Genomic DNA, 72,089 nt, shown 5'->3' with positions numbered 1-72,089 from the left:
TGCCAATCTGCAATAAAGTTTCATCTTCTCCACAATAAAGTATCAGTTTCATGGATTCAGTTAGTTTTAGATGAGACACAACAACAACAATGGGCTTCAACAAATCAAATATTTCAACAGACTTAGACAACATTATGTTTCAGTGCTATCTATCCTTTTGTGAAAGTAAACATTGTGACCACAATCAAATAAACTACAGTGGATGTTGGTTTTCTTTTAATTTTAATTTTTTGGTGACATGTCTTTTAGCTTTTCCAGGATGTCTCTGACTAGAGATTCTATCTCCAGGATGTCTTTGACTAGAAAGGCGAGGATGGGGTATCATCACCTATTTTCTTTGTTGTCTGTGGATTGTCTCTTAGTAATGCTATGACGTGTCCAAGGATATGAGGACACTGTGAGTCTAGTATGAACTGGGGCATTCCTTGTTTGTAACTATCTGATCTCCATGCAAACAGGTATAATGACTTTCTAGGTCGAACATATTCCTGGATTGTCATAACCTATTTGCCATAATAAAGCTCAATGATGATGATAGCACAAGAAGCTCTTTCACTTTCATATCTTCTATCTTCCATCTCCCTTTCTTGATTGACCTCAATAGTCCTTCTTGAGTCTGTGTAGCTTGTTATCACATGACTGAGTATAATGACACACCAAAAACATTTGCATTTCATGTAGTTGCACCTGCACTACCACATATTAGCATTTCATACATACATATAGATATCACAATTGCATCACATTCCACACACACCACTAATTAGTCTATCACATTCACATCTTACATTCTCATCATGTAAATAGTTATTTTCATTATCATATCCATTTGCATTTCATACATTCACAATTGCAAATGCATAACAAATAAAACATAAAAGAACAAAAAATATTGCATTCCATCATGTACATATTTGCATCCATATCATACATTAACACATAGAAACATACATCACATAGGTACACATGCATATAGCTGCCACAAAGATGAATCATCTCATATATATATATATATATATATATATATATATATATATATATATATATATATATATATATATATATATCATAAGTGTCATGATACAATGATGTCAAAATTATATGGCTATAATCACCCGAAGGTGTCATCAAACAAAATAGTACAAGACTAATACATAGGAACCCATTGATCACTCCTGCCAATACTACTGGTAGTGCCAATCCTACCCATGTCATCGTGTCCCATGCAACGTGTCCAACCTTCATCTCTAGTCTTGGATCCTAAAACACTCATCTCAGTGCATCCCTATCTCCGTCTTGATCATAGGGTATCAACTCCCCATCGATCGGTATCTGTAGTATCCTGTAAACATCCTCTAAGGTGACTGTCATCTCACCCATCAGCAAATGGAAAGTGAAAGCCTCTGAGTGCCATCTCTCAGCTAATGCAGTCAGCAACCCCATGTTCACCCGAAACTCAGGCACATATAGAATAAATCACAAGCCCATAACCTCAATAGCTTATCTATCATCAAATGTCAGCTTCGGTCATAAACTCTGAGTCGATGGGAATCTCTCTTCTGACTCCAGCATAGGTAGATACTCCTACAGTCAAACAAATCAGCTCTATCAGTCAAAGTGGCATTCACTATTCATCACAAAATGTTGCTTTTTATCCTAGTGCTTATATCTACCATATGGTGCTCTATCCTAGTGACACTCATGATTCATCACAAATTATTGTTGTTTATCCTAGTGGTACTCCCTATTCATCACAAAGTACTATGCATTTTTGCACTCCCTGTTCATCACAAAGTGTTGCTCATATTTGCACTCCCTGTTCATCACAAAGTGCTACTCATATTAGTACTTCTTGTTCATCACAAAGTACTATGTCTTGGTACTCCCTGTTCCTCACAAAGTGCCTCGATCTATCCTATCCTAGGGCCTCTAATTGAGTGTATCCTCTTGAGTATTTTCCTAATTGGCAACGTATGTTCTATCACAGAATTGTCAATCCTAGCCCTATCTATTATCCTAGTCTTCCCTAGAGGACCTGCTTGAGTGTATCCTCTCAGCAGCTTATCCAATTGACAACGTATGTTCATCACAGATCTACCATTTCGACCTTGAAGACAGAAATGTGACTTCATGACATAAACATGCTTACATATTGCACAAATGTGCCTGCTTTGCATAGGCGCACCTAAAATACACAGATGTGCCTATGCTTTGCACAGACGCACCTACTCTACACAGACGTGCCCACATAGCACAAACATGCTCACATTTGGCACAAACGCCTTTTCATTCACAGACATGCCTGGCACAAAAACAAACACACCTAGCCAACCCAGACGTGCCTGGCACCAGCACAGATGCGCCTTAGCATTTTTTTGACCTTGTTTGACATATTCTAAAATGCATTAAATGCACTACCTAATATGCATTAATGACAACATTTATTGCGACAAAGTACAAGGAGCTTTTGTGGTACTTACCGACTCTTCTGCATCTGTTGGCCTCTGAAATCGGCGAACGCAATCTAATCTGTGAACTAATGCCATCATTGTTGACTGTTGCTGCTCTATGACCTCTCTGCACTTCGATCTCTTAGATGTGTGGATGAAAATGAGGATGTTTTCCCCTCGTGGTCTATCTTATAGACTGCCCTAGCCCTAGCCCTAGCCCTAGCCCTAGCCCTAGCCCTAGTCTCCCGTGTCAATCTTCGTTATCTCGTGACTCTATCACTTTATCTGATCAGTCCATTCTAGCCTTTCTTTCTTATCGAGAGATTGTCTTGGATATTTTCAGACATTTTCATCCCATCTCTCGAGGGGGCATATCATTCCATCTTGGGGCAGCTTTGCATCAGTTCATATTATCTTCTTTGAAACAATGCGACAAGCTGCATTGTCTCAAAGAGGGGCAAAATGTAGACACCTAAAATTGTCTAGTCTAATTAAATAAATATTTTATTTATTTAATTATTTTAAACCTAATTCTTCTATTAATTATATAAATCTTTATTTATTTAATTAATTCATTTACCCTCTTCTAGCCTTATTTCTCATTTAAATAAATACATTTATTTATTTAAATTATCCTTTTCCTAAATTAAATAAATACTTATTTATTTAATTGATCCCACTTCTTCTATTAATTAATTAAATATTTATTTATTTAATTAATTCATTAACCTTTTCTACCTATGACACATGTCATTCATCTCTTCATTCATACACTACCTACCCTCTCATTATTTTATTATTTCTTTTACCTACCCTCTAATCATAGTCGACCATTTATCTTTTACACCTCTTAATCTTATCCCTCCATATCTTATAGTGTCTTCTATATAAGGAGATGCTTCCTTCATTATCAACCCTGAACAATTGACTAGCTAGGCATATACATTCTAATCAAGCATCCTAGCATTCAAATTTTCATATGTGATCCTACTTGCAACCACATTTCCAATCTTTGTTGAGCTCTTGTGCACACATAAAATCTGAGAGCAAATATATCAAGCAAGATCAATGGAGATAGGAAGAATGGAGATTCAAACCCTATTGGACATGTGATGGTATAATCTTTGTGATTTCATTTGATTTGCATTGTCTTAGGTAATCTTCATATGTTATGGTGGATCTTTGTTGTTGACTTCATTTAGTTTTTCAACTTTGTTGTTTCCATTTTCACCATAAACAACTCCTTCATCAACATAGTAACAAGATTTGTCTCTATTTTTCTTAAATCTATATCTCTGATATTTAGGATTAGGCTTATATGTTCTTTTAGCTACCTCTCTTAATCTTGCATGTCTGTCAGGACATCTAGATGCCATATGACCAACTTTATTGCAATTAAAACATTTAAATGGTGCTTTACCTTCATGCTTACTTCCAACTGGAACTTTAGGCATTTTCCTTGCAAATAGTGCTTCAAGTTCTTCCAGTTCTTCATTTTCCCTTCTGATATCTTCAAGTTCTCTTGTATAAAGTGCTTTCCAATCAGATTTATTCGATGATGATGATGATGCTGCAAATAATGATGCTCTAAAGGCTAAATTTGTCTTAATTGTAGCAACAAGACCAAATTCCGCAAGCTGAAATACTAAAAGTTTTCCAACCAAGGTATCTCTAGATACTGATGTATTAGGCATTATTCTCAACTCATTAATAGTAGTTAATTTCATTTTGTATACCGATGGCAATTCTCTTAAAAATTTAGAAACAATTTTATCTTCACTTAAGGATCCTCCACAACATTGTATTCCTAAAAATATTTCATTAACTCTTTCCATAAAAGGAGAAATTATTTCATCTTCTTCCATTTTTAAATTTTCATACCTGACCCGGAAACATTCTAGGTTTGCAATTTTGACAATGGTATCTCCTTCATTCAGTGTCTCTAATTTATCCCAAATAGCTTTAGCAGTAGATTGGTCTGATAATCCCATGAATTTCTGATCTAATAATGCACTCAAAAGTGCTTCTCTTGCTTTGCAATCATTTTCTTGATCTTTACCTAATGTTGGTGGATTAGGTTGATTCAGTGTAGGACCAACATAGCCATTCTTTGTAATTTCCCATATATCTCTTCCAATGCAATTTAGATGTGTCCCCATTCTAATCTTCCATCTACCATAGTTAGTTCCATCAAGTTTCAGACTGTCCTTCCAAAAAATGTTTGTTGCCATAGGATCTCCTCAAGCTGTTAGGCTTCTGCAAAAATAGGACTTAGCTTTGATACCAATTGTTAGGACCCAAAAGGCAACTAAGAGGGAGGGGGATGAATCAATTGTCTATGAATTTCAACCCAAATACAACTTAATGAAACTTGATACTTAATACCGGTAAACCAAACTTAATGTCAGTTAACAGATTAACAATATCAATATCGGTGAAACTTAATGCATGAAACAGAAAGAGAAACAACATCCACAACACATAACACAAAGATTTTAATGTGGAAATCCTCTAAGGGGAAAAACCAGGGTGGGAAACCTTACCCACAATCAAATGATACTACTGTAGATAGTATGTGTATACAAATAGGGTCTACACATGCAGAAAGGCCAACTGCCTAGAGCACACTACTCAAATGGGAGTCGCAATGACTACAGTAGGATAGTTAAATCCTAGAATAATGTACTGCTCAAAATAACATCTCCAATGCTAGATTCAGTACTGGTTAAGCTCTAATAATTACCTTCAAACCTTCCTTGAACCTTCTCTATGGTCTTCTCATATGATTTTCAATATTCACACATACCATGTTACAATACCATAACCTCACATATCATATATGATATCCTATGTGTCCTATATCTCATCAATTGAGATCTTACATATATATAAAACCTAAGACCAAATGTATAGGTTGGCTCACTAAGAATATTACAAAAAAAACAATTACAAATAAGTCAAGTTGCGATGCATCATGTCGGCTTAATACAGTTACAACAATATCCAATCAATAAATCATCTCCATAACGTGTCGTGCTGATCTAGAATAGATAATGCATATCGGTCCATAACCTAGACCAATTTGTCGGTAACAGCAAATATGTCAATTCGATTAGACCATTAACTAGAATTCCAAAACCAAGTATCGAAACCATGTGTTTGACATAACCAAGTGATCTCCAGATGATAACAATTCATCCTCAGTGCCGGTGAATAATATAACTTGTCAGTGAACAGTATATCAGTAACTATGCATAAGTCACTGAACTTTCCAGTGAACACAATGTGCCGATTCAATATAACCATAGATCTCCAGAAGGATAAGTGTTGACATCAATGAGAAAACTAATGCAACACATCCATAATACCAACACTTTTAGGGTTTGTGAGCTCCTTGGCATTGAGCCTAAACATTGTAATCAATTATTCATACATATTGTGAGTGAAATTCTTACCATGTTTATGGTTTTCCACATAAATCTGGTGATCATGTGTATGTTGTGAGCATTTTTATTTCATGTTTCATAATTACAATAACTAGTTAAGTATGGTTTGAATTTTAACTAATAAGAAGTAAAGTGTTTTGAGAGCCTAACTGATTCACCCCCTCCCTCTCAGTCATGTGGTGTATTCAACAATTGGTATAAGAGCTTGGTTCCTCTTAGAGAAACTTAACCACTTGAGGAAGATCCAAAATGGTATAGGAAAATAATTTCAAAGCACCAAGATTTGATGGCCCAAGTTACTCTTATTGGAAGGAAATAATGGAATGTTATTTTATATCTCTACTGATTGTAATATGAGATAGAGTTAAGAATGGGTATAGTGCTCTGCCAAATGGTCCTCTAACTCTAGAGGAAGTTAAGGCACATGAGAACATTGCAAAGGCTCAAGTTTAGATTATCAATTGTTTGAGTGATGTTGTATTTTCTAAAGTTGTTTTGTTTAAGTTTGATAAAGAGGCCCGAGAGAATCTCATTAGTGTATATCAAGGTGATGAGAGGAAAAAGAAATCCAAGTTGACAAATCAAGAGCACAACTTTGAGAACTTGAGAATGTTTGATGTTAACCATTGAAAGCTATATACAATAGATAAATGAGATTATGAGTGCAATTAAGGGTGTTGGTGGTGAATTAGAAGAAAGTGAAGTTGTCAGAAAGGTGATGTTGACACTGCCCAAATGCTACAAAGCTAAGAAGTAGTCAATCAAAGAAAGTCATGATATTGACAAATACACTTTATATTAGCTATATTGCTCACTCTCTACCTTTGAGATTGTTGAACTAGATGAGTTGGGAAAAGAGAATAAATATGTTGCATTCAAATCTAGAAAGAAGATTGAAGATGAACTTGAACCAAGAAATAGAATGCATGCGATATAAGCAAAATTTGTAAGAAGACAAAAGAAAGAATTTAGAAAGTACAAAGGTAACTTAATTTTCAAATATTTCAATTGTGGAATAATTGATCATTATGCTTCTTGTCGTGCTCTGTGAAGTGTACCTGTACCTGCAACCACAATGCACTCAATAAATCATTACAAGAAATGGTTAGTAAATTGAAACAATGAAAGACAAAACCATAGCTAATCGACTTATTTCCTCCTAGTAAATGCGAGTGTGAAAATGCTTTCAGATCTGATTATGCATGCGTGACTTGACTACACTTAGATGGAGGATTTGAATGATGAAAATTTATGATCTAGCAAGAATAGTATGATTAAGCTATATGAGTCATGATTGATCTAGAAAATGAACTAAGATTAAGATGCAATTAAGTTAAAATTGAACATGATAACATTGCTAAGAAATGATAAACTACAAGCTAGATGCCTATAATAACAATGCATAAGATGAAAATGAGATGGGATCCATATTGCTCAAAATGAGGTCTATTTATAAGATTTTCCAAGGCTAGGGGTGAGGTGGCAAGAATCAACGGTCAAGATTGATCTGAAGATATCAATGGTTAAATTGGAGGAGGATGGCAAAGGGGGTTGGATTAAAGGGAACATATGTCATCTCTATGGTGACAAGTGTCAAGAAGCTTCTAGAAGAGTTGGATGAAAGGGAACACTTAGTGACAAGTGTCACAAAGGTTCTAGAAGATGTTGGATGAAAGGGGACATGTGGGTAGGTAGAATGGGTTAGGTTTAGAAATGGTTAGGTTTAGGAGTGGTAGAAGTTAGGAGAATTTGAATTTAAAAATTTAAATAATAGGAAAAGGATAATTAATCTCAACAACTCATGATTGATTTGTTTTAATTAATTAGGGGATTTAGAAGAAATGATTTTGATGGGGGAATTAATTAATTTGAATTAATTAATTGAAGGAATTATTAAAATGAACCTATTAGATAAATCCTTAAATTTATAAATAAGTAGATGAATGAGAGATTTAATCAAATTGCTAGGTGAATTCAATTAAATTGGGAAGTAGGATTAATTAAATAATTGTTTATTTAATTTATTATCTTCAAACCTTTAGGTGTATATCTTTTGCCCCTCTTTGAAGCGAGGTGTGATGACACGTTGATTCAAAGAACAATCTCATTTTGATGATGGTATTGATTTGATAGGATGCCCCAGCTCTTGATTGCTAAATTTTGGTATGATGATGGCCCATTTGGAGATCAATTGAGATAATTGATCTTTGGAGTTTTTACGAGATTGATATCCCGATAGATTTGATTTGATTTCTATCACTGTGGTTTTTGATGAAAATGTGTTTTCTTTGATTAGCTTGATTTCTTAGATTGGTAAGATTGAAAAATCTTGATCGATTATATTGATAAGATCGAGATTTAGTCTGGTTTTAGGAAGGATTCATCCTATATAAGACAATGATGATCAAAGCGTCTGGTTTCAAGAAGGATTCATCCTGTATAAGACATGATCAGAATGCTTGGTTTCAGGAATAATACATCCTGTATAAGACATGATTCAGAATCGATTAGATTTGATTGATTAATTTGATTTGATAAGGTTGATTAGATAAAGAACTGACATTTTGTTGATATCAAGTTGCAGAGATATTTGGATATGCTGATTGTTGATTCTATTGAGAAATATAGCATAAGATTTTTGCTGAGTCAACAATATATGAGAGAGATGTGAGTCATTATTTTGATTGTGTATACACTTGTGATGATACTTTGATGATTCCTGTGATAGATTTAACCTTGGATAAAAGGAGCATGTTGGATCCTATGCAAGAATGAAATGCAAGCTAAAATGCAAATGAAATACAATGGAATGACCAGACCAGTCACTGTATTATTTTGCGTTTCTGTCATCATTGAGCTTTTTGAAATGTGGGAAGTGAGTGCAAACATCGATCGTATAATTAAACCATGATGACATGAGCACTTCTTTCCAAGATTTTGATATAGCAAGTTAACACAAGCATCGAGGTATAATTGAGCCTTGATGACCTGAGTGTTGCTTGCATAAAACAGGCAATATTAATCATTTTAATATGCAAATCAAAAATGTCTTAAATGATATTCTAATGATCATGTCCCAAGACAAATTTTCACATGTTAATGATTAATTTTCAGACAACAGATAAGAAAAATATCATGTTTCTTCCTTGTTCCTCTAGTCAAAGATATCCTGGAGTCACTCAAAAATCATCATAGCAAAAAGCAATATAGAAAAGTTGAACAATCATGTTGAAATCATTATCCAAAAAGATATTGTCCACTGAAAAGTGTGTGATGTGCTTTGATTGATTTTGTGACAGCTTGATATTTGATAGTTTGATCTCGTATTCAATGCTGGATGTGTCTCAATTTTCGCTTGATAAGAGTTATCTAACTGTTTGTTCTGATATATCCAATGATCCAATGATATATTAAACCCTAGAAATAAAGTCGTTATGATATATCCAATGATCCAATCCATGGCAAGAAGCCACTTGGGATGTCTGTGTATTTATAAATGCTTATGAGGGTCATGTATAGCGCTGATGGAAAATGCATGGATGCAAGCGAAGCGAATGCATGAACTAATAGATAGAAGAGCTAGCGGACAGATAGCACCTATTTGCCAGGTTTTCACCATCTGTTTTTATTGCACTTTTTCTAATATTTGATTTTTTAAATTTTTTTTATTTATGTTTTGGATTTTTTGCTTTTTCACTGTTTTTTATTTTTTTAAATTTTTTACTGTTTTTTATTTTTCTGATTTTTTAGACATAAAATTTCTTTAGGTGCATGCTATTGATAGGTTCTTCAAGTTGATCGTCATCCTGTGTTGATAACCGATATGGTCCTAACCCAATTACTATTGTGACCACAAATGGACCTAACCAGTTTGGTTCAAATTTTCCTTTCTTTTCTCGATCTGCTTGGTTGCATGGATTTTCCTTTAGCACTAGTTCTCCAACTTGAAAGATTCTTGGTTTAACCTTATGATTATAACTCTGACACCTTTGTTGATATACCTTTAGATGATCAAAGGCATTTTGTCTGCGTTCATGGATCAGTTCTAACTCTTGTAGTCTAGATACTCTTTGTTCTTCATCTGGGATGAGACCTTTTAGTGACACACGTAGAGAAGGTATCTCTACTTCGATTGGCAATATGGCTTCTGATCCATATACAAGAGAGAAAGGTGTGGCACCTATCATTGTACAGATACTGGTATAGTAGGCCCATAGAGAAGGGTTTAGTTGAATATAGAAATCTTTTCTGGCATCATTCACTGTCTTTTTAAGGATTTTCAAAATAGTTTTGTTAGATGCACTAATGAAAGCAAAAGATGGGTCTAGCTTTCTGATCACCTAAGAAAGGTGAGAGCATACTTGCCTATCATCAAAGAGACATAAGACATGATAGTTCATTTTTTAGCCCAAATTGAAGTGTGCCTAAAAATCTTAAAGAATACACAAAGTTTTTGTTGAATCCTTAGGCAACCTGCAAAATAAATCCATTAGTAGTCATGATTGTGCTTTGAATTTGTCTTTGACAAGTGTATCTTTGACAAGCGTCCTGCAGAAAAGAGTTAGGCTGCAAACATCTCATAAACAGATCAGAGTTAGTGTTAGAAAATTTTAGATTAAAATCAGAAAACTCTAAAATGCAATCTGTTAAAAATCACAGAGCCAGAGATAGGTGGGCACCAAAATGTCATGCTCTGTGAAGTGTACCTATACCTGCAACCACAATGAACTCAATAAGTCATTACAAGCAATGGTTAGTAAACTGAAACAATGAAAGACAAAACCATAGCTAATCGACTTATTGCCTCCTAGTAAATGCGAGTATGAAAATGCTCTCAGATCTGATTATGCATACTCCAGTGACTTGACTACACTTAGATGGAGGATTTGAATGATGAAAATGCATGATCTAGCAAGAATAGCATGATTAAGCTATATGAGTCATGATTGATCTAGAAAATGAACTAAGATTAAGATGTAATTAAGTTAAAATTGAACATGATAACATTGCTAAGAAATGATAAACTACAAGCTAGATGCCTATAATAACAATGCATAAGATGAAAATGAGATGGGATCCATATTTCTCAAAAAGAGGTCTATTAATAGGATTTTCCAAGGCTAGGGGTGAGGTGGCAAGAATCAATGGTCAAGCTTGATCTAAAGATATCAATGGTTAAATTGGAGGAGGATGGCAAAGGGGGTTGGATTAAAGGGAACATATGTCATCTCTATGGTGACAAGTGTCAAGAAGCTTCTAGAAGAGTTGGATGAAAGGGAACACTTAGTGACAAGTGTCACAAAGGTTCTAGAAGATGTTGGATGAAAGGGGACATGTGGGTAGGTAGAGTGGGTTAGGTTTAGGAATGGTTAGGTTTAGGAGTGGTAGAAGTTAGGAGAATTTGAATTTAAAAATTTAAATAATAGGAAAAGGATAATTAATCTCAAAAACTCGTGATTGATTTGTTTTAATTAATTAGGGGATTTAGAAGAAATGATTTTGATGGGGGAATTAATTAATTTGAATTAATTAATTGAAGGAATTATTGAAATGAACCTATTAGATAAATCCTTAAATTTATTAAAAAGTAGATGAATGAGAGATTTAATCAAATTGCTTAGTGAATTCAATTAAATTGGGAAGGAGGATTAATTAAATAATTTCTTATTTAATTAATTATCTTCAGACCATTTTTAGGTGTATACACTTCTAGATTTACTTATATGGAAGACCATGATAGAAGACCTGGTGATAATAATGATAAGGAGATAGATAATCATAGATGGAATAATAAAAGTAGGAGAATAGATGACAAAGACAAATCCAAGAAAAATGTCTATTTGATGGAGACTCATTCATCTTAAGAGGAATATGGAAATGACTCAAATTAAGGATCATTGTTTTTAGCTATAAAGGAGAAGAATGATGAAAGGTCTAGAAATCTGGAAGACATAAAGAATAGTGAAAAATAAAAGAATGAGGAGATTGTATGGCATGCAAAACTAGAGCCTAAGGCTTTGATAATTGAATTTAGATGTTCAAATCATATGATAGGTGATAAAGGAAAGTTCATTGATTTTGAGAAGTATGATGGTGGATCAATGAAATTTGCAGGTGAGGAAGTTGAACCTATTTGTGGCAAAGATCTTATTTCAATTGATGGTAAGCATAAGATTGATGATGTTTATTATGTTAAGGGTTCAAGACATAATCTTTTGAGTTTGAGTTAGACATGTGGTAAGGCATATGAACTCATATTTCATGGCTCCTAATGTGAGATTATAAAAATGAAGTTATGAAAGATTAGTTGTAGAAGGAATGATAACTAATGGAAATGTCTACTATGTGAAGAATAATAGTGGCAACAAGTGTATGTTGGCATAGAGCAATGAATTTTGTCTATGACACAAAAGGATGGGACATATCAACTTTAACAATATGGCAAAGATTTTCTCTACTCATGTTGTAAGAGATTTACCAAAGAATATCATACTTGTTGATACTATGTGTAGGGAATGTCAGTTGGGAAAGAAAATAAAGAGGATATTAAAAACAAGGAGTATTCGACTTCAAAACCTTTGGAGCTGGTGCATACAAACCTATGTGGACCTACAAGAACAAAAGGAATAAATGGTGATTTAAGATATTTTATGCAACTTGTTGATGATTATTCTAGAATGACATGGGTTACTTTCTTAAGGAAAAATTTTGAAGCTTTAGAAAAGTTTAAAATTTTCAAGTCCATGGTTGAGAATCAAGTTGTTTCTAAGATCAAGTATTTAAGGTTTGATAGAGGAGGAGATTATAATTTAAATAAATTCAATATATTCTATGAGTAGTATGGTATTAGATGATATTTTTCCGCTCCTAGGACCCCTCAATAGAATGGAGTTGTTGAAACAAAGAATAAGGTTGTTGTTAAAATGGTTACAACTATGATGAAGAATGATAACCTATAAAATGTGTATTGGAAAGAGGTTGTGCATATCGCTATTTACATTCTTAATAGGTTTTAGATAAAAGTATAACACACAAAGAAACCTTGTGAGGTATGGGATGGGAGACCTCCTATAGTCAAGTATTTCAAAATATTTGTAATTAAGTGTTGCATAAGGAGAGATGAAGAAGATGTAGGAAATTTTGATGCAATATTAAATGAAGCCATATTCTTAGGATATTTTACAAGGAATAAGGCATATTAGTTTTGCAATAAGAGGTTAAAGAAGATTGTCGAGAGTGCCAATATTAGAGTTAGTCAAGAATGCAATCAGACTAAGACTATACCTGAATCTAAGACCGAGGTAGAAGCTATTTGGGTGGTTGTAAAAGAGAAGGTTACTCTAGAAGAGAAAAAATAAACAAGTGCAAAAGAAAAGGAACTTGGTTAGACTCCTAAAACACTAGCAAAGTATGTGAGGAAGAATCATCCAAAGGAACATATTATTGAAGACAGGAATAAATAAGTTCAAACAAAAAGAAGAGTTATAGAAATCAGTGATCAAGCAAACTATTACTTCTTATCTTAGGTGGAACCAAAGAACTATGTGAAAGCTAGCAAGGATGAAAGTTGGATTAAGGAAATGGAAGAGGATCTAAATCAAATAGAGAAAAATCAAACATGGGAACTGGTACCTATACTAATGGACAAGAATGTAATTGAAACTAAGTGGTTGTTTTAGAATAAGCTGAATGAAGATGAAAAATTTACAAGGAATAGGACAAGATTTGTATGTAAGGTGAAGCAATCACTAGTGAGAAGGGACCTCAAGGAGATTAGTCTAAACTGGTTAGCAAGAGTAAACATAACAAAAACACACAGACATGATGGATGCAATGCAAAACAGATAATTTTATTGCATGAAATTTGATTACATCCAAATGGTAACAACTGGGTTACAACATACCGGCACACGGGCCTGGTAGAATAGGTCACACCAGAACCTTGAATTGAAAGATCTATCTTCTAGGCATAGTCTATCTCATATTGATTCTAATTGATCTTCAATTGATTGCATTGTAAATCATGATTACAAATATATATCGATCCAAAGGATCCAGTTGGCCCAAAAGGATCAAAACCGGAAGAACAAGACCTAACGTGCAAAATGAACAAGGTCAGCCTCCGCCAAGAGATTCCTTTGAAAAATCCAAAGGATGAAATATATAAGGTCAGCCACATCCCAAGAAAAATTGAGATCAATGTCCAAGGCTCCACAAGATTTGGAATGGGTTCCGGTAGATCACCATAATAGGTCTCAAGCAACCGGTAACAAGAAACTGTCAAGGAAACCAGTAGTGATATCTTGTTGAAAAGTGATCCAAATGAGATGCGGTTTGAACAAAAGAAAGATGATCAAGTCTTCAAGTAGAATCCAACTCCACTAGATCCGATGAGCTAAAACCGAGACACATAGAAAGGAAAACTGAAACTATAAACATAAAACAAAACAAAAAATAAAATGTTTTTGGTTGATGCAAGATTGTTGTGAACCGGGGATGCTCCTGCATCATAAGGGTTATTCACAAGTTGAAGGCATAGAATTTGAGGAGACTTTTTCTCTAGTTGCAAGAATGGAGGCTCTAAGGATGTTTCTTGTATTTGTTGCTTACAAGAACTATAAGGTATATAAGATGGATGTCAAGTCAACATTCTTGAGTGGAGAACTTGAATAGGAAGTAAACATTGAATAATTAGATGGTTTCAAGCTATTAGATTTGGATATGGTTTGCAGACTCAAGAAGTCACTTTATGGACTCAAGCAAGATCCTAGAGCATGGTATGAAAGGTTGGATAGGTAATTGTTGCAACATAATTTTAGGAAAGGTACTACTAATATAAATCTTTGTTTCAATGTCGGAGCTGATAAATTATTGATTGTTGTCGTGTATATTGATGATATCACATTTGGAGGAGATTATGATGTATGTAGGAAGTTTGTAGAAAAGATGCAAAAGGAATTTGAGATGTCTATGATAGTTGAGCTATCAATTTTTTTTGGTCTTGAAGTTACTCAATTAGAAAAAGATATGTTTTATTTCTTAGACCAAGTATATCAAGGAGATATTGAAGAAGTTTGAGATGGAGAATTCTAAACTAGTTGCAACCCTATGGCTATTGGTTGTAAGTTAAGCAAGGATGATGGATCTCTAGATGTTGATCACAAAAGGTATAGATCTATGCGTAGCATCCTAAAATTGAACCCCTTGCAATTCTGACAGCATTTGGATCTTCACCTTAGTGTTTGCATCATTTGGCCTGATTGAAGACCTAATTATGCTCATGCACATTACAAACATCAAAAGCCTTGACTATCACTCCCTTGGGCACCTTGATCCTAATCCAAAATAGGGCTAGACCAAGGCATGTTGCCTTGGTCCTCACCAAGACTAGGGTGTGGTGCCATGGTCCTCTGTAAATTGTGCCCTCTTTAAACCCATTTTAGCATTTCAAATTTGAGTGATATTTCCCTCTTCGTGTCGGCCCATGTCGAAAAATTAATCATTTTTCTCAATGAGAAATTATATAAAGAGGATTTCCCCTCTCATTTGGAGATTTATCTATCTATCAAATATATTTATCAAGCATCTGACAAACACACATGAGATCAAGCATTCAAGAGAAATTGAGCATTTTTAGTCTTCCTTGAAGCCTTGGAGAAACAATAAACTCAAGATTCAAGCATTGAGTGGAGATCTACATCCTATTTCATGAAACCCTAGTTCCATATGGATGCAAGAAAAACTTCACAAGGAGGTATAATCATTCAATTTTCAGTCATAATTCAACATCTCACTCAAAAGGAGAACCTTTCCTTTCAGTCATTTCAATTACATTTATCTCAATTTCATGGTTAATTTAAAAATTAGGGTTTGACCTAAGGAAAGCCCCTATTCCCAACCTATTTCCCTTTCTTTCTATGTGTAGGAAATAGGTGTGCAGTTGTACTACCCAGAATAAGCTTCAGACACAGAGACGGAACAACCCTTTTTGGTGTGCGCAAAGTTCAGAGGACTGTGTTGCTGCATCACGGTTCATGTTTTTTCAGGGCATTTTTGCAAGGTAGATTTGAATCAACTTATACTACTGAAATCTAGGTGCACGAGAAAATCCCAAACCTGTAGCTCATTATTTTCTCAGTTTTGTTTCCAATTTTAGTACTTTACCCTAAATCAGCATTTCAACTTACAAAAGAGGGAAAAACACATCATAATCAATCAATCCACTTAGTATTCAGTCTTTATTTGATTTGTGACTGAATCTAGTGGATTCCTCCCCTCTTTTGAATGTAAAGGAATTCCTCCCCAAAGTGAAAATTGATTTGGTGATTTCTCCTTTTATGTTTCAAATTGGCAAATCAAAATTTTCTCATTTACATTTTGGTGAAACTAACTCCTTCCACTTTTAATTCTGATTTTTGTTTTTAGATCTGAGTGTGTATGCAATTTGCAATTCAAATTTTTATTTACAAGTTTGATTTCCTTGCAAATTTTAAAAATTTAGAGGTTGAATTCACTAAAACTCTAATTTTTAAATTCAAAATTGAGCTTGTGATTTGTCTAAATTGGATTAATTATTTTAGATATGAGTACTCTTAAATTTTACAATTCAAGTTTTCATTTACATGTTCAATTTGAAATCAAGTTTAAAAAATTAAGTGGTTAATTTGAAAAACAATTATTTTTAGTTTTAAAATTGAACTTGTGGATATTGGTATTTTGGTATGGTTTTGTCATTGATGTCAACACCTACTAAAACACTAGCACTTTGGAGATCTAGCAACATTCACCGGCAAGCAAGTAACTATTGCATAGTTACAAGTATATGGCACACCGGCAAGATATAATGATCACTAACACTTGGAGTGGCATGGAAGACACATGGTTATGTTGAAGACTTTGTTTGGACATCTTGTCCTGGAGTTTTGTTCATTGGTATATTCATAGTTGCAATTTTGTTGTTACCAACAAATAGGTCTAAGGTTACACTGGAAGGTTTATCTTTTCTAGATCAGCATGGCACGCTATGGAGATGATTAATTATTGTTGTAAATGCATTAAGCCGACATGTTCAATCAGTTATTGCATTAGATATTATATTGTTTGTAAAATGTTTTTATTGTAATATCTTGTAGAGCTGACCTACTAAAATTGGTCTTAGGTTATGGTATAAATGTAAGATCTTATTTGTAAGATCAAATGTGGAATGCAAAAAAGGATTGTGTGAAGGTATATGCAAGATTAAGCAGAGCTATACACGAAGACATCATTTGAAGGTGAAGCTAGGTTTTTGTGAAAGCATATCAGCATTACACCGGTACTAAATCCAACATATAAAGATGTTATTTTGTGCAGTACATTCTTATTGGATGTAACCATCCAACTGTAGTCAGTGTGATTCCCATTTTGTGATTGAGCAGTGAGCTCTAGGCTGTTGGCCTTTCTGCATGTGCAGACCCCATTTATGTACACTTACTATCTGCAGTAGTATCATTTGGTTGTGGGTAAGGTTTCCCACCATGATTTTTCCCCTTACAGGGTTTCCATGTACAAATATTGGTGTTATGTGTTGTGGATGACTTTATGTTTATGTTTCATGCACTAATCCTTACTGGTATAGCAATTAACTATTATAACTGTCTACCGGCATACTTAACTGGTTTACCGGTATTAAGCATTAAGTTGGTTAAGTTGTTTTTGGTTTAAATTTATTAGACAACTTATTCACCCCCCCCTCTCAGTTGTCTTCGGGACCTAACAGTGGATTCTCTAAATTCTAAATTAATTACTTGAGATTCTTGTTTGAATTTCAAAATTCAAATTTTCACTTCCAAGATGCAATTTCAAATTTTTAAAATAAAGTGATTAATTTAAAAAAAAAATCACAATTTTTAAAATTTTGCAAATTGAGCTTGTGGGTTGTTTAAATTTTGAATTTCCCTCTTCAAACTTGCTTGTTAATTTTAATTCAAATTCAAAATTGCAAGCTTGGATCAAATCTCAATTTCAAATTTAAATTTAAAATTAAGTGGTTAAATAAACAAACCCTAATTTTTAAAAATAAAATTGATTCCTTCAATTCCCACATTTCAAAATTTAAATTTTAAAATTAAGTGATTATTTTTACAAGGCCCTAATTTTAAAATTTAATCTCTTTTGGATAATTTTAATTTTAAAAATTAGAAGCTTATTTTGCATAATCCTAATTTGAAATTTCAATTTCCTAGGAGGTTCCATTATTACTCTTTAATTGTTCATTTAATCAGAATTTTGCATTATTTAATTATTTTGCAATTTAAAATTTTAAAATTCAAACTTCAAATTTTTAAATCCCCTCCCTTAGTGCATCAATTTTACTACTATTAATCGGACCTGCAATATCCCTGTGAGGAGAAGTTTTAGAATTAAGGATTCCCAAGGTTTAATTACCGAGGAGATGGAGCCTAATTTGGATAACTTTTTCAATGAGGATATTGGTGGTTCTTCCAATCCTACAAATATCCTCGTTTATCCTCATTATTTAGATAATTTTCATGATGTGGAGGAATAATTAACTAGGGTTCCCGTTGACCAATTGGAGAAGATGGATAATCAATTTGAAAATCTTCAACAATGGATCAGTCAACAATACTCAGAAAGTGAAGCTCTCCCATTGATTGAAGGATTAAAAAGAATGGTTCAAAGTGATAAACTTGGTGGTGATATCTTATGTGATATTGCTCATATTGTTGATTCTAATATTATACCATGAAGAGTTGTACTATAGCCCTAGGTTATACACAACCTCCCAGTCATGTTGATCATTTGATGTAGGAACATCCCCGGTTCATAGCAATCTTCATCAACCAAAAATATTTCCTTTCTATTTTCCTTTCTATTTGCAGTTTCAACATTTCTTTATCTGTCCCATATTTGGCTCACCAAAACTTGCGGAGTTGGATTTTTCTTGAAGAGTTGATCATCTTCCTTATTACCAAACTATGGACCATTTGGATCATTTTTCGACAAGTTATCACTACCGATTTCCAGGATAGTTTTCTATTACCGATTGACTGGACCTATTTGCATTGGTCATCTACCGGATCCCTTTCATAGCTTGCATAGCCCTGAGCATTGATTCCAATGTTTCTTATCATTTGGCCAACCTTTCCCTGTGATCTACACTTCATCCTTTGGATTTTTTGAAGGAATTTCTTTGGCAGAGGTCGACCTTGTTGGTTTTACATGTTAGGTCTTGTTCTTCGGGTTTTGATCCCTTTTTGGGCCGATCGGATCCCCTTGGATTGTATAAATCATTGTAATAGAGCATTAGAATGGAATCAAGAAGTGAGACTATTCATAGAAGATAGATCTTAATATTTGAGGTCCTGGTTGTGACCTATGCTATATTTTGTGCATGTTTTAGCAATCCCGTGAGCTAGTTTCTATAACTCAGTTGTAATCAATTTTCATGATATAATTCAATCTATTTTGCATTGCCTCCATCATTTCCCTGTGTTTCTATTGTGTTTACTCTTGCTGATTGGTCTGGACTAATCTCTTTGAGGTCCCTCCTAGCTAGTGACTGCTTTATCATTCCATTTCTTTGACTACTCCTATGGCTAGTGTTCCCACATTTACGTCAAACATCATGGCTACTTCTACACAAAATGTCATACCTACAAATTTTAGTCAAGGGGTAAAATCCTCTTCTTCCATTCTTCCTACCATGAGTCTTCCATTTGTTACCCAACCTTCTCCTATACCTACGAATGTTAGTCATGGGGTCAACTCCTCTTCTTTCATTTCTCCTACCATGAGTCTTCCATTTGTTACCCAATCCTCTACCATACCTACCTATCATAATGTTCCACCTCCTTATTCTCAACCCCTCCTTCCTATAACAATATCTCTCTTTATTCTCAACCCCTTCCTTCATTCAACAATGTTACCCCTCCTTCTCAATCCAACATGTCCAATTTCAATCCTTCTACTGAAGCTACCATCAATAATCTAGCTTAAACAGTGTCTTCCTTACAACAACAGATAGCTTCTATCAATCAATCTAAGTATAATATGCCCACATTTGATGTAGTGAACCCATTATCCAATTACATTGTCTGAGTTGTCCCTCCTAAACATGTGGAAGTCCCTCAATTGGAGCTTTATAATGGAACAGGTGATCCCTTTATCCATGTTAAAACATTTCAAACTTTGTGTAGTGACTTTACTCATGACCAAAGATTGTTGGCTAAATTGTTTACTAGAACATTAAGGGATACAACTTTGCAATGGTATTGTTCTTTTCCTCCTTATTCTATTACTTCTTTTCAACAATTGGATAATTATTTTATTGAACAAATTCACAATAATATTAGTCCTAAAATTACTTTGACTGATTTGATGCATTGTAAACAAGGTGTGAAAGAAAAAGTGATTGATTTTATTGGTGGATATAAGAATTTGTATTCTCAAATTTCTTTTCCTATGAATTATCAAGATATTCAAATAATTTTCATTTCTATATTGCAAAAATATATTAGGGATAAACTTCTCTTTTCTGATTTTACTTCCTCTCCTGGGGGCTTATTATTGTGATAACGTACTTGTATGTTTTGGTGTATCCTACCTTAAAGAAATTTCTCCCAACAAGGCATACACAATCACTTTAACGTGGGGGAATACACTCCACTCAATGATTATCTCTCTTGCATATCTTGATACTTAAAGTTACTTATCTTTTTCTTTGTAATTTTTCATACTTTTCTTTTCATGGTTCTCTCTTTTTCTCTCTCATGATATTCCCATTTACCTTGTCATTGAAGTGTGAGATCCTAAAGTCCATTGGGGGCTTCATGTATCTTTCCTCCTTGACTCCTTGGTGAAAGTCTTTCAATGTGAACCCTTTGTACTTTACCAAGAGTATGATTGACCTCATACTCCCACTAAGTGGGGGCTAAATGTAGCAACCTAAAATTGCAACCCTTGCAATTTTGACCACATTTGGGTCTTCACCTTAGTGTTTGTTCCCCTTGGCCTCATTGAAGACCTAATTATGCTCATCACATCACAAACATTAAATACCTTTATTGTCACCCCCTTGGGCACTTTGATCCTAACCCAAAATAGGGCAAGTTCAGGGTGACACCCTGGTCCTCCCTAAATTGGGCCCTCTTTAAACCCATTATAGCATTTCAAATTTGAGTGGGATTTCCCTCTCCATGTCAACCCATGTCAGAAAATTAATTAGTTTTATCAACGAGAAAGTATATAAAGAGGATTTCCCCTCTCATTTGGAGATTTATCTATCTATCAAACATATTTATCAAGCATCTGCAAAACACACATGAGATCAAGCTTTCAAGAATTCAAGAGTAATTGAGCATTTTCAGTCTTCCTTCAAGCCTTGGAGCAACAATAAAGTCAAGATTCAAACATTCAAGTGAAGATCTACGTCCTATTTTATGAAAACCTAATTCCATATGGATGCAAGAAAAACTTCACAAGGAGGTATAATCATTCAATTTTCAGTCATAATTCAACATCTCACTCAAAAGGAGAACCTTTCCTTTTAGTCATTTCAATTACATTTATCTCAATTTCATGGTTAATTCCACAACCATGGTTTGACATAAGGCAAGCCCCTATTCCCAACCTATTCCCCTTTCTTTCTATGTGTAGGAAATAGATGCACAACTACACTTCTCATAATAAGATTCAGATACAAAGACAAAACAACCCTTTTTGGTGTGTAGAAAATTCGGAGGACCGTGTTGCCTCGTCATGGTCCTTTATTTTTTAGGGCATTTTCACAAGGCAGATCCAAATCAAATTTAGTACTTTACCCTAGATCAGTATATCAACTTACAAAAGAGGGAAAAACATATCATAATCAATCAATCCACTTAGTATTCAATTCTTATGTGATTTGTGACTCAATCTAGTGGATTACTCCCCTCTTTTGAATGTAAAGGAATTCCTCGCCAAAGCAAAAATTGATTTTGTGGTTTCTCCTTCTGTGTTGCAAATTGCCAAATCAAATCTCCTCCCTTTACACTATGATTATAGGATTGATGTATTTAACTTCTTCAAGAATGAACATTATGTAGATTATCTTGTTGGTTAATAGATATCAATATAATCCTAAGCAATCCAATGATCAAGCAGTGAAAAGGATATTTGGATATTTAAAAGGGACTCCAAATTATGGATTATGGTATAAGAAAGATAATTATTTCACACTAAAATCTTATACAAATGCCGATTGGGCTGAATGTGTAGATGATAGAAATACAAGTGGTGCTGATTTATTCTTGAGAGATAGATGAGTCTCTTGGTTAAGTAAGAAATAAGATTTAATGATATTATCTACTATAGAAGATAAATACATAGCAACAACATATTCTTGTACTTAGATAATGTGGCTGAAGAAAACTCTTAGTGATATTAAGGTGAGGTATGATGAAATAATTCTTATTGTGTGTGATAATATAAGTTCTTTTAACAATTTAAAGAATCTAGTAATGCATTCAAGGACTAAACACATTGCAATCTAGTAAAATTTCTTAAGAGAGAAGGTTGTTGAAAAGGAAGTTGGATTGGAGTATGTCTACTAAAGAACAAATTGCTTTGGTGAAGGATACCTTTGAGTACCTTTGATAGAAGTTTGGGGTCATTGACCCTCCATCTATAAACCAGGTACATTCAAATGGTGCATATGTCCAAGGAAAGTTGTAAAGTTTATTTTTTTTCTCTTGGGTTGATATGGTGGCTTCTCTTAGGGGGAGTAGTATGTATTTCAACTATTAGAGTCTTATTAGTAAGGGGGAGAGAGAGTTTAACAATGTTCCCTTTATCCTTGATGTCAAAGGGGGAGAGAGATGTAGATTGGGAGAGAGTTTATTTTTCTTTACTGTTGGTGGTGTGTTGCCATCAATGAAAAAGGGGGAGAATGTTGGAAACTTGAGCTATTGTGTTATGTTGTCATTGATGTCAACTTATCTTGTATTATCATTAATGTCACTATGTGTTGCAAATGGTCCAAAAAATGTTTGTTTTGGTATTGTTGTGCAGTTTGGTAGTGATATTAAGGTGTTTTTTAGACGGATTGGTGTAGTGGAAGTTTCAATATGTAGGAAATAGTATTTATATAGGAAATATTTTTCAATGTCCTAGTGGAAGAATGCTTTGTATTCGTCCAATGAGTTAAGACTATGCAGTGTGGTTCTGGATATACTGTTTATGATCTATGTATATTGTACCATCAAGTTTTCATGTCCTCTATTTCTTAGACGGTGGAGTTAGTTGTTGATTTTTATAGTGGCAATCTATTGGAAATGGTTTGAAGAATTCTTGGTGGTTCTCTGATTTTTGGATTCAAGTGTTACAGCTTGGAGGACATGTTTATTTGGTTTGTGTAGTATTCTAGTTCAATTTTGTAGTGATGGTTTTATTGGAAAGTGAAGTTATGGTATTCTAAGTTTAGTGTTGTCAGCTGAGTTGGTTTTTATTTGAATAAGGTGGTGTATCCTATCTAGATCATTCATTTTTGGTTTGTGTTGCTCGGAAGTGGTTGTCGACTTAGTTGATCAAAAATCAGTTTCTGACCCCGTCGAGTAACCAAATCAAATCCGATCCATCTCAACTACTTTTAGAGGGTCGAGGGATGAGTGCCATTACTCTTGACATGAATTTTATAGGCCATTTTAGATGCTACCCATGCCTCTTCAAGGAATTGTGAATACTTTTATGCCCTACAGGTACATCTGTGCAGAGATTTTCCTCCAACTGCATAGGGATTTTGTTACTTCCCAAATGGGGAAGGCATTTTCAAAGTTGTCCTTGCATGCAATCATATCAGCTTGTTGATATGATTCTTCCCCCTCTCTGATATTTTGTAACCTAACCCTATGTGGGTTAGGGTTTCTTAACTGTACCTATCTAAGTTATGCCTAAACTATAAAGGAAAATCTGTAACATTTGTACAAGATCTTCTCTTCTTTTCTCTTGCAGAATTCTTGTTTTTTCTGCAACTCTAAATGTTGCCTTCCCTTCCCTTAATAAAGTTATTCTTCTTGCCTTTGTTCATCTTAAACAAATGTGTGCATTTCTCTTACCTCTTTGATTGAATGCATCTCTTTCTTGTTTCCTTTAACATAAGTGATTGTCTTGATCCCCTCTCTGGGTGACATTTGAGAACTATTTCTATTCCTCTTTCCATTCTTTATAACTCCAACCTTCACTCATCTATAGGGAGATTAATTAGGTATAATATTGTGCACACATGGAGTAGTTTTATTAGTTTTTGTGCAGTCATAGGTAGGGAGATCATCATTTCAGTCTATGTGAAAACCTCTTTCCTTTCTTTCAACAAAACCTTCTCTCTCTATCCCTTTTCCCTATCAAATCATAGATTAGTTTTACCAATGTTGGTTTGGTCCAACACTTTACATTTGGATTGGAAAGGAAGTTGGCCTTCTCTGAAGATTCAACCTCAATAGAAAAAGGTACCACACTTGGAGGTTGATGATGAAGTATGATCATCGTAGGGTGCAAAATTTTGTGACAACAGTTTGGATATACTTTGGTGGTTGATTTTTGTTGTTTACATGGGTATAACCATAGCATTCATAGATCTACATCAATTTTGGTACATTGGAGAATGATTTTGGGATGACTGGTTAGCATGCTATATTGTTCGACTACACGTTTCATTTGATATTGAACTTAGAAGATGTGTTAGCATGTTCCATTCATTGGAATCATTTGGAAAGGATGTGTTGTGATGTATTTAATTCTTCTCTATTTCTTGGAGTGGATTGCCTTTGATATTTTTTGTTTACGTGGCCTAATTTATGTAATTTTATATATTTTGTTTATGGCCAAGTTGGTTTAGGGTTTCAATGAATTGTCTTGTATATATAGGAGTGTACCTATATGACTTGAGTATGAGATGTATGTGAATTGATTTGAAGTGGATATGAATGATGTGCGAGTAGATTTGGTATAGTAGAAGTGTGAAAGATAGTTTGTGAAGAGTTTTGAGACAATTTTTGTTGTCAAATTTGTTTCCATGATATTGGTTGCTTGAAACAATGGTTCAAGGATAGTTTTATGATCAAGAGATCTTTTTCATTTCAATTCATTTGATCCTCTACACCTATTGAAAGAAGGTGTGTTCCTTTTCATAATTTGTACACCTTTGTATATTGCCCTAATGTTGTGTGCCTTAGTCTTGCAAGTACTTTTAGGGGTTGTGAGCTCCTTGACCTTGAGTCTAAATGTTATAATCAATTATTCATATTGTTAGCCTGATTATCACCATGGGTTTTTCCTGTTTAGGGTTTTCCACATTGATTTAGTGTACATGTGTATTTTGTACTTTATGCTTTTATGTTTCATAATTACAATAACTATTTAAGTGTAGTTTAACATTTAATTGATCAAAAGTAAAGTGTTTCAAGACTAGCTCGTTGATTCACCCCCCTCTCAGTCTTGTGACCTATGTTCAACATATATCCTAATACTAAAAGGATAATGATATGGTAGAGCCTAGGAAGCAATCAAATTTGTCTAAATAACTTAGTAATAATTTGTAACATCGTAAATTGTACACCCTTAATTAGGTGGTACAATTCCACACTTAGGTTAGCACCCGCCTTAGTGTGTTTACATCTTACATTTCAAATTCCCTTTAAGAATTTAATTAATTAATTTAATTTAATTTAAAGTTTTCTTTCATCACTCTACACACCATAAAATGGGGCCCCTTAAACATAAGTGTGCCCCATTTTATTTTATTCTCCCAATTAATTATTTCATCAAAAACTCTAATTATGTCCTATTTCAATCTTCAAGGTCTAATTTTGCATATCTAGACACCTTGAATCTCCACATGCTCCTAGAATTGACTTTAGAATCACAATATCTTGCTTCCCCAAAAATGTGGCAAAAAGTTGGTTGGGACCAAGAGACCTCTTGGTCCCAACTTTTTCTCCCCGAATTTTGGGAGCCTATTTTGGTGGTATTTTTTAATTTGAATCCAGGAAATTAAGGAAAAATATCATTTCTAGGTTGGCCTATGATAAAAAAAAAAAGTTAGGGTTTTATACATATAGCCTTATCTTTCCTCATTTGAAGGATCCATTCTCTAGCAATTGAAGGAGACTCTTATGAAGTGAAATTGCATGTTATGTGAAGTCTTCATCAACAAATCAAGAATCTATCTGTTGGAATCCAAGAATACTAAGAGGTGGAGGTGAATTAGTGTTCTATCGATATGATCAATTTTAACCTTATTAAAATATGCATACATCAACCGATATACTAGTAGATATAGAATTGAAAGAAGTAAAGCAACAAATAAGCCAATCACATAAATGAGTACCATAACATACAAATTATATGTGGAAAACTTCAAAGAGGAAAAACCATGATGGGATTTGTGACCCACAATATCAATCCACTAGCCATATGAAGAGATATTACAAAACAGAGGGGCCTGCACTTGCAGAAAGGCTTAGAGCCTAGAGAACAGTGCTCAATCACAAAAGGAGCCTCACTGACTACATATAAATCTAGATTACAATCTAAATAAATGATCGAACTAGAAAGATAGCATCTTCTATGCCAGAATATAGTTCCTGTTAAGCTCTGTGTGTTCCAGTCTAAAACTCTAAACCCTTTACCAGAATAACCCTTTACAAAAATATCCTCTCATACATAATCTCTCTCATATATTTTGCATCTGCTATCCATCCATATTCACATCCTTATCAGTATCATTATATAAAAATGATCTAATCCAACTGAACTATGTACCCTATATAATTTATCATGCCTTATGTTGGCTTACAAAGATAATTACAATATCAATATACATGTTGGCTAGATAACATAAATACATGAATATCAAAAACAATCGCTGATGCCGGATCCAAGAGATGTCGGCCTCCGATACCGATAACCTTATTCTAAACTATGTCGACCTACATTGTTAGTAACCAAAGAAATATTTCCATCATGTCGGTGTCGGTGTCAGTGAAGTGTCTATAAAGTGAATGTTGGTACACAACTGAACCAAAACATGAAGCCAAAACAAGATACCATGTTGCCATCAATGACAACATAGTGAAACCAACCAATTGAGTGTAAATTGCCAACAATCTCCCCCTTTGGCATTGATGGCAACACTCATGTGAAAAATGGTCATGGTTTCCAACTGTCGGTTTCAACCTGAACCAGCTCCCCCTGAGCTGAATATTCATCAATATAAAATAATCCATATCTCCATATCTCCCCCTAATGTATAAAACTCCCTTTTTCTTTTTCACATCTATATCACTCCCCCTTTGACATCAATGCCATTGAAATTTCCAAAAAGAGTACCAAAAATCCAAAACCAGGATGAAGAATGAAAAGACTGTACAATGAATATCCCACAAATACCTTACCAGAGCTTAATATATTTGAAAATTTATGGATAGGCCTTTACCAAAAGCTCTAGATAAGTATCCCAACCAGATTTGATAGTGTCGAAAATAGATACAAGTCCATTTAGCATATGGGAAAATGACGCTTTCTCATTTAACTCTACTAGTGTGGGCTTACCAACCATATCTATACACTCTTTCTTATGTATACTGAGTGAATCTAACCGAGGACTCATCAAACCTCTAAGACTTCTAGCTCTTCTTATGATTCTATCTTTTTCTTTCTCAAGAGAAGAAACTTGGGCTTCTAAAACCAAAATCTGACCATCAATGGATGTAGTCAACGAATTCAATCCATCAAAGGAATTGGCTATACTTGCAATTTTCTCTTGAGATTCCTTAATTCTCTTATCCAAATTAATTGTAAGTACATCTATGTTACAACATACTCTGTAAATATTTGTACACTACTTTAAAGAATTATCTATCAATTTCAATTTATCATTGATTTCCTTCCTTTCAGACTCAATCACTTGATCAAATGTAGCTCTTTTTGTGTGTGTGAACCTCTCCAGTGCTTGCCGATTTTAAATCTGTTGCAAGGATTTAAAATCCTTTGAAATATGTTCTGTAATTTTCTTAATCTTGTTAGATGGACTCGCTTCTCTGTCAAACTTGCACTCCAGGACTAGTCTATGCAAAACAGTGATAGACTGATCAATAATCCCTTTATCCATAGATCCCTCCTTCATCATTTTTTGTGCATCCATCATCATGAGTTTAGTAGAACTCATCTTGGTTATGTTTTTATTTTCAACCCATGAGGTGAAAATTGACAACAATGATGGACTCACTATCGGTTCCTTGCCGGATTTCCCTTTCTTCTCCTCTAATGATTTATCCTTTATAGCTTCCTCACTTGCACCGATGGCTTTGCCACTTGGTGTAGTCTCAGTAATTGTTGGTTCCTCCCTAGGAATTGTAACCTCATCCTGTACATTTGTATCCAGAGGACTGTTGTCCTCAACATTAGTATCCTTTACATTATCAACCTTTACACTCTCTATATTTGATGATATCTCAACATTTTTTCTGTACATTTGTATCTGCTGGGGGCTTAATTTCCACTATCTTAATTTTTTTCAAAATTGAGGGTGAAGTAACCATAATACCCTTTCCTTTTCCTTCAACCGAGATTCCTGTAGTATCTATTGTTGATTCCGACGAAGTATAAAAGCCATAGTTCTCTTCAAAGAACTTAACCCATGCCTTGTGGGTCTCCTTGATTATCTCATTGACCCTTCCTAACATAAGATTGATTATTCTATGTTTGTTGTTAAAGATTTTCCTATCTGTAACCTCAAGTATCCTATCCATCTCCTCTAGAGCAATAGAAATGCAAATAGATAAAAACTCTTGAATCTTTATATGCTTGTCCTCTTGCATTGTTGATAGTCTCCTAGCATCTAACATATCATACAATTCTACCGATATTTGGTTTTCAATTTCTATCAAGGCTTTCTTATAAATATCCAAATATAACAATATTGCTTCCTCTACCTCTCTTTGTTCATCATCCTCTAAACGTTCATAATAAAACTGTACATTCTTTAACATAACATCCTTAGTAGTCTCATTAACTAACTCTGCACAAGTCTTTGGTGGAATTATAGTTACATTACCATATTCAATTGCCAAATCAATGCCATCCTTCTTCTTTCTCCTTCCAGTACTGGATGGGGCTGAAGGTGTTACTTTTGGTGCTTTCTTCTATGCCGATAACTTGAATGTAACTTTCCTAACTAGTTTCTTCTTAGCCTCTACCTTAGTTTCTTCGGTTTTCTTCCTTATAACACTTTTGAAAGCCAAGGGTGTGTCATCCTCCTATGTAGACTCTCCTGAAATAGGCTCAGTGAATACTTATGGTTCTTTTATCTTCCTTCCCTTCTCCAGGACAACATCAATCAATGCTTTGATGTCCTGTGAGACCTTTTCAACAAACTTACTTTCCTTTCTTTCATGCTTCTCTCTCTCATTCTGGTTGAACTGAGTTTCAACCTCTTATGTCTTCTTCTTAGTAGTACCACAGGGTTTCTCAGCTTCATCAATAGGTGCGTCAGTCAACATTTTTTCTTAAGCATCTAAAATCTGTGTATCCACTTCATAGCCCATCTCCTCAATCCAGATCTTTCAGGGTTTGACCACTTCCATGAGTGTTTCATCTTTCTTCACCATAAAGCATATGTCAGTTGAGTATTTCTCAACAATATGCTTAGGAATCCTCTCTCTAGATTTCATAGCCTTCTAGAATACCTTACAATATTCTCATACTTTGTCATCTCTCTGACTACCCAATGTAGCAATTGAATGTTTCAATTGCCTCCCTATCGGGATATCAAATGCCCATTGTCTCTTCCCAAAACCGAGTCTCATTCATGGAATATAGCATTAAACAAACAATTAGGTTACCATACTGGAAAGTCCCTTTCTTTTCTCCTTTAATATTTCCTAGGTTTATCAACAGTTCATCCAACATCCAACCACATAGATCTAATTTCTCATTTTCCCTCATCATTTTGTAAGTTACGTAAATGCAAGAGCTAGAAATAGAATTCAATCGGTTTAATTTGTTACTACTTATCAAGTTGCCATTAGTTTTTATATTCAAAGTCATACTATATACTCTAGTCGGTTAACACTACTGAATCATGTAGTCAGTATACACAGAGAAGTCGATATGCATAGTCTAGTCAGTTACAAAGGAAAGCAGTCACATAATACAGTTCACACCGAGCTATCTACCGAGCAGCAAAGATGACACACCGAGTTGATATACACCGAGTGAAACGTGTTACCAGATACATTGAACCTGGACATGCATGTGAAAACATGTTACAAGATCGAGGCACATCTAACCGTTATCACATTGGAAATTGCACCAAAAGATTGTGTATGATTTTGAGATCAATCTAACTAATGAAATATTTTGTATAGTTATTCATTCGAGGAATCATGTTTGTAAGATCGAAGCAATGAATTAGATCACCGTCTTAAGAGAGCTATTTATACAACATGAGTTAAGGGTATATGTGTGTGTAAGAAGACTGTTACAGAGACACAGAGGTCACTAAGAAGGTTTTCAGAGAACAGTCGAAGAATAGAGTAAACAGAAGGGTTTACTGAGTTACTATATGGGTTACCGAGGTATGCTATAAGCAAGGTAATCTATTCTGAGCACGTAGAATCTGCTCTAACATTTTAGATGTAAAGTTGCAGATATTTGTAATGATTTTATTGTAATATTGTGAAGTTGAAAGAGAAACCTTTAACAGGGTAAAAGACTCTAATCAAGTCTATAAATTGTAAAGCCTCTAACTAGGTGCAGCATTCAAAATAAATGTTATAAAATCCTTTAGCAAGGTAGATCTAATAGATCTTGTTACTCCTAATAGGGTAAGCTATCACAAATAGCTAAAATGTAGCTCTAACCGAGCACTCTTTATTATTGCAGTAGTGAAGTTGTGGGTGCCATCCCCACCACAATTTTTCTCTCTAACCAAGAGTTTCTGCGTAACCAAAATATATGTGTTATGGAGTGAATCATGTATGATTGTTATCTATTTTCTTTAACTTTATTTTATGTTACTGCACTATTCTATTTATGCATAACAGTAAAGTTATTATTCAAGAAAAGTTTTGGAGTACTGATTCACCCCTCCCTTCTCAGTACATTAGCTTCCCATATTGGGCCTAACAATTGGTATCAGAGCTTGAATCTTGGAAAAGGGTTTAACTACCTAAAGAGAAAGATCTTACCAATGGAAGGCTACAAACAATCTCAGAGGATTGTGTATCTACAAGAAGAGTTGGATCATGCTAATCAAGTGATTGTAGACATGCAAAGGCAAATGCAAAAATCTTTGAAAGTAAGAAGAATATTATCTGATGATTTGCAGGACTCTCAAGAGTTAGTGGAACAAATTGAGACATCATCTGAGAACAGTATATCTGAAGAGACTAAAGAAATGATTGGGGTATTGAAAGAAAAGAACAAAGCATTGGCTGATCAACTAAAAGCAATGAAAAGAGAACATGAACATTTCAGCACACAAATGACTGAAAATCTAGATGCATTAAGGACAACCAAGGACAAAATAAGAAATCTAGAAAGAGAGAAACAATAACTTGAAGTCTTAGTATCTGATAAAAATGATGAAATCATAAGGTTGACTGGGATTCAACATAATATGAAAGATCAACTAGGTTATGCACATCATGAAGCAATTATGAAGAATGATGAAAATCAAGCATTGAAACTCGAAGTATCAAGGTTGACCGATGAACTTGGAACATAGAAGAAATCCAAAGAAACACTGAAGAAGAGTTATGAAGCATCAAAGATGTTGGATGAGCAATTGAATACAAGAAGACCTAACAAAGATGCAGGACTCGGTTACAAAGGAATTCATACTACCAAGAGAGGAGAATCATCAAAGCAAGCTGGAAATAGGAATAACATCAAAAGAAAGAAGCCTATTTGCTACTACTGTGGAAATCAAGGTCATACTGCCAACATGTGCCAAATCAGAAAAGGTAAGCAACTGAATATCACTAAGTCCAATGGTTATTGTTACAATTGCAATAAATATGGTCACACATTTAACCAATGTAGGACAAAGTTTGTTAACAACTATCAGAAGGCAAAATACAAAGGGTTTGTAGAAACTGCAATAGATATGGACATAGTACTGAGAAGTGCTGGCTTAAGCAAAAGAACTACATGTGGTCTGCACACCGAGCAAACACTAGAGGTTACCGAACTCACATAGATCCTTACAGACAATATGCAGCGGTACCATGGGATTGCAATACAAGGATATGGTGCGAATGTTGTGGAAGATATGGACATATTAGTGCCAACTATTTTATAAGGTTTGGAATGTACAACCAAAGATCATGGAGAAATCCTGGTATGGCATGTTTTCATTGTCACAAAGTTGGACATTTAGTTAGAGATTGTAGTGATCAACCTAGAGGAGACAGAGAAGAAATAAAAGAGAAATAAAAGATGATTTGGAAAAAGAAGGAAATTGTGTCAAATGAAGAAAGCACCTTACCTGCCGAGTTAGGTGCACCTATTCCAAATTAATTAGAAAAGGTATGAAGGGACTGCATTCTCTGAAGGTTAAAATCATAACAGTTCCTATTCTATTATGTACTAAATTCAAAATCTGCATAGTTAAGATGCATTAGTAAGTTTGAAATTCTATCAAAAGTACTTTATAGGAAACCTGTCAAGTCGGTGAATACAGGAAGCCTGTCAAGTCGGTAAATGAAGGAAATTTGGTTACTTGGTTAAAACAAAAAAAGAGAATAAATCAGTTAAAAGGTGAACCGAGTGCATTTAATATCTTTGACAGTAAGTATGAACACATCAAAATCAAAGGATTGACTGAAGCCCTAACCTACCCTCGTGTGTTCAAGCCCCAATGGGTCAAGTTTGTTCTAAGCAGAGTTCATGATGATTTCATGTGGCTAGAAGAGCAACCATTCAAAATCACCAAGGAAATCATTCATGTGATCACCGGTTATCCTATCTGTGATCATGCACGAGCTCAAAAGATGATATCACAGAAGGAATGAATCAACTTAACCAAAGTAGAATCTGATTATAGAGGACTGAAATTGAACAATTTCACTGATGCAGAACTTAAGTTTGCCATTAGAATAATCGGTTACTGTGTCTTCCAATCTGCAAGGGAAAATAGTGTACCCTGTGCCGTAGTTGACATAGCTTATAAAATTGTGAAAAAGGGAATGAAAATTGACTTATGTGAAGTGTTACTGAAGAACTTGTTTGAGAATCTGAACACAATAAGAAAGCCAAAGAAGAACAACTCGGCAAATACATAAAGTTTGGTTCACTTCTTGTATGCATGTTTTTCTACTTTGAGAAATTCTTTCCATTAGTCAGTAAAGTAGTTTGGGAGCTACACCAACCAATCACCCATCAAATTAATGACTTTATCAAGAAGCTAGGTGATAATGTCAATGATATAATGGATGATTATTTTAGTAAATTTCAGGAGAAAATGTACAACAGGTACCGGATTCCACACCAGCTGGTAGAGAAATATAAAGATGATATATGCCTTGAGGTAGACATTGATTACTGTTATGTGAATGTTGTGGAACCAAGAACTCAATCTTTGCCACCTATGGGTTACGAGATTGACTTTGATATCACACAACAACAAATTGATGCATATCTTACATTACCAAGGCATGCTACTAAACTGAGGTATGGAACCTATGAAGAGGTGAAGGGAAAAGTAAAAATGAGCATTGTAGTACCCAAGGCTACAAGAAAAGCAACAAAGATGATAAAGTTTTTAACGAAGAAATTCAGAGAAGATTCTTCCTCCACACCTGTCAAAGGCACTCTTGCCATCACCAAAGAGGAATCAGAAGCTCAAGAGGTAGCAATAACATTGAGCACCGAATTACCTAAGGGTAAAGTGTTGAAAAGAAAGAAACTAGACACTTCAAAGGCCCTACCAACTCCTCCAACAAAGAGACCTAATACAAGAGCATCAGCTGCATCACCGAGTAAGAAACAAAAGAGTGTTACTACTCCCAAGGTAACCAAGACCTACAATAAATATACTTGGAGACTCATTTTGGCAAAAGAGTCTAGTGATACAGAATCTGAGGATGCCAACAAATTCCAGATTGTCAAGAGCAAGAAGGTAAATATACATAGTGTTGAAAACTTCTGTGCCAATCTGAAAGAATATGGTGGATTTGGTTCTTTTAGATATGTCAAGTATGAAACAATAAATAATGATGAGAAGAGACAAATTGAAGAAGCTATCATTTGCACACTTCTAAAGTTTTGGCTAGCTCCATTGGAACTAGTAAAGTAACTTCCAAATGAACTTTACTTGCATATTGATAATAGGTAGAAATATGCAATGGACTTAGAGAAAGAAGTCTAGTCCATCTATTTCCTGATATGTCTATAGCAGAAATAAAGGAACATTTGACAACCTACAATTCAAAATTTCTTGTCAAACAGAGAGCCTTAAAATTGATGAATGGGCTATACATTGACATAGAAAATGAGACAAAAGCAAAATGGCAGGAAATCTTCAAAACTAAAGATGCCAGTGAACAATCTACAGTTGAAATCATTGATGTCATCGAGCATGATCCTGATGTCACTGAGCATGATCCTAATGTTACCAAACAAGACCCGACTGACACTATTCAAATTGATGAAGATGTCATGGATACAAAGGAACCAGAGCAGGAAATGATAGAAGGCACTACATATGCAAAACTTGTATCTAGTGAATTCATTTTAGAACAAGTTCATCCTTATCCACTGATCAATCCACTTGTCTATACTGAAGCTCCTCGGGATATAGCACAAAGCACAAATGGTCACAAATCTACAATAGGAGAAGAGACTGCTCAAGAAAAGACCTCTCAAGCACCATCGAGCACTGAAAATGTAGCAGCCGAGACACTGAGTACCAAGGCACCGAAAGACACCACAGTAGCTACAGGAACCAACCAAAGTGTTGCCTCTACCGAGCAACCTACCAAGGGTCAGCAAGCCTCTCAAGTTGTTGTCTTGGTCCAACCGACCAAAGGTAAAGAGAAGAAGGTGAAAAAGCATAGCTTCAAAGTTGATTTATCTAAACCAATAGTGTTGCCCAATGTGGATATATTAAAATTAAAGGGGCAAGCATTCATTGATTTCGGTGAACTATGCAAAGCAAAGGCCGAACAAGAAAAATAGATGGCCATACAAAAGAAGAATAAAGTACTTTAGAAGGTGAAGACACTGCTATCAGATATGCTACCTACAGCTACAGTGTCAACCGATGCAGCCATCCACATTCAACTGGATGAACTCCTTAATCAAATAGAAACATCTGGAGTAGATGCATCTAAGTACTTGAGCAAGCTAAAAGACAAGGAGCTTACTACAAAAATGATAGAAGAGGTACATAAAGCTCTAGCTATTGGCAAAGTCAAACTTGTCAAATTCATTGTTGAGTTGTCCCCGCAACTCAAGCATATTCTTTATTTATTTCAAAAACTTTGTACATTTTCTATATTCATTAAAGATATCAAGACTAAAATTGATGCAATTGAGAAAGAGATCACCGATCTCTCAAATAAGTTGACCACAGAGCCCAATTCAGTTTAGAATTTTTATACAAAGCTTCAACAACTCATGGCTCAACAATTGGAACTAAGAAATGAAGAACATAAGATCAGGATGGATATAATGACACTCAAGACATTATTCCTTCCTCATCTTTCATCAATTCAAGAACAGATTAACCGAGCTACACACCTATCTACTACACAAGAGGGAAGCACTCTTGATGGCTTAATATCCCTATTGGCTGATATTCAAGCACAAACTTCTTTAATGGAAAGTGTAAAGGATGCACTCTCTATCGCACTCACCAATGCCTGGACAAAGTATAAATCCATTTTTGATCAGTTACCACCCTTGGATGGAAATTAAGTTTTTGATGTTTGTCAAAAAGGGGGAGTGATACTATATTTGGAGAGTGATACAGTTTTAGTGATACAGTTTTGATATAGTATTCGGAGTATTGTATATAGGGGGAGTATACCGAGCAGAGTAAGCAAAGCACACAAGCACAGAATCAAGCATGCAAAATCAAAGTTATATATAGTATAATGATAAGGGGAGTATATCTGATTATACTATTTCATTGACTATTGTGTATACTATCAAGTATAGTCATTTTGCAAAGTATATAGATTTTTGAGTTATGACTTTGAAAGTAGTTTTGTCAAACATCTCAACTAATGTCAAAAGGGGAGATTGTTACTACTTATCAAGTTGCCATTATTTTTTATATTCAAATTCATACTATATACTCTAGTCGGTTAACACTACCGAATCATGCAGTTGGTATACATAGAGAAGTCGGTATGCATAGTCTAGTCGGTTACAAAGGAAAGCAGTCACAGAACGCAGTTCACACCGAGCTGTCTATCGAGTATCTTTTTATGTCTACCAAGCAGCAAAGATGACACATCGAGTTGATATACACCGAGTGAAATGTGTTACCAGATACATTGAACCTAGACATGCATGTGAAAACATGTTACAAGATCGAGGCAAATCTAACCGTTATCACATTGGAAATTGCACCAGAAGATTGTGTATGATTTTGAGCTCAATCTAACCAATGAAATATTTTGTATAGTTATTCATTCAAGGAATCATGTTTGTAAGATCGAAGAAATGATTTAGATCACCTTCTTAAGAGATCTATTTATACAGCATGAGTTAAGGGTGTATGTGTGTGTAAGAAGACTATTACAAAGACACAGAGGTCACTGAGAAGGTTTTCAGAGAACAGTCAAAGAACAGAGTAAACAGAAGGGTTTACCAAGTTACTATATGGGTTACCGAGGTATGCTATAAGCAAGGTAATCTATTCTAAGCACATAGAATCTGCTATAACATTTCAGATGTAAAGTTGTAGATATTTGTAATGATTTTATTGTAATATTGTGAAGTTGAAAGAGAAACCTTTAATAGGGTAAAAGACTCTAATCAAGTCTATAAATTGTAAAGCCTCTAACCAGGTGCAGCATTCAAAATAAATGTTGTAAAATCCTTTAGCAAGATAGATCTAACAGATCTTGTTACTCCTAATAGGGTAAGCTATCAAAAATAGCTAAAATGTAGCTCTAACCGAGCACTCTTTATTATTGCAGTAGTGAAGTTGTGGGTGCCATCTCCAATGCAATTTTTCTCTCTAACCAAGAGTTTCTATGTAACCAAAATATATGTGTTATGGAGTGAATCATGTATGATTGTTATCTATTTGCTTTAACTTTATTTTATGTTACTGCACTATTCTGTTTATGTATAACAATAAAGTTATTATTCAAGAAAAGTTTTGGAGTACTGATTCACCCCTCCCCTCTTAGTACATTAGCTTTCCATATTGGGCCTAACATAATTGAGTTACCTTGTAACTGATGACCATGCTACCGAATCTGATGTCTATGTTGGTGATAGTACTAATTCTCATAGATTGCCTGTTCGAATTTGCACCAATAATCTTGTTGACATGATCATTAGAAACCTTCTTATTTGGATGTTGCCCAACCTATGGTAAACTGGGGATTGCCTTGATGATCTTCTTTGTAATCTTATATGGTCTATCAAACCAGATAAACTCTCCATGCACTCTACTCAAAATATACCTAATGATTTCATTTATGAATTATGGAATGTCTAGAATGCCAGTAAACCCTAAATCCCCAATGTGCTTGTACTTGGGCTTAATTTTTCTAGAATCTCCCATTAGCTCATTCATGTACATGCTCTCAATATCAGTTGTTCCCAAATCCTTAATGTGATAGTGATTGTAGGCTCTTACATCTTTGACATACACAACTCCTTCTGGGACACGGGAAAAAGAGCCAACTAAATCATCCAGGGTAGCCACATGTGGATATTGCTTGAAAATTGGCCTAGGATGGTCCTTGACCTCAACAATAGTCAGATTTGCAACAAAGATAGGTACATATGATGATCTCGCTTCCATGATTGAAGATAATACATGTGAATCGTTGCTGGTGAAAAACCCTGAATACCTCTTCCAATCAATGGTGAAATCTCTCGAGAAGATATCTGATTGCACCTAATCACCCTTAATCGCTCTGAATAGCTCTTAATGCAAGGTGATAAAAAATGAAGTAGAGTCAACCTTTTATACTCCAAGAAAAACCTTAATATTTCATTGACATCAATGACTTCCAATGAAGGATACCAGATCTTGAACAAAACATATCCATGCCAGATAAGCATCTCCAATGTTTGGAACATCTTCTAGAACCTTTGCCCAAGGCATATGCAGCATCTTCATGAATTTTGCCTACCCCTAAGGCATCTGCCTTAGTTATCGAATGAGCTACCTACTGGTGTAGGAGAAACCTCCTCTATCAGATAAATAACTGGTACATTCCCATCTGTTGATTGTTCTTCAGTCTTCCCAACCCATCTCTAGGTATGATCTTGCCAGATTTCATTAACCTTTTCTTTCCCTTTCTCATTTGATCCTCCATTACCAACCGGTGGATTTTTGCTTCTATAGAATTTAGCAATATGTCCAACCTCATTACATGCATAACATGTAACATTGTTCTTTTGAATTGATTTGCTAAAACCGATATAATTGCTTGACCTGCACTGACTAGCCATATGTCCAAATTTTCCACATGCATAAAATTTTACATTCATTCTGCAATCTTCTTTCTTATGACCATACTTATTGCATTTAGAATATTGACTAGGAGTAGAATCAAGGTTTTGATTTTCTCTATTTCTACATTGCCTAGCCATGTGACCAAATTTATTACAAACAAAGCATCTACCATTAAATTTATAAGCATTAAACTGCCTTATGGTTTTGATCTTTATTTGCAGTATCAGAACTCTATCCTTGTTCAAATCCAAGTCCACTGGAATCTCCATTCTGCCTTTGTCTCTTCAATAACTCATCTAGTTATGTTGAACTAATCTTGAGTTTTTTTTATACTCATTTGCAATAGTCAGATCTTCTCCTAGAATTATCATTTATCTCTCAAGCTCTTGGTCATTACTCTGGGATTGTGCTAAATTGGTTTTGAACATATCATTCTCATGAACCAACCTACCACATTCTTTAAATTTTTTCTTAAAAGATACAACAAGACTTTCTTCCTTTTTCTTCAAAGAGATAGTTATATCTTGCATTTCATTTCTCATAACCATGTTCACCTAACTCAGCTTCTAACACTATTCCTTAAGTGCATCTTTCTCTTCATCATCTTGAGTTTGCAAAAGTTCCTTCCTCCTAGCTTGAACAGATGACAACCTCTCCTGTAGGACAAGAATGAATTCCTTAGTAGAATTCAATTCATCTTGTACTTTTAATTTCTTTATCCTTTCAGCATCATAATCTTCAAGTGCCATCTCAAGTTGTTTTTCCAAACCCATATCCATGGATTCCGGATTTAGGATCTTCATCAAGTTATTAAACTTCCCCTGAGGCACAAGGCTCTGATACTAATTGTTGGAATCCAAGAACGCGGGGGAGGGGGGTGAATCAGTGTTCTACCAATATGATCAATTTTAACCTTATTAAAATATGCATACACCAACCGGTATACCGGTACATATAGAATTGAAAGAAGTAAAGAAACCAATAAGCCAATAACACAAAGAATTATACATGGAAAACCTCAAAGAGGAAAAACAACGGTTGGATTTGTGACCCACAATATCAATCCATTGGCCATATGAAGAGATATTACAAAATAGAGGGGCCTACACTTGCAGGAATTCTTATAGCCTAAAGCACACTGCTCAATCACAAAAGGAGCTTTACTGACTACATATAAATCTAGACTACTATCCAAAGAAATGATTGAATTGCAAACCTAGCATTTTCTATGCCAGAATACAGTTTTGGTTAAGCTCTATTTGTTCCAATCTAAAACCCTAAACCCTATACTGGAATAACCCTTTACAAAAATATCCTCTCATACATAATCTCTCTCATATATTTTGCATTTTCTATCCATCCATATTCGCATCCTTATCATTATCATCATATGAAAATGATCTAATCCAACTAACCTATATACCCTATACAATTTATCATGCCTTATGTTGGCTTACAAAGATAATTACAATATCAATATACATGTCGGATAGATAACATAAATACATGAATATCAAAAACAATCGTTGATGCTAGATCCAAGAGATGTTGGCATCCCATACCGATAACCTTATTCTAAACCATGTCATCTTGCATTGTCGATAACCAAAGAAATCCTTCCATCCTGCCAGTGTCAGTGTCGATGAAGTGTCTATAAAGTGCCTGTCAATACACAACTAAACCAAAACATGAAGCCGGAACAAGATACCATGTTGCCATCAATGACAACATAGTGAAACCAACCAATTGAGTGTCAATTGCCAACACTATCAAGTCTACATTAATCAACTTCAACATCAATTAGGATCTTTGAAGACATTGAAGAATAGTAGGAGATCACCAACTGTTGATTGGCTTGTACCTCTCCCTTAGGGTTTGGTATGGTTTAATGTTATTTTCATGTCTTGGTATGAGCTTCATAACATTCATTTTTAGATTTACATTTATGCTTTTTATCCATTATTGCATTCCTGATTTGAAGCATTAAAATTAAGATTTACAATCATTTAAGGTTTTCTCTCCAAAGTATAGGGTAAAACTCTAGATCTACTTTCTTGTTCATTTAGGATCTTGCATACACACAAGATCATTTCACACACATTTTCAATACATTATCAATTATTTGTGGAGGTGGAAATCACCAAAACAAGAGGTTTGACTAAGGTAAAACCCTATATAGCCACCTAGACACCATTTTTTAAGTTGCAGATGCACATACATGAATCTAGCATGCACAAAAATTTTGGGACCAATGAAAGACACAGGTATAGACTCAGACTCATAAGAAGATCCCAGTTTTCAAGGACTAGGGCGTGGAACCCTGATCCTCCCTATTTTGCATCATTTTTTGATAGTTCAGCATTTCAAACTCTTAGAATCCAAAATCTAGAAGTTCAGCTTTCTATAGTATCAGAGACTAGGGCATGGCGCCCTGGTCCTGCATAGTCAACAACAAATTTCAGTGACAAGTGCACATCTGAGTTCATTTTTCAGCTTTGTACTCAGTCATTCAATTTCAAATCTACAAGTTTCTGCATTTTCAGTTCATATTTGTATCTTTATTAATCTGCTAGCCTAATTGATTATTGCATTGCATTTTGCACATCTCATCTTCATAGAAACAAAGGAATAGAAACCCTAAATATATCTCTTGACTCTTTCTCTCTCTCAAAATAAGTAGTCAAAGTAGATCATCCCCTTAGGCTCTTTCATATTTCAATGTGTGTATGGGAGTGGGATTAGGTCTTACATACTTGATTCCATTTTCATACATCACACAATTTTGTGGCTGATTTGAATTCACATACTTCTTCTTCTACTACTTATGATATTGAGACATATGAAGCTCCACCATCCCTTTCTAAAATGGAATCCCTCTATGGTCTTGGTTTTCACATCCTTGCTAAACATCGATATAATGGCAATGGTTGTGGTTCAATTGTGAATGTTATCTTTTCTTCTAAATCTTTTCCTCTAGTGCATCCTGAACTAATTGATTCTAATTTTTAGTTTATTTTTCTTGAAACCTTTCCTACTGATGATTCCTTAGTTGAGTACTTAGTAGTTTGCGATAATATTCCTCAGTATCATCATAATCATGGATATCCATATTGTTTAAATGCAAAAGAATACTTTGGGAAAGATATTGAATTACAAAATGACAATGAAGATATGACCCATGAATTTCTTTAGCTAATGGATGTTCCTCAACAAAATAATCTTCTTGTGGGTGATACCATTGATGTTAAGAGGATGGATCCTTACAATGATGAAAAAATCATTAAGGTTGGAAAATGCTTAGAAGATGATGAACAAGATGATTACTCTTCTCTTTTACATGAATTTCCTAAAATATTTGCTTGGGCTTATTCAAACATGCTTGGCATTGATCCTAAAATAGTGAGTCATAACATTCTATTACTTTTCAAAGCTGAACATGTTAAGAGAAATATTAGGAAGATGAATCCCAAGATAATGTTTCTTGTTAAAGTTGAGATAGACAAATCTTGGAAGATGGATTTATTTTCACTATTGATTACTCTCCTTGGATTTCAAACATTGTTGCTATTGCTAAAACAAATAATAAGATTTTCATGTGCATTAATTTTTTATATCTCAATAAGGCTTCCTTGAAAGATGATTTTCCTCTTCCGAACATTGATATGATAGTTGATTCCACTATTGGTCATTCTCTATTGTCCTTTTTGGATGAATTTTATAGATACAATAAAATATCATTAATCCTCAAGATCAATATTAAATTTATTTCACAACCCTTTCAGGTATATTTAGTTGGGTTGTAATGCCTTTTATATTAAAGAACGTCAGTGCAACCTATCAACATGCTATGACTCTCATATTTCATGACTATATGAATAAAATATTGGAGGATTATGTTGATGATATTCTATCTAATTCTATCTCTCTCTAAGATCATGTCAATATCCTTTACTAAATTTTTGAATGAATTGATAAATGCAACATACGTTTGAATACCCAAAAATGTGGTTTTGGTGTTCATAGTGGAATTTTTTTAAGATTCATTGTTTTGCATCATGGTATTGAGGTGGACACAAAGAAGATAGATTCCATTGTGAGCATGCCACCTCCTCAAAATGTTTCTCAATTGCAAAGATTACAAGAAAAAATTTAGGTGATTCATAGATTTGTTTCAGAATTTGCAGATCAAACTTTTCCTTTCAGTCAATTACTTAAGGACACTACTTTTCGATGGAATGAAGATTTGTAAAAAGATTTTAAGGATTTGAAATTATATTTGGCTAATCCTCTTGTTTTACAACTTTCTATTCCTAATCAACCCTTTCTTCTTTATATTTCTTCTTCTCATGCTTTTACATATTTACTTGTGCAACATAAAAGTGATGGTACAGAATGTCCAATTTATTACATAAGTCATACTTAACTCAATTATGAAGTCTAATATACTATGATAGAAAAATAATTTCGTGCTCTTGTTTTCACAACCCAGAAGTTAAGGCATTATCTTTTAAATGATGAAACACATGTTATAATCAAATTTGATCCTCTAAAACATATCTTCCTCCAACACTAATCTCTCAGTAACCAAGCAAAATGGGTTATATCGTTAACCACATTTGACCTTAAGTTTGTTTCTCAAAAAGTGATTAAAGGAAAATCTTTAACAACCATTTGCATTATGCTCCTTCTCCTATTACTTTACCCAACCAAGATTCATTTCGTGATGATCTTGCTCTTCCTTTAGATGTCAGCTAAACTTGGGAATTGTATTTTGATGGATCTAGGTGTTGAACTAGCTCTAGCACTAGTGTCATATTGATACCACCTTCAGGAAAACTAGTTCCTTTGTCCTATTAACTCATTTCCCTATATACTAACAACATCTCTGAATATAAAGCCCTTACTGCTAGCATTAAAGTGGATTTATCCTTCAAAATTCAACACCTACATATATTTGCTGATTCAAAATTAATTTTAAGACAAGTTATGGGAACATTTTAAGCTAAACAAAATAAACTTTTTCAATACCATGAATTAGTATTATCATTGTTTAAAAAGTTTGCTTCTTACACCATATATATCCCTTGGAAGGACAATCGACATGTGGATGCAATGGTAAGCACAAAATCCTAATATCCCTTGAAGGTCCTTCTATGGATTATCAATTCTTCATTAAAAATATTTCTTTGCTATCTATTTTTTATAACTCTAGTGAGGTTTCTTGTTGCTAAAAATTCAATTCACTTGAATGGTACTCTCTTATTTTTTGATATTTGACAAATGACAATTTCCTAATTCCACAAATAAAAATACTAGAGCCAAAATTCATAAAATTTTTACATGATATATTATTCTCTTAAATATCTTGTATAGAATGGGTTATAAAGGTCTTCTTCATTGTCTCATTTAAATTGAGATCCTCATTTCCCTTAAGGAGGAACGTTTATGTGCTTGTAGGGGGCATTTTGGCAAAACAAAATTGATACAAATGTTTCTTTGAAATATATGCTATTGGAAAACTATGGAAAAATATTACTTTTCCTTTGTCAAAAGGTATCACTAGTGTCACTAACATAACAATTTGATCCATGCTCCCATTCACGAAATTAGATATCAACTTAGTTCTTGGCCATTTTCATTATGCGGTTTTGATATTATTAACAAAATCTCCCCTCCTTCGCAAGGAAATACCTTTGTCATTACTGCCACATATTACTTTACAAAGTGGGTTGAAGCTACTCCTCTTCAATCCACTATAAATGACATAATCTATCAATTCATTCTCAACAACATCATTTCTCAATTTGGTATACCTTCCACTTTGATCTCAAAAAATGATACTTCATTTAAGAACAAACATGTGAATAAATTCCTTGAGAAATATCATATCCAACATTGATTTTATATTCCATACTATCCTCAATCAAATGTACAAGACAAAGCCTTTGATCACATTATCTAATAAATCCTTTGTAAGACTATCAATAAGCATGGTAATATTGGTATACTCAATTGACCTATGCTTTATGGGCCTAAAGAACTAGTGTTCATATAGCTACAAGTACAACTCCTTATAATCTTGTTTATGGTGATACAATTATACTTTTGGAGTTAGAGATTCCTTCACTATGAATTTATCTTAAGGGAATAATTGATGATGACTCTTATAGAGAATAATGCCTCTGACAACTTGAGATGATCGTTGAATAGCATATAAATTCTCTCAAATATATTCAATCTTATCAAAAGACTCTGCAATGAATCTATAATGATAAGCTTATCCAATTCTCTTTCATTGTGGGTGACTCGGTGCTCTATGAGAATCAACACAACATAATTGTTCTACTATGTGAAAAAGAAAAAATCATTTTGAGTTGGCTTGGACCATACATCATTACTAACATTTATGGATCATGTGCTTACAAGATAGTAGATATGGAAGGTACAACTCTCAAAGAACCCATAAATGCTATACATCTTCATATGTAGATACTATTCTTAATTATTTCCTTTTCACTTTCCTTTCCTTCTCTCTTCAATCATCTTCATTAAGTGGTATGATAGCATGTTCATCATTAAAGCATGTTGTATTAGATAGACTTTATATTTAGTATACATTTCTTAATTCTTGACAAAATTTGTTTGTCTTGAATTCATTATATAATTTCTTATGAAGCTACATTTCTTTATGTTAGCTTATCATTCAATTTTTCCATGTACTATGTTAATTAGATCATGGCGTGTTTAGTTAAGACATATTTTATCTTAGATCACATACATATTTAATCCAACATAGGTGCATTACATCATCAATAGTAACATTTAATTAAACACTTGTTTGTTTATTTAAATAACTTATGTATCAATTTAATCATGATGACATTGATTAATCAATCACATGAGAATTAAATTAGACATACATGTTCATTACCATACTTGTTACTTTTAATCAAAGCAATATAACACATTTTTTTGTATTTAAAGGGATAAATATGAGAAAGATCATTATATATGTTTTAGAATACATCAGCACTCATACAAAATATGACATCTAATAATATACAATCATCTACCCTATGGGTGATGGCTACCTGAGCTCTCTAGTCCTGGATGTGGTGGTCCCATGGAGGTGTATTTATGAGATGACACAGAGTGTGAGTAACTCCTATATGAACTCGTCCTATATTTATCCAACATTATACCTCTTTAAATAGGTGTCTCTGCCATGGACTCCATGATCTCTTGTAGTAGTTGTTCCCTCTCCTCCTATGCAACCTCCAAATCTACCTTGATATCATCAATATATCTAAGTCAATCACATATCATTCATGGATACTGTTCTTTCCATGTAGGATCAAAAGAGGCCAAAGACCATAATATTGTGGCTTGGGGCATAGCTCTACTAGACTCTCCTTTCTCATGTTTTCTTGATATCTTGAAATGTAGTGACAATGGTGATGAGGTGCTCTCGATGAAGGCCTCTATGGGTATATGTCATCATCCTCTACTTCTACCTCTTTTATTTTTTCCTCTAATTATGGAAGGTCTACATATGGGATCTCCACATATACTTGAATAGGATCACCACTCTCACCCTAGTCCTGCTCCTTACCATTATCATTACTAGGCTCTCTAGCTACCTCATCCTCTTCCTCTGACCCATGGCTGAGGATCTCCTATCAGGTATTTTGGTGGGAAAATGACACTTGGATATGTAGCCTCCCAATATATAGTATATATATATTGAACACCAACACCATCCTGAAATGGTAGAGGTGCTATATCCCACCTCTCCTCATCGTCCTCATCTATAATTTATACATCCTGCACTATAGGTCTAGGTAAGGCCCTCGGTCTCAAGATACTCTAGGAGTGTAGTATGTAGGTTGGCACTACTATGGGATAGGCCTACACTAGACTAAACTATCTCATCGCTCTATCATAGTAAAATGGAATGATAATATAACTCTAGCAACCCACCAGTAAACAGTCCCATTGCATCTGACATAACTAAATATGTTGCTCACCCCAAACATACATACATCTATATGGCCTCCATATGATGTTAAAAGGCTGTAGACAATCCATCACAACTCTCCAATATAGAAAATCTTCTCCCTGCCATGGTCTACTATAAGGATATGCATGTGCTCGAGGCTAATCAAATGAGATATCTATAAGAAATCCCCTAGGCCTCGTGCATGATATATGCTCAAATACCTTTACTTACAATAATGGGAAAGTCATCAAGATCTTATCCTCATAATATATACATTCCTATAAGTTATGGTAGAGATGTGCAAGCACACTCCATCCCCACGAAAACACACTATGGTGCTCCTCCATCCTGGTGGGAAAGGTCATTGATGTCACAACTTGCACCATTTAATTCTTATCAATATCGAACTGGGTGTGTCTTATACTTGTATGTGATAAGGATGTATTACAATTGGGGGTTCTTGCACTATAAAATAGTGACTTTAGTTTGGTCATGTTTCATTAGGAGCTCTTAGGATCTCCTTCCTAAGACTAAATTCTTTTCTAAGGATATTTTGTGAACTAAATTAAAGAGACTAGACCTATCCTAACAAAGAATTTGACATTTTTTATAAGAGTTAAACAGAACACGATCATGACTCATTCATGGAATCATCTATTTAAGACTAAAACACACTTAATTTCCCTATAAATTTGAATCCTATTTTATGTATTGGAAAATTAAATCTATTTTACTTTAAAAAAAGCAAAACTTAGTTTACGCTTCCAATAAACTTGAAATCTATTCTAATAAGCATTTAAAAGAAACTAGATTCCATGAGTAAATCCAATAGAATTTCTACTCTAATCTTGGCTTCAATTACCATCATCACTAAAAGTCACCATGAAAGTAAAATGCATTAATAAATGAAATTGAGCTAAACTAATAAACTGTAAACTGAGATCTATAACAATGCATTCACCTATAAATTTGTATAACAATAAACAACTACAATTTTGCAATTAATTTTCAATTCCCTATGATTATCACAAATGTGCAAAAAGGAATGTAACGAAATTAATGCACAGAACGAAAATAAAAATAAAATCAAACAAAGACTACCTCCCCTCAGTTGAGAGGGCACTGCTCTTCCTCTGGAGGGATCCATTAACACAAATGTCTTAGATCAACTTTGGATTTACATTGCAATTGACTTCCAAGTTGAAGTAAAACAAGTTTGAAACTACAATAATGAGACTCTAAACTATTGGCTAACTTACTGACTATCTAACTAGCTTTCTGATGAAAGCGATGGGATATTTATACACATCCTTATTTAAATTCAAATACAAAGTTACTCTCTTAAATAGAGTAATGACTATCTACTTAACTTCAGAAGATTGAATATTGCACTTAATTACTTCAAATGGTAGTTGAAATTCAAGGAACATTCGATGAAACAAACTTGGAGAAAATCGGGAGTATCTTTCTAGCTGGAGTGATTAGGAGTTGCCAACATTCCTAGGCTGACTGATCATGAAGTTCATAACTCCTTATCTGTTAGTAACTTTCAAAAATATCCACAAGTGTATCCAAGAAAATAGAACAAAATATAACAAGAACAATCCCGAATATTCGGCCATTCATCATTGCTAATCATCAAAAGTAATACATTTAATTACAAAATATTATTTCTAATATACCTTTTAATTAGCCGAGTATAAAAGTAAAAAGGAAAACATGCATGTATAAAGGCTACCACTAGACACATTAGTTCACAAACTATTAAAAAATTTTAAGCAAAAATTATAATTAGAAGTATCATATTCTCATCACATCTCATGAATGACATGAGTAAGGCCTCCATGCATATGCATACCTCACCCATTTGAACATACAGCCAACCCCATTGTAGAAATAATAATCCTCCAAACCAATTGAATCTCTCATGTAGTGCATAGTAACCATCAGATGTAAATTCAACCCCTCGAATCTTTAGGAGTCTCTCTACCAATGTAGTATCTCTAATCCCTCTCTACCTCCACTAGTGAGTTATGTGACTAATATCTCATGGTCCCCCCTTCCATCAGTAGTCATAAAATATGGTACACATCCTCTAAGGTGACTGTCATCTCTCTAGTAAGAAGATGGAAGGTAGATGTATCCAAGTCTCCCATCTCTTTATCAAGGCCATCAACATTGGCTCATGGTATTTCATCACTCGCATGAATTATATCCAATACAGTCCCACATCTTGAAGCAACTTCCTCTCATCTTGATCAAGGTTGGAGAGTTGACTCCAAAGAAATTTGTACAGATAACCTATGGCATGTTCTCGCATGTAGGGTAGTTCATGCCAACAACATTATCAAAATGAGCAATCAATATTATAATCCTCATAGCAGCGCAGTAACATTGTTCTAACCCCAAGTGTGCCACATTGTGCCTTTTCTAGGACGACGGTGCCCCTGTGAGACCATGGCACCCCTATGGAACCATGGCTCCTAGAGGGGACCAGACGCCCATCCTAGGTGGAACATGGTGTTACAAATAGAAAATGATATCTCAAATTAAAATGAATCAAAAAGCAAGGTTGGTCAACCTACCTCATCTAGTAGAAGACCCTCTCAATTGACTGTCTCAATTTCTCCATCCTTGTGGACACATTTGGCTTAGAATTTTTCCACGATAAACTCCTCTGCACTTCAAGACAAGAAAATGAATAAGAAAAATGAGTAGTGTATTTGTCACTATCTAAAGGTGATTTTTTTTAAATCCTAATTTCTATGTTTTACTTAATCCTTCAAATATTGAATTATGGGACTTTGATTTTCATGCATATTGTTGTATTGGAATTATGATTAAGCTCCATATCTTTCCAAATTCTCATCAAGCAGTTTTTATTAAACCTTGTTGAGAGAATTTATCATTACCTATCTTTCAAATTTTAAAGAGGTAAGCATGATACCCTATTTTTACCTCCTAATTAGAAATTAGAAACAAGGGGCATATAGATACACTCAAATTCCATCACTCTTAATAAGAATTCTAGGAGATTATTAATTTTAACTAACAAAATGGTTTTGTAGAATTTGGTTCATAACATTGTATTGTAGGTACTACTACATTGTGGGCTTCACTTGACACTTATAAAAATATCCTTTTTACATTTTGTACTTTAGCTTGCATATGCACGTAGTGTCATATGATAGCTAAAGCAGGGCTAAATGTAGCTAAGGGTGGGCCTTAACCTAGTATAGCTATCCCCAATAATTATTTCATAGGTTGTCTTTTGATAAATATGTTAAAGAGGTGTCCCTACTTGATCCATCTTTTGATTTATGCATTGATAGACTTATCTAGACTCTTATGTGATGTTTTGACTTATATGTATGACTCTATCTATATCTTAGATGCTTATTGATGATTCTAGACATTTCATACGGACATTTGATAATTTATATGCACTTACTATTCTTGATGGAATCTTGATTATGCTTATCCTACTTCATGATTATAATGGATGAGATGATGCTATGATGTGTGTGATTGTCTTATTGTCGTATTTGTGATGGGGACAATGTCATACCACTCATTATGAGAATGATATGACGTTGTGATTCTCTATCACTTTCCTGATAATTTATGATATATTATTGTATATGTGTGCATCGTGGTTATTGGTGATTGCAGGATTGTAGGTACTACACATCAATTCCACCTGGTCTCACAGGTTTGAGTGTGTCTTTATCCTAATGGCAAGTTGTTGGAGATGGCATGAGTTCCCTCTACAAACTCTAGTCTTAAGTTGTCATCCCTGTCAGTTGAGTGTCTTCACATGAGTAATTGTGAGTATCTTGAGTTGTGGTTGCCTTATGGTGTTGTGAGTATTTGATCATTTATTTAATTAATATTTGATTAATATAGTGTATCAATGTTGAAATTAAATTATTATTTAGTTGGATATTTAATTATTATTGATGATTATTGTTGAGGTTTAATATTTATTATTTATTTAATGTTTAATTATTTTATTTATGGACCTTTGGATTTATTATTTTATATAGTTATGGCTTTATATTTAATTGGTGACATTTATTTATATTTCCTTTGATTATTTATTTTATTGGACTCTTGTATGTTATTGTGCCCTTAGCTTATTTTTGTAAAGCAGAAAATCACGATCGAACCCTAAGTGTTCCCCCCACCACTCCAAGGAGAGAGAAAGGGGGTCACTAGGGTTGACGGTTTTCGCTTAGGGGAGACTTTACATTCAAAAGAGGGGTTGAAACCCACAAGATCCAATCCCACACAATGTAAGATTGGATTCTAAATGAGTTTCAAGGGTTAAGACAGCAAGGCTACCCTCTTTTGTAAAGAATGTAGATAAAAGGATTAAGCTAGGAACGCATGAAAAGTGAGAAAGATTCACTTATAAACAGAGATAGGAATATAGGATGAAGCTGCGGACCTAGAATTAGTAGTAAAATGTTGAGACGATACTGTCTTGCAAATTTGAGTGAAAGTTGACAGGACCATGGCGCCCGACGTGCACATGGTCCTCCGAAAAATCCGCGAAACGAAGGGGGATCTGTTTGTCTCTGCACAAGGATTCCAAATCTTCAATTATAGCCGCGTACCTGCAACCTACACACAGAAAAGAGAGGAAGATTGGGGGGTTAGGGATTAGGGGTTTGCCCTTAGGTCAAACCCCAGTTTTGGAATTAACCAAGAAATGAGAAATGTTGTAAATGTAAATGATTGTAATGTAATAAAGTACCAATACCTTGTTGTAAGAATGTTTGTATTCTTACATGCGAAGGTGTAAATGTTTTTGTATGTTGTATGTTGTATGTGATCTCCTCTTCAATGGTTGAATCCTTGTCTTGAATGCGACACTTAGCCTTGAATGGAGACTTAGAATGATCAATTGCTTGAAGGAATGCTTGAATGCTTGAATGCTTGAATGTTTGAATGTTGCTTCCGCCTTTTTTCCCTCTACCAAAATGGGAGAGGAAATGTAGTTTATATACTTGCAAATTAGGGTTGAAAGACTGATTTTTCTGACCTTAGGCCGACCTAGGAAGATTATTTTCCAATTTGCAAACTAAAAGACCCAAAGCCCCATAAGAGACTGGGCCCAAAATAGGGCCAGGGACCAGGGTGCTGGGCGCCATGGTCCTGGGGGACCAGGGCGCTGGGCGCCCTAGTCCTGAAGGACCAGGGCACTGGGCACCATGGTCCCACCTCCAAGGACAGTAGGGTGCAAGGAGGATCAAGCCAGGGTGCTGAAAAATGCATTTTTTGATGTCATGAACAAGTTTCGGGGTCTCCATTCAGGTTCAGTGTTGCATCGCCATCGTGAAGACCCAAATGTAGTTGAAATTGCAAGTGTCACAATTTTAGGATGCTACATTTAGCCCCCACTTTAGTGGGAGTATAAGTGTACGCTCATACTTCCGGTAAAGTACAAGAAAACAACATTGAAAGACTTTCACCACGTCAAGGAGGCAAGACACACCAAGCCCCCAGTGGACTAAGGATCTTACGACTTTGATTGACAAAGTAAAAGGGAAGATCACGAGTGAGAACCATGACTATCAGTAGTAAGGTTCCCTCACTATGAGTCATGCAAGAAAGTTACCAAAAATTTTCAAGGCAAAGCTAAGTTCACCAAGAAATTTTCAAGTATCCTGAAAGGATAGACGGGGTGTATGCCCCCCTACGTTAAAGCGATCGCACACACCTCAACGGGGGTGATTGCTTTAAGGTAGTGATACACATAAGAAATGAGAAGGAAAAGGAGCACGTTATCACAAAGATTTAGCCCTCAAGTGTGAGATAAACCCAAGGATAATAGACACAAAACACAAAGCACGAGGTGACTTCGCTTTCCTCGGGGTTAGTATGCTGTATGATAATTCATGTATATCATATGTATGTATGCATAATTGTTCTTCATTCCCCAATCAAGGAAGGTCACATAGAAGAAGGGAACACATGTGTCTTTTGAGTCAACATGAGAGAGACCAAAAGAGATCTCAATGCTTTGCATCGTCCTCAAGTAGACAACACTAAGGACAACAAATAAAAGAATGAGAATAACACATAGAAGAAGTAACAAAAGAAAGAGAGGAGGAGAGAATCTGCTATGCTAATGAAACTAGTCTAGCACGTCATCCACCCCCCGATCTTGCTGATCAATATTTCGGGAAGGCAGAAAACATGCTAGAGGAGGAACATCCAACACAACAGATGGAGCTATCACAAGATCCAAACAAGGGCTATGTCCATGTTCCAAGCCATGTTGTTCTTGTCTAGGAGCTAGGATAAGTGCTTTAGAAAATTTGTTAGATAAATGGTTATCAACATCAACATATTCATATTCACTATCAGAAGCAAGAGAAGTAACATTTTCATCATGAATAACATTTTCATCTATATCATCATCAAGATTTATAAAAATGGGATCTTTAACTCACATAGGATCAAGACCATCATGCATCTTATGTTTAGGAGATTTTGGAGAAGATGGAATAATGCTTCTTGAAGGTGTTTTTGGGGATTGCAAAGTTTGAGAAGCAGTTGCCTGAGCTCTAAGACGATGCTTTCGTCGGCGTTCACACGCAGAATGATTTCATCTAGTCTTAGTAGGAAGTGGAGAAGATTGAGGAGGAGGAATGTTCTCATCCTTATCACTTGGGTGTTTAGGTTGTGGTCTCTTAGGCTGGATAATAGGAGAAGAGGAAGGTCTCTTCTCTTTATAAAAGGAAGGAGGAGGAACTGCTCCATATAAAGGAGGAATATTTGGTTTAGGAAGAAGATCAAGTCCATCATGATGAGGAGGTATAGGTCTACTTTTAGAAAGTTTATTAGACATAGACATAGTCACATCCATAGGAATGGGTTGGGAATCTTCTTGAGGAAAGACATTAGTTTTATCTTTCAAAGGAAGAACTTCCTTCTCAAGAATGATAGGAATATCAAGTTTGGGTGTTCTAGGTTCACTTAGAGATAGGATCATATCTGTTTTCCACTTTTGATAAGATTTGAAAAGATGATCACTTTGTGGAGGAAGAGAATGGAATTGTGTAGGCCAAAAATAATCAATAGGAACGCTAGAAGTTCTTTCGGCTGGTTTAAAGAGACTATGATTGACAGTAACAACTTCACCATTATGGGGAAATTTCAAACATTTATGAATAGGAGAAGCAATAGCTTTCATGGAAGATAGCCAAGGATAGCCTAGCTTCACATGAAATTGTTCGGATGAAGGAATAATAGCAAAGTTCACATCAAGGGATTTGTTATGGACTTCAATAGGTAATGTAATAGAACCAATTACAGGAGAAGAAAATGCATCAAATAATTTCACAATCACATCTGTTTTGTCATAGATCACTTGATTCAGTTGCAAAGTAAAAAAGAAATTCCTCAGTAATAACATTAACCATGCACGAAGGATCAATAAGCACTCCACGGCAAGGTGTATTCTTGACTTTTGCAACTATGTATAAAGGACCATCAAATGTGATGGAAGGTTCTTTAGGGTTTTCTTGCTGCTCTACAAAGTTAATCACATTCGGAATCATAGACACAAGACCATCAGATGAGAAGGAGGAATCATTAGTCTCAATCACATTAGAGGTATGAGAAGGTAATGGATCAGTAAAAATCTTAAGATTTTGGTTAGGAGGAGCTACAGATGTGTTTCCTTTATCATTCACTCCTGAAACAGAGATAGTATTATTATCAATCAAATCTTGAATTTTACCCTTTAAAGCAAAACATTTTTCAGTATCATGCCTAGGTTGACGATGAAATTGACAAAAAGATTTGTTATCAAAATAGGGTGAATTAATCTTTGTAGGATCTATTTTCTTTATAGGAGGGAGAGTAAGCACATTTTGTTCCAATAACTTATTCATAATACTATGCAATGATTCATTCAAAGGATTAAACTTTATTTCCTTCTTGAAAAATTTAGAAATAGGAGGCACACCTAATGTTGCATTCACATTGTTGTTGATGATGTTTTCATTGAATTTAACGGACTCTCTGTTTGGTTTAAACTTCCCAAATGGTTGTTGACTACTATCACCCTTATCACTCTGAGCCATAGGATTTGCTTGTTCCATTTGACTCACAGTCAGTTGATAATTGTGAAGAGTTGCACACAACTGTTGGAAAGAAGTAAACTCAGAAAACAGAAGTTTTTCTCTAATATCTTTTTGTAAATTAGAAATAAAGATTCTTTGAATATCATTGTCAGGCACTGGAAAAGAGATTTGAGCATACAAATGCTTATATCTACCAATGAAATCAGTCACTTTTTCTTTAACACCTTGTTTACAATGCATTAAATCAATCAAAGTAACTTTAGGACTTATATTGTTTTGAAATTGTTGAATAAAAGCATTTGCAAGTTGTTCGAAAGAAGTAATAGAATAAGAAGGCAACGAGCAATACCATTGTAGGGCTTTATCTCTTAATGTCCTAGTAAACAGTTTTGCCAGCAACCTTTGGTCATAAGCAAAATCGGTACATATTGTTTGAAAAGTCTTAACATGTGTTAGAGGATCACCTTTACCATTATAAAGCTCCAAATGCGGGATTTCAACATGTTTAGGAGGGATAGCTCGAACAATGTCAAGAGAAAGTGGGCTCGCAACATCAAATGTGGGCACACTAAACTTAGATTGATTCATAGAGGCAATTTGTTGCTGTAAAGAAGAGACAGTTTGCGCAAGATTGTTAATGGTCGCTTCAGTCGAAGAGTTCATATTAGACGTGTTAGATTGTGATGGAGATATTATGTTATTGAAAGAAGGTATTGATTGAGAGTAAGGTGGTGAGACACTATGATAGTTAGTCATAGGGGATGATTGGAAAGGAGGAACACTACAAGGAGGAATGGAATGGTTGAATGAATTGCCCCCTTGTGCCAGGTTCATTTGTGGAGATGTAATAGGAACACTCATTGAAGGAATGAATGAAGAAGTTGGATTGAATGAAGGAAGAGGGTTAATTGAAGAAGAAGGATTGCCCCCATGACTGGTGATCATAGGCAGAATATCTTGTATAGAAGTAGTCATTATGTTTGATGTAAAGGTAGGTATGCTAGCAATAGAGGTTGTTAAAGGAACAGAATGATTGACTTGAGTGGGAGGTTGTGTATAACCTAAAGTTTCAGCACAACTCTTCATAGGCATCACATTCGAATCCACAATGTGTGCAATACCACGCAAAATATCAATTCCATTCTTATCACTTTGAACCATATGTTTTAGACCCTCAATTAATGAAAGAGCTTGACTATCGGGATACTCTTGAGACATCCATTGCTAAAAATCATCAAATTGGTTATCCAATTTCGAAAGTTGTTCTACAGAAACCTCATGGAGAGCTTCTTTATCATTAGGAGGATTAGAGGAATTACCCGTGTCCTCGTTAAAAAGGCTATTCAAATTAGGTTCCATCTCCTCAGTAATTAAACCTTGGAAAGACTTAATTCTAAGGCTTCATCTAATGGGAATAGTGTAAGTAGGGCTTATTGTTGTAAAACTCATGCACTAGAGAGAGAGAAGATTTTGAATTTAGAGGTAGCAAATTTCAATAAAATCAGCCAATCTCCTAGATTTAAGCTGTTAAATGCAATCACGACAATCTTCCGAAATTTCAAAAAAAATGTCAGGGACCGTGGCGCTCAGGGTGCACACGGTCCTCGCAACTTTTTTTGAAATTTTCAGGGATGAAAGTTATGATGATTTTAAAGCTAATTTGAAAAAATTGAGTGATTTTACGATGTGTAGATAGGCCAAATTAAAGTTGCAATCTCAAAATTGAACCCTACCAAGATTGTTGAAAAATACAAAATTTGAATTTTGAAAAAGAGGGGGAAACTGAAATTTTGAATTTTATGATTTTAGAGGGAATAACAAAAGCAATGCAAGTTTTGAATTTTAAAAGTTGACTCAATTTCATGCAAAATTCAATTTTGAAAGTGGAAATCAAGGTTGTTGCAATTAAACACTTAATTTCAAAAGTCACAAATTGCAAGAATTTGAATAAAGCACTGAAATTTTGAATGAATGCCAACACACTTTTCAGATTTAGGACAGTAAGGAACACAATTTTGCCACAAAGTTTCAATTTCAACAATTTTTGAATGATTAGGAGCCTTAATCCAAGCAATCACTAGACCAACTTTGACTTTAATTTTGAAAGTGTTGTAATTGATAAAATCAGCCAAAATTCTGGATTTTAGCAGAAAAATACAGTAAGATCTAACTCCCGAAATTTCAAAAAAAATGTCGGGGACGATGGCGCTTGGGGTGCACACGGTCCTTGCAACTTTTTTCCAAATTTTCAAGGATGAAAGATATTATGATTTTGTTGCAGAATCCAAAGTTACAGCTGATTTGGAGATGTTTTGATCAGTGAAATTGTCGGTCAAAGGTTGAATCAAGAGGGTTTCAAAAATTAGGGTTTTGACACTTAACCACTTAATTTTTAGAATTAAAGCACAAATATGAATTAACAATTTGCAATAGAAGGGTAGATCTGAAACAAGCATTAACAATTAGACATTTCACAGGCTTAATTACTAAAAAGAAAATTTAGGGTTTTTATGCAATTAACCTCTAAAATTTGCAAAAGATCAAACATGGAAATGTAATTAAGGAATCCAATTTTCAGATCTAACCATGAATAATCAGAAAGGATGTTCATGTCGGGTTCACCAAAATGTAAAGCAGAAAATCGCGATCGAACCCTAAGTGTTCCCCCCACCACTCCAAGGAGAGAAAGGGGGTCACTAGGGTTGACGGTTTTCACTTAGGGGAGACTTTACATTCAAAAGAGGGGTTGAAACCCACAAGATCTAATCCCACACAATGCAAGATTGGATTCTAAATGAGTTTCAAGGGTTAAGATAGCAAGGCTACCCTCTTTTGTAAAGAATGTAGATAAAATGATTAAGCTAGGAACGCATGAAAAGTGAGAAAGATTCACTTATAAACAAAGATAGGAATATAGGATGAAGCTGGGGACCTGGAATTAGCAGTAAAATGTCGAGACGATGCTGTCCTACAAATTTGAGTGAAAGTTGACGAGACGATGGCGCCCGGTGTGCACACGGTCCTTCGAAAAATCCGCGAAACGAAGGGGGATCTGTTCGTCTCTGCACAAGGATTCCAGATCTTCAATTACAGCCGCGTACCTGCAACCTACACACAGAAAAGAGAGGATGATTGGGGGGTTAGGGATTAGGGGTTTGCCCTTAGGTCAAACCCCAGTTTTGGAATTAACCAAGAAATGAGAAATGTTGTAAATGTAAATGATTGTAATGTAATAAAGTACCAATACCTTGTTGTAAGAATGTTTGTATTCTTACATGCGAAGGTGTAAATGTTGTTGTATGTTGTATGTTGTATGTTGTATGTTGTATGTTGTATGTGATCTCCTCTTCAATGGTTGAATCCTTGTCTTGAATGCAACACTTAGCCTTGAATGGAGACTTAGAATGATCAATTGCTTGAAGGAATGCTTGAATGCTTGAATGTTTGAATGTCGCTTCCGCCTTTTTTCCCTCTACCAAAATGGGAGAGGAAATGTAGTTTATATACTTGCCAATTAGGGTTGAAAGACTGATTTTTCCGACCTTAGGCCGACCTAGGAAGATTATTTTTATAGTTGTTAAATATTATTGCTATTGTATATAGTTTAGGGGGAATTATGTTCATATTTTATTTATTGATTGGTGTACTTTCATGGATGGCTCTATGGATTTCCTGAGATTGTTGTAAATCAATGTTGGTTGAGGCATGCTAGAATTAATTTGTTATTTCATATGGAGTCAATTGTCATTTGTCTCATGTACTTAGTACATTGTGAACTTTAGGATTGATTTGTTCTATTACCACCTAGTGATGGCTCTTTGTGCACTGTCAGAGGTCACATTTTATGTCTAGGAGAAGCATTTTACAATTTTTGTTCCATATTATTATATCTTTAATTTTCCTTGGTTTATCATGGTTATTGTGTCCCCATTGGACCGGTTTTGATGTCATTCCAAAGTCTTCTTAATTTTTTGAGTCTGTCGGAACTTTGTTACTTCATTTTGTGAGTTTTCAAGCAAATGTGCTAAAATAGTGTATGCACTACAAAATCTTTCTTATGCGCTATTACTTTTTTATGTATGTGCTACTTTATTTGTTAAATGCGCTATTAAATCTAGTTTATGCGCTACTATATTCAATACAAGCACTGCAGAATACTTCAAAAGCATTGTTTTGTCATTCATATGTGTTGCAGTAATTGTATAATGTGTCGTTATGTTATGTAGATGTGTCATTCTTCTCTGTCAACTGTGTCTTGATGTTTTTTCTCTTCTAAGTCAATTTTTCTAGTTCTATCTTTGTACCAAAGGCTTTGGTTGATATTATTGTGTTTCTCAGAGTTGATTATTGATTAGTTTTGGCTGTTTTATTGTGTTGTTATGCTCCAACAAGATGTTTAGTGCCTTGTCATTGAGGGTGTGTTGTTTGCTCCAACAAGTTGATAAGCCTTGTTGTTGAGGTTGTTTTCATGTTTAGCTACAATGAGATGGTTGTGCCTCGTTGCAGAGGATTTTATTTTGTTCATGTTTGAGTAAGAAGGAATTATGTCTTACTCTTGTGTATTGTTGTATTGATCATTGTTGAGGCTCTTATTGATGTATTGGCATCTTGGCATTTGGTTATTCTGCTCATTGCTTATGTTTTTGATTAAGGTAAAAATAGGTTTTGAAGGGGCCCCGAAACCCTTTACAAACAGAGCTTAACAGAAAAATTAACAAGAGACAAAAAGGAACAAGCCAATGAAAAGCTAACAGAAAACCATAGAAAATCAACTAAAGCCCCACCAAGCCCGCAAAACCAGTCAAACCCAAGAAGAGAAACTAATTGATTTTTTTTAGGGCATTAGCTAGGGAGTTGCTAATCCCATGCAAATCTTTGATGTTATCCCTGAGATTTGGGAGATCCTTAGTAGAAGCAGCCACAACTTTCTTGACACTCACCTTGGTCCTCTTAGCAGCACCACCAACCAGAATAGCTTCACCACCGCCAATCTAGATAGTCTCATCATCCATGTCAAGTTCCACCACTAGTTTAGGAGAGCTGGTAAGGTCAAAGACCTTAGCAATATCCTCCAAGTTTTTAGTGACAACTGACAGGATATTCGGGATAATGCCCAACAGATTTTTCATGGCCTCTCTCCCTTCTTCCAGTGATTTAACCTTCTCCTCCATATCCGGCTTCCATTTTATATTCTCCCTGTCGTCATTCTCCCTCTTCTCATCCTTATTTTTCCCCTTTTTTCCAATTTATTCAGGAGTTCATAGGTCCATTTGTCATAATCTAGTCTCGCCTCAGTAAGTATTTTAAGGTTATCCAGGAATAACCCTTTATCCACACTTTCCTTGTCCTCGCTTAAACTATCTTTAGTCATATCCTTCTCGAGTTCCTTGTTCCTTTCCCTCTCAGAATTCACATATATTTCCTCATTATCCTTGTAATCCACATCCTCCATAGGATGGTTGTTGTCCTTGCCAGGGCAGTCACTGTGGATAGGGCTTTCATTGTCAGACTCATTATCACCACTTTTTTCCTCAATACCCACCTCCTCATCTTTCTAGCTATCTTCACCATCGGAATCATCCATCTCCATTTCACTACCTTCTTTTTTAATTTCCTCTATTTCCATCCCATGGGTACTCTTTCTTTTTTTGCTAGAAGATGCCTTCTCCTTGCTGGAATCACCTCCCTCCATCTTTCTCTTCCTCGGAGAGGCGGATAAACTCTTGTTTTCCAGCAAAGTGAGGGTTTTACAGTGCTCATAAATGAGCATCAAAAGCCTGCAATGGAGAACTGGACTTGAGGGATTCTTACTATGTTTATTGAGGGACCTAGAAAGGGACCTGAAAAGGTAGTAAGACAGGGATACCTTTTTGTCATGTCTGAAATGGTTTAAAAGAACAAAGTGGTAGGTGCGGGCCCTGGAGAATCAGCCCTCAATCGTGTTATATTCCATTATAGCATTCAAAACCCAACCCCAAATTTTCTTGATATTAGCAGCTTCATAGTAACCCCCTGTGGCTTTGCCAATTCTATACCTCTCTTTTTCCTTCCGCAGGAACAGATTAACTGTGTTGTTGGAGACTTTAAGGTCTCTAAAAAAATTAAGCCTAGTATGGGGTATGCCCGTCACAGTAGCTATGAGGCCTGCGTCCAACTTGAACTTAACCCCATAGATTTTAAAGGATCCATTACACCAATTTTCAGAAATTTTGGAAACAGCAAGATTTACCCTACCTTTGTCATAATCCACTAGCTTCTCCATAAATCTTGTGAGGGACCCTTTTTCCAGCTTCGCCCACACTTTCGGCATCTCTTTCCATGTTGACGTATTATCTGGTTCCTCCCTCCTTAAATCTCCTCCCATCTTCCAATTCGGATTATCAGCTCTATTCCTTTGCAAACTCAGCACTTCTTTCCTATAGTTACTCAAGATTTTGAACTGGGTGATGCACAAAGCGTGCAGCGCATTATAAGAAATGGTTGGGGATCTGCTACTTTTCCAAGTAATAATTACCTTTCCATCAAGGCATAAATTATTCATATTCTTTGTCATGATTATGCGGTCCTTCCCTCCCCATATATATGTCCTTTCTAAGGAGCTCTTTAATGTTCATGTTGACATCTTCCCCGTGCCAAATCATTTGGGAATCGGAATTAACACCTAGGTTTTCTAGATAGTCCACCACCATATTTTTTTCTCTAAAGGCATGTTGAATTATAATATCTTTAAAACTAGCAATAATTTCCCTAGCTTTCATGATAATATTTTCAATTGACCATGATGTCTCCAACTCCCTCTTCAAACACTTAATAATATTAAGTGAGTCTCCCTCGAGCCATACTTTATCATGATTAAGATTCTTGGCTATAATTAAGGTGTTCAGGGTAGTTGAGGCTTCAACAAAATGACTTGTTTGACTCCCCAAAGGACTAGCCACCACCACTAAGTAACTTCCAGCAAAATTCCTGACAATGCCCCCATATCTAGCTTTACCCGGATTCCCCTTAGAGGCCCCATCAAAGTTAGCCTTAATCCACCACTGAGGAGGAAAGCACCAAATGATACCTTCTCTTCCCTTCTCCTTGCTAGTAGTAGTAGTAGAGAAGTTCCACCTATCTTTGAAGTCTTCTTTAGTAGCTGGTCCATAATCAGTACCATAGATACATTCAAATATACTCCTGTAAATTTTATCCGCCACCACTTCAGGAATAGCACTTTTATCCCTAAAAATCCTATTGTTGCACTCTTTCCAAATATTCCAGATAACATTCAGAAGAGTAAGTCTCCAAGTCTCCACAATCTTAGGATTAGAATTGGGGCAATGCCATTGCTGCCAAGATTTCCCTAGGGAGTTTTGAAAGACCCAACTCAATTTCCACCTGCTTAACATGATTTTCCAGATTTCTTGACTAAAAGTACACTGATTAAGAATATGGCAGGCAGTCTCTTCTTCCATGCAACAAAGAGAACAACTATTAGGAAAAAAAAAACCTCTCTTTTGAAGGTTGTCCAAGGTAAAAACCTTGTTTTGGATGAAAATCCAAAAAAAGATATTAACCTTAGGAACTAACTTCTTGTTCCAGACTTTAGCCCAGAAATGAATTTCTTCCACAGATTCATTATGGATAGCCATAGCTAAGGAAATAGAGTATTTCCCATCTGGGGTTTCCCTCCATATCAATTTTTCATCTTTTTTGTCTCTAGGAACTTTAGCAGAGAGAGCAATCTGAAGGAACTTAAGCCTCAAACACTGCTGGCTAAAATCAATCCAATTCCCATTTCTCCAGTAGTCTCTGACTAGCTCCCCAAACCTTCTTTTGAACTAGTCTTTCCATTCATTAAGGATTGGAACTTCCTCCAGAGGTTTGTCCAATATCCACCTATCTTCCCAAAATCTTATTCTCCTACCATTCCCAAGGTTCCAAATTTGTCCAGTAGCAACCTAGCTTTTAGTTGATTGAACAACATTCCATATAGTCGAACCTTCAACAATAAAAGAATCATCTAAGAATTCTTCCTCAGAAGGTTGCATATAAAGATATTTGTTTTTCCAGATAGAGTTCCATTCTCTTTCCTCCCCTTTCATTCTCCAAATTTGTTTGGCTAATAAAGCCTTATTCATGGAACTAATGTTCCTTAAACCCAACCCCCCTGAGGCCTTAGGAGAACAAATTTTATTCCAGGCAATAAGGGGAATTCTATTTTTGACTTCCACCTCCAACCAAAGAAACTTTTTTTGGATTCTTTCAATAGCTTCCGCAAATTTTCTGGGGATTTTGAACAAACTGAGAGCATAAACATGTAGGTTTTGGAGAGTGGCTTTAAGCAGAGTAACTTTGCCCGCTTGACTAAGGACAACCCCTTTCCAACCAACAAGTTTTGAGTTAAATCTATCCACCAGCTTATTCCAAAAAGAATCCCCAGGCTTAATACACAGAGGAAGCCCCAAATAAGAAGAGGGAAGCTCAAAAATTTTGCAACCAAGAATTCTTTCAATCCTTAGTTGCCTTGGAATAGGGGTGTTGATGAAGAACAAAGAACTTTTATCCCAATGAATTTTTTGACCAGAGGTAGATTCATATTTATTCAACACCTTCTTGATGTTTTTAGCTTCCAAGATGGAAGCTTCCCCCATAGTAATAGAGTCATCAACAAACTGTTCATGAGAACAAGTGACATTGAATGAAGATGGTTTCAGACCCCTAAGATTGCCATCTTCCACATTTTTAAGAATAAATCTACCCAGGCATTTAGTTAAAATAGTAAACAAGATAGGGGATATGGGGTCCCCCTATTTAAGGCCTCTAGAGCTTTTGAAGAAACTAGACGGGGAACCATTGACAATAATAGCATAAGAGGAAGTTTCCATAAGTTGGGAGCAAGGCTGAATTACTTTTTCACCAAAACCAAACGCTTTCATGATCCTTAGGAGAAACTACCAGTTCACTCTATCAAAAGCTTTAGCCATGTCTAACTTCAAGAAGAAACCCTGATTATTCACCACTTTAGGGAATGGATATTTTCATGAATAGATATGATGGAATCCAGAATCTGTCTACCAAGGACAAAGCCATTCTGCTGGACGGACATAATTCTTGGAAGAATTTCCAGCAACTTGGAAGTCAGAAGCTTGGATAAAATCTTGTACACAGAGTTGCACAAACTAATGGGTCTAAACTTATTGAGAGAGTCAGCACCTGAGATCTTCAGAATAAGGACAATGAAGGTAGCATTCAGTTCCTTTAGGAGCCTTTTAGAGCCAAAGAATTCTTTAACACCATTGCAGATGTTAGCCTCCATGATGTGCCAAAAATTTTGGAAGAAAAACATTGGAAAACCATCCGGTCCAGGGGATTTATCTCCCTGAAAAGAAAACACCGCCTTTTTGATTTCCTAATTAGAGGGAATACGGGATAAAAATTTATTATCATCAATAGTTAGGGTAGAAGGAATAGCTTGCAAGAGGATGTTTTGATTACTGATATCTAGGTTATCCACTTCTCCCAATAGGGTGCTGAAATACTCGATAGCTTCCTTTCTAATATCATTATCCTCCATTAAGGTCCCTTTATTACAAGATAATCTAGATATCCTATTAGCTACCCTATGCTTAAGAGCAGTTAAGTGAAAAAACTGGGTATTTTTATCACCCTCCTTCAAGAACAAGGCTCTTGATCTTTGTCTCTAGAATGTCTCTTCATTAGAAATAATGGTGTGGTATTTAGACAAAAGAACATTTTCCGCCACCCTAAGTTCTTCAGACAGCCCAAACTCTTGGATTCTATCATGAACATCTTTAATTTCAATTTGAATTTGAATTTTACTCTTGAAAATGTCCCCAAAAATCTCTTTGTTCCAAATTTTGATTTTAGCCTTTAAAATATTGAGCTTTTTAGCTATTCTAAAGAGAGTTGTACCCTCAACCTCAAAATTCCACCAATCAGCAACACAAGCTTCCAAAGAGGGGTGGGATAACAACACTTTTTCAAATCTGAAAGGGAATTTTCTCTTAGCTCAAAAAGAGTTTGCAGTAAAAGAGATAGGGTAATGGTCTGACCCAATTTTGATAACAGAAGCAAGGGAGCAGCTATACTTGGTTAACCACTCAGAAGAAATTAAAGTTCTATCTAACTTTACTTGGATCAGGTCAGCTCTGGTTCTTCTATTAGTCCAGGTGTAGTTAATGCCCTGAAGATCCACATCCATAAGAGCTTGATCATTGATGAACTCCATAAGGTCTTATTTCCCATCAAGCTACAAGGGGAGACCTCCCATCTTCTCTTCCTCTTTTAGTAGAGTATTGAAATCTCCCATTATAATCCAGCTTTGATCAGCAAACTTAAGTCTGTCATCGGCAAGGCTTCTCCAATATTTAACTCTCTCGGTTTTGGTGTTAGGCGTGTAGATATTAGTTAACACCCAAACAAAGTTATCCTTAATAAGCTCAAGCTGCACTAAGTTCCTATTAAAAGAAGAGATAATTTCCTTACCTTTGATGGTTTTTTGGTTCCAAAAAATCGCAGTTCCTCCAAAGGCTCCCTCCGAGCTAGATCCTATGACACCATTGCTTATGTTATGTGGATACTTTCATGATATTATTATAGAGCCTCATTGTCATATTGTTGTTATCAATTGTGTTACCCTAAGGTCTTGGAACATGGTTAGTGGGAAGAGGGCTTTCATGTGATGATCGAGGTCATGAGATATAGGTTGCTAAGAAGTTCCTAGTAAGGATGCTTAGAGCCTAGACCACCAGAGCACATTGGAAGTTTTCCTTGATTAAAAAAGTGACAACATTAATAATTAATTATATGGGTTGGGTAATTAGGATTCATCTAAACAAGATAATAATGGTTTGTTTTGAGCCCCAAGACTTAGTCCTAGGGAGGATGTTTTAGGATAATCTTGGGAAGGCCATGGTGATGGAAAACCAAACTCCCTTGAATCTCTCATAGGTTGAGATGGTTCCACATGTCTATCAAGGTAATATTCCCTTTTTATGTGAGGATAGCATGCAATAACATGTTTGTTAGGGTGTGGCTTTTCCCTTCTATGTGAGGATAGCAAGTGATGACATTCCACTCTTACATTTGTCCTTGTTATTTATGTCATGGTGGTTGAAATTCCTCTAGGAGTTTCTATGTTTCATGATTAGCCATGGGATGGGATTTGACTTATTGCATTTGGTTGCTACTTGGTTGTGGTTCTTGTGATTGTTGAGTTCACTTTGGTTGTTAGGTGTCAGCCTAGATCTAGAGTGTGGGTGGGACCTTGTGTCATCTCTTAGCATGGGAGGTGGTTCCTTTGGTTACACATGGTCGGGTGGTTTGATGCCTTCTTCCATTGGGTTGTTCTTCATTGGATTCTATTGTGCATGGATTTGGATTCTTATCTCTTCAACTTATGGGTGGATTTGTAGCAGATGGATGTACACAATTCTTTCTCCAATGAGACATTGTATATTGTAGTTGATATCATTTGTACTCTGAGACATTTATGATGATATATACAAGATCTTGTTTGATTTCATCATACTTGTGCTATTTGATTATGAGATGTCTTTCTATATTCTTCATTCTATATGTATGCATATTTTTTTTAGTATGGATGTATGTAACATAGATGAATATGGATGTTCATTTTATTGTTTCTGTTCATATGCAAATGAATGATGAAAATAAGTAACTAATAATGCCAATGTTTATTTTTTTCATGCAGTAATATGAATGCAAATAAGTATATGATGTAATGTATGGATCTATATAATATGCTTATGTATGTAGCTAACATCTCAATACACAAGTACTTTATCGGAGAAATGATGATGAAAAAGATACCACTTATCTGAGAAATGATGATAGCTTCAAACTCTCATTCAAAAGATAAAAAAATCATTGTTATCATGGAAAAATCACTCGAAATGCATAAAATTTAGACTGAATACAACCTAAACCTAGTCACTGGATTTGGTATGCTTAATTTTCATCATTGAGCATTTTACAAACACAGTAGGCAAATAGAGTTCCTTCCTTTGTATATGCAATATTAATAATCGTGTCTGCAATGACCCTTTTTTTTTGTTCATATCCTTGGACAGATTATGCATGCATCCGGATTGCACATTAAAGAAATTCTCTCAAAGAGACAAAGAAATGACTCCAACCTCCCTGTAGCATACAAATAAGAAAAGTCGAGGTATGTCTGGCGATTTCACCTTGATGTGAAGGCACTTATCACAAACACCTAGCTGATTAGATGTTTCCAGATCATCGAATTCATTCCTATAAGTAGAAAACAAAGAAAAGTATTATGCCCCCAATCCTTGCTCCTCCTAGTCAAGATAGAATTCCTCGAGTTATTCAGAGGGAATAATAATCAAAAACCAATGTAAAAGACAACACACAAAGAAAATTTCATGCATATCTCAAACAATTTAGTGATTTTTTTTCAGTAGTCTTGTTTTGCTTGTTTACTCAGTGATAAAAATCTTTTGTAGTTAGGAGATAGGTGACTGACTTAGAGTGGATGACTGGGTACCACTGATAGAAAGATGACTTGGCTGATACTACTTAGCACATGTAAATTGCTCAGTTAATTACCCTAAGACTGGGACATTGATCGGTTTCAAGCCATGAGGGTTCCAAAAGAACCAGGATGTCACAAAAGCAACTAAAAGATATGTACAAGCGAAAGCCAAGATGTAGGAAAGTGGGAATGAAAATGGAAAATGCCAAAATTGTGTTTATAGATGGAGCGCTTGAGTAAAAGAGGCATCTATTTACCAGGTTTTCACCTGCTTGGCAAAGATTTTTTTTTTATAGGACATTTTATGATTTTTATGATTTTTTCAAGACATTTTAGCTGTACAGGTTGTTGGAGCAAAGAATTCTAAGTGAAGAATTTCTTCAAGTGGATGGTGTTGATTGGTTCATGGAGCTATTCTCCTTTCGATGTTGAGAGTTGATAGGTACCAAAGCCAAAGACTGAAGTAATGATGTAGGGACCCAGCTAGCTGGGTTCAAACTTCCCTTTGTTGTCTCAAAACGGTTGATTTTTAGGATTTTCTCTTAGAACAAGGTCATCAACCTGAAATTATCATTATCAAACTTTCTTGTTATAACCTCTAGACATTCTCTTTTGATATGCTCTCAGATGATCAAATGCCACTTGTCGACGTTCATCTAGCAACTCGAGTTCTTGCAATCTAGATATCATATAGTCTTCATCAGTAACAAGACCTTGCAAAGAAACTCTCAAAGATGGTATTTCTACCTCAATAGGTAAGACGACTTCGAACCCATACACCAAAGAAAAAGGTGTAGCCCCAGTAGGTGTTCTGATACTTGTTCTATAAGCCCATAGTGTAGGATTGAGCTGCAGATGCCAATCCTTTCCAAATTTATTTACTGTTATGTGTAAGATAGTCAGCAGATTTTTGTTAGATGCTTTAGCTTCTCCATTACCTTGAGGGTAGTATATGGATGAAAAATGTTGTTTTATTTTGAATTTTTCATAAAGTTCATCTAGATCTTTGTTTTTGAACTGTCCTCCATTGTCAGTCACAATGGAAGAAGGTATCCCATACCTACAGATGATATAGTTAAGGATAAACAGAGCTACTTGTTTATCGGTTGCTTTGATTAGCGGAACCACTTCTACCCACTTAGTGAAGTACTCAGTGGAAGTTATAATAAACTTGTGTCCCTTAGATGATGCATGATATATTTGTCCAATGAGATCAAATGGCCATTGTTGTAAAGGCCAATGTGTAATGAAAGGTATGAGATCCCTTGCTTGAGCATGTATGAGATTTCCATGTAGTTGACACGTCTCACAAGTTTTAGCAAATTTAATAGCATCTTTCTCCATATCTGGTCAGTAGTAGCCAACCCTTAGTAGTTTCCGAGCTAAAGTTAGACTATTTGAATGAGATCCACAAATACCTTCATGGACTTCAGATAATGCTCATTAGGACTCTTCAGTTTCTACACACCTAAGCAAATTACTATCCAAACCTCACCTAAATAGATCATTAGCAATGATGATGTATCATGAAGCATTTCAGATTAGGTTCCTTTTCTCATTATGGGTAAGATTAGCAGGGATAATTTGGTCATGCAAGTAAGAGTAAATGTGGCTGTAGTGAGATGAGTCATGTCCAATAATAGAACAGACCATTTGGGACTTAGGAGAATCATAGGCAGGATAATGTAACTCTTCCACCAGGTTTTCAAAGCAAAAATTAGATTCTTGTAGTTGTGGTATAGACACCAAGGTGGCCATAGCATCTGCTGCTCTATTTTCTAATCTAGGAATTTGTTGAAATGATAGAAAGGTAAGTATTGCTTGAGATCATCAACTATTCTCTTATAAGGCATCAATTTCTCATCTCTAGTCTGATATATATCATTGGTTTGGTTGATAATCAGCTGGGAGTCTCCAAAGATGTGTAATTCAATAACCTTCCATTCGATGGCCAGCTTGATCTCATTTACCAAAGCTTCATATTCTACAATGTTGTTTGTTCAAGGGAAGAGAACCTTGTAAGCCTTTGGGATTGAATAGTTTTGGGGGGGTAATAAAAATTATTCTAGCACCAGAACCATGTTGAGTGAAAGACCCATCAAAGAACATCTTCCATGATCATTGAGTAAGGTGCATGATGGATTCATTTGGAAATTCTATGTGCAAAGGTTTATTGTCTTCAAGTGGAACATTAATAAGTTGATCTGTAATGACCTATCCTTGTTGGTATTTTGGATATGTTGATATGGTTTTTTCATTAATGTTAGCACTTTTCAACACTTGTCAACATTTATCAGCACTTGGAGATCTTTGGTTATTTTCACCAGCATGTTCAGTGACTTATACACAGTCACCGATATTTGGTTCATTGACAAGTTATATTGTTCACCGACACTTGGAATGACTTGGAGACTACTTGGTTATGTTGAAAACACTATTTGATCACTTGATTTTGGTGATTTGGTTATTGATTTATTCGGGTTTGCATATTTGTTGTTACCAACAAATAGGTCCAAGTTATGCACCGACAAGAATATCTATTCCAAATCAGCATGGCATGTTATGAAGATGATTTATTATTATTGTAAATGCATTGAGCCAGCATGATGTATCGGATATTGATTCATTTGTAAATGATTTTATTGTAATATCTTTAGTGAGCTGACCTACTCAATTGGTTTTAGGTTATGGTATAAATGTAAGATCTCATTTGTGAGATCAATATGGGAACGTAAGTACGAATAAGGTATATGCGAAAATAATCAGAACTATACATGCAAAAATCATTCAAGATTGAAGGAAGGTTTGAAGAAGGCATATCAGAGCTAAACCGATATTGAATCCAGCATATGAAGATGCTATTTTGAGCAGTACATTATCATTGGATTTAACCATCGAATTGTAGTCAGTGTGACTCCCATTTGGTGATGGAGCAGTGAGCTCTAGGCAGCTGGCCTTTCTGCATATGCAGACTCCATATTGTACACACATACTCTCTGCAGTAGTATCATCTGATTGTGGGTAAGGCTTCCCACCATGGTTTTTCCCATTACAAGATTTCCACATAACAATATATGTGTTATGTGTTGCGGATGTTATTGTCTTTTTGTTTCATGCATTAATTTTTACCGATACTACAATTAACTGATAAAACTATCTACCGGCATAAAGTTTGGTTTACTGGTATTAAGCATTAAGTTTTGGTTAAGTTAATTTTGGTTTGAATTTATTGGAAATATGATTCACTGCCCCCCTCCCCCCCCCTCTTAGTTGTCTCCAAGACCTAACAATTGGTATCAGAGCTTAGTCCTCTTTTTGCAGAAGTTTAATAGCTTGAGGAGATCCAATGTCTTCTAACTATTTTAGGAAGGACAGTCCTAAACTTGATGGAACCAACTATGGCATATGGAAGATTAGGATGGAGATGCATTTTAGTTGCATTGGAAAGCACATTTTGGATGTTACAAAGGATAGTTATTTTGCTCCTACTCAAGGTCAACCTAATCCACCAACCTTGGCTAAAGATGAGGAAAATGATTGCAAAGCAAGAGAAGCACTTTTAAGCACATTGTCAGATCAACAAATCATGGGATTATCAAATAGGTATACTGCTAAAGCTATTTGGGACAAATTGGAAAAATTGAATGAAAGACATTCCACAGTCAAAATTGCAAAACTTGAATGCTTCTGGGTTAGGTATGAAAATATGAAAATGGAAGAAGATGAAAGGATTTCTGCTTTTATGGAAAGAGTAAATGAAATTGTTTTGGGTATACAATGTTGTGGAGAAACCTTAAGTGAAGATGAGATTGTTTCTAAATTTTTAAGAGAATTGCCACCGACATATAAAATGAAAGTTACTGCTATCAATGAATTGAGAACAATGCCTAATATATCAGTATCTAGAGACACTTTGGTTGGAAAATTTCAGCTTTTGAACTTGAGGAATTTGGTCATGTTGCTACTATTAAGACAAATTTAGAATTCAAGACATCATCATCATCTGAGAAATCTTATTGGAAAGCCTTTTATGCAAGAGAACTTGAAGAAATCAGAAAGGAGAACGAAGAACTGGAAGAGCTTGAAGCACTATTTGCAAGGAAAAGGCCTAAAGGTTTGGTTGGAAGTAAGTATGAAGGTAAAGCACCATTTAAATGTTTTACCTGCAATAAAATTGGTCACATGGCTTCTAGGTGTCCTGATAGACATGCAAGATTGAAAGAAGGAGCTAAAAGAACATATAAGCCTAACCCTAAATATCAGAGATACAAGTTTAAGAAGAATAGAGAAAAATCTAGTTATTATGTTGATGAAGGAGTTACTGATGATTTTGATGAGGATCCGATAGACAATGGATGGGCTTTTATTTCTATAACAGAAGATCAACCGACACCTATTGTTCAACCGATAGAGCAGGCCCTGGCAACTAAAATTGAAGATAAGCATGAATGGATCATTGATTTCGGATGTTCACATCATATGACTGGTGATAAGAGTAAGTTCTCAACCTTTCAAGAATACAATGAAGGTCTAGTGAGATTTGGAGATGATAAATCTTGTATGATCAAAGGAAAAGGAACTATATCTTTTGATGGTAAGCACAATACTGATAATGTTTACTATGTTGAAGGTTTGAAGCATAATCTTTTGAGTGTTGGTCAATTAGTTGAAAAAGGATTTCAATTACAATTCAAGAATGGTAAATGCAAAATCTTAAATAGAACTGGTTTAGAAATTGCAATCGGTAATCAAACTAGAGGTAACATCTTTCATTTGAATAACAATGAGAAAGCATGTTTGATTGCACATATTGATGAAAGTGTTACAAGCTAGGGTTGTTGTTGTGCCAAAAGATCGACCTTTCAATGCTCGATACAACCACT

Source organism: Cryptomeria japonica, chromosome 8, assembly GCF_030272615.1.
Source record: "Cryptomeria japonica chromosome 8, Sugi_1.0, whole genome shotgun sequence".
Lineage (NCBI taxonomy): Eukaryota > Viridiplantae > Streptophyta > Pinopsida > Cupressales > Cupressaceae > Cryptomeria > Cryptomeria japonica.
Note: the sequence above shows the minus strand (reverse complement) of the source record.